General features: G+C 40.5%; 1 protein-coding gene and 1 non-coding gene across 4 annotated transcripts; both read left to right on the top strand.

Moving 5' to 3' along the window:
- Window positions 1–18783: 18783 nt before the first annotated feature.
- Window positions 18784–51099, top strand: Tfrc (transferrin receptor). Of its 3 annotated transcripts, none has more exons than XM_090344519.1 (19): window positions 18784–18857; window positions 25797–25861; window positions 27064–27265; window positions 27766–27979; window positions 29589–29738; window positions 29953–30061; window positions 32641–32754; window positions 33842–33940; window positions 34310–34449; window positions 37180–37337; window positions 37779–37898; window positions 40030–40115; window positions 40303–40366; window positions 40744–40811; window positions 42796–42854; window positions 43660–43741; window positions 45070–45291; window positions 47576–47716; window positions 48094–51099. In XM_090344519.1, exons 2-19 carry the CDS (start codon window positions 25826–25828, stop codon window positions 48334–48336), a joined length of 2307 nt encoding a protein of 768 aa, XP_090200645.1. In that variant the 5' UTR covers window positions 18784–18857; window positions 25797–25825; the 3' UTR covers window positions 48337–51099. The 3 variants fall into 3 exon arrangements, with proteins under 3 accessions (XP_090200645.1, XP_090200665.1, XP_090200655.1); XM_090344539.1 differs by having other exon boundaries at window positions 29956–30061; XM_090344529.1 differs by having other exon boundaries at window positions 18785–18857; window positions 25803–25861.
- LOC150069196 (small nucleolar RNA SNORA29) lies at window positions 28295–28434 on the top strand. The gene has a single exon (XR_016538582.1). It is a non-coding gene; the product is annotated as a small nucleolar RNA SNORA29 (small nucleolar RNA).
- Window positions 51100–51584: the final 485 nt, after the last annotated feature.

Raw genomic sequence — 51584 nt, forward strand, 5'->3', positions numbered from 1 at the left:
CCAATGCTTGCTGGGACCTGCCCCCTACCAAAGAATGTGATTTTGTGCTCGGGGTCTCTGGTCTGCACTCGACTATCAGTGCGTAGAGACCCGAGCTCGAGTTCGTCAATAAACAACTCATTGCAATTTGCATTGATCTTCGGTCTGGGGGGGGGGGGGGGGCTTCAAGTTTCTGGGCATTACAGAAGCAGTAAGTTCACTGGAGCCCAGTAGTGTGAAGCCCGTCTGGGAGGGACACAGGAGAGTAGGAACAGGAGGAGAGAAGACAGACATCTATGGATTATTTCCTACATGTTTCTCAGTAGATTCTTAAGATTAAATTGGGGATTGATTCCCAAGAGGCCTTGCCAGCGGGAGGGAGAAGAGCAGGAGAAAACTCTAGAGCTATGTGGAAGGCAGACTGGTGGTGAAGACAAACTCCATCCCTCAATACCCACCCGCCTTTACCCTTCAGGGTCAGGGCCCTTTGCCTAAGCCAAGTGATCCCAGCAGTCTTGCTTGAGGTCACAGAGGATCTGAGCAGCTGAGTTGGATTCTTATCTAGCCCTGACACTTGTTTATTTATAGCCCTAACCATGAACCATTTGTTCAGCCCTGGCCAGGTGCCGTGATGGATCATGCGTGCTGTACACATACCAGCACTTCAGTTCAGCAAGGCTTATGAGGACACAAACTATTATTTGCATGTGTAACCTGACAAAAGTTAGGAGAGATTCATTTACAGTCCCAGAGCTAGGTTCAAGCTAACGCCAATCCACATTTGGTCTTCTCTATTTTTCTTTTTATGCTGGTACTGGGGCCTAAACTCAAGGCCTGGGCCCTGTTCCTTAGGTTTTTTCATTTAAGGCTGATACTCTACCAACTTAAGCCATAGCTCTACTTCAGGCCTTTTGCTAGTTAATTGGAAATAAAGAGTCTTATAGACTTTCTTGTCTGGGCTGGCTTTGATCCTCAGATGTAGCCTCTTGAGTAGCTAGGATTATAGGCATGAACTACCAGTGCCAGGGCTCTTTTTTTTCCTTACTAGTAAATATATTTTCAGAAATAGTATATAAAGAATATAAAAATTTCTTGCCAGGGGCCAGTGGCTCACACCTTTAACCCTAGCTACTCAGGAGGCTCATGGTTCAAAGCCAGCCCTGGCAAAAAAGTCCAGGGAACTCCTATCTCCAAATAATGACCAGAAAACTAGAAGTGGCACTGTGGCTCAAGTGATAGAGTTCTAGCCTTGAGTTGAAGAGCTCAAGGGCAGTGCTCAGGCCCAGAGTTCAAGCTCCAGAACCAACCAAAAAAAGAATATAAAAATTTCTTAGAGAACTATGAGCTGGGAGTTTGGCCTAGTGGTAGAGTGCTTGCTTAGCATGCACAAAGGCCTGGGTTCGATTCCTTGGTACCACATACATAGAAAAAAGCTGGAAGTGGTGCTGTGGCTCAAGTCCAAGGACAGTGTTTAGGCCCTGAGTTCAGGCCCCACAACTGGCAAAAAAAAAAAAAAAGAAATATAATGTATTTTATGTAGAAATAGTATCTTTTTTTTTTCTGGTCCTGGATCTTAAACTCAGGGCCTATGCACTGTCCTTGAGATTTCTCAAGGTTAGTGCTCTACCACTTGAGCCACAGGCTATAGTAGCACTTCCAGCTTTTCCTATGTATGTGGTACCGAGGAATAGAATCCTTGGCTTCATCATGCATGCTAGATAAGCTATTACTAGGCCATCCTCCCAGCCTCCCAAATAGTTATTTTGGCTATAAATGTTAGAAATGTATTTACATGGGGCCAGGAGAGTGGCTTAGTGATAGAGTGCCTGCCTAGCATTCACGAAGCTCTGGTTTGATTCCTCAGTACAACATGCACAGAAGTGGTGCTGTGGCTCAAGTGATAGAGCTCTAGCCTTAAGAAAGCCCAAGGTCACTCCCCAGGCCCTGAGTTCAAGCCCCAGGACTGGCAAAATAAATAAATAAATATAAAAGCAATATATTTTTTTAAAAATCAGTAGAGGTATGGTAAAGCACCAGCCTTGAGCAGAAAAATGCAAGCAGGAACTCAAGGCCTTGAATCCAACACCCTGTCCCAGCACAAAATAAATAAATAAATAAATAATAATTCAGTGACCTAAAAGTTACTCAGCAGAGTTGTCCTTGTTCAGCAGTATTTTTCATTTTACATTACAAGCTACAATTTGCTACTTCGGTGTACGTTGTGTTTTTGCTCAAATTCCTGAAGGTAGCAATCCATTAAGAAACTCATAATTGCTCAAATTTAGAATCTTGATGAGCCTGAGTTTTTTGAGGCTTATTTTAAACAGTAGCTTTTTTCCCTTGAGTTTAAATTGAGACTTCAAGGGAGAAAACAAAACACAAAAATCAACTCAGTTTTGTATTAAAGATCCATTAGTGTGGAGCAACTTCAATGTCAAGTTCTTCTAAGAAGCACAAATTGGTTTGTTCCTCTTTTGCAGTTTATGGAAATGTTTTTTTAACCATTGAAATAATAGAATAAGAAGTATAGCTTGGAATTATAGAAAAGATTAGTCTTGCTTTTTTTTCTTGCTTTTTCTCTCCTTCCTTTTTCTCTCATCCTCTGTCTCTCTCTCTGTCTCTGTCTCTCTGTCTCTCTGTCTCCCTCTCTCCCTCTCTCTCTCTGTTTCTGTCTCTTTCTTTCTTTCATTTTTTCTTTCTTTTTGTGCCAGTATTAGGGTTTAAACTCAGGGTATGGGCTTAGCTTATTTTCTGGTCAAGACTGACACTCTACGTACCGCTTGAGCTACTGCCATTTCCAGCTTTTTGGTGATTAATTGGAGGTAAGAGTCCATGAACTTTTCTGCCTGGGCTAGCTTCAAACAGCAGTCCATATTGCAGCCTCCTGAGTAGATAGGATTACAGGCATGAGCTACCAGAACCCAGCTAAAGACAATGTCTTATAGGATAGCCTTGTTTAAACCTGTGAAGTGACCATTCTATTTCCTTTTCACAGATTAGAGGTGATGGAGCCTTTGTTTAAGATGTGTACATACAGATCGGACTCCCCAAGGCACTTGAAGAACTTAAGCTTCCAAGCAAGCTCTTTGGTTTCCAAATCTGCCATCTTTGGGTCAGTGAGCTGTTTTGAACCATGATTCAATGGAACCCAGACCCAGTGGCAGGGAGTCCAAGTCTTCTCAGCCTGCCCTGATTTCACTTTCAGGACCTCTCCGATCTCCTTTCCTCCAGTGAGACTTACTGATCTCTTCAACCTGTTACATACTTTCCCTCAGGCAAGGCATGGCATTTATTTGACTTCTAGCAAAGTTGTATGAAAAATCTTGCAAAAGGTAATGATGGAAGGACTGGGAGCTTGGCCTAGTGGTAGATGCTTGCCTAGCATGCAGAAAGCACTAGACTTTACTGCCTGGGCTTGTTTTGAACTATGATCCTCAGATCTCATCCTCTCGAGCAGCTAGGACTATACAGCTATGAACCACTGGTTCCCAGCTTCAAGCTGACTTTTCATTTCTTCTGGGCCTGTCCTAATGCATGAACTCAGGGCCTGAGCACTATCCCTGACCTTTTTTACTCAAGGCTAGTGCTCTACCACTTGAACCACACTCTACTTCCAGCTTTTTTGGGTAAGTAACTGAAGATAAAAGTCTCACAGGGGCCAGGAGTTTAACCTAGTGGTAAGAGTGCTTACCTAGCATGCATGAAGACCCAGGTTTGAATCCTTGGTACTACATACACAGGAAAAGTCAAAAGCAGTGTTGTGGCGCAAGTGGTAAGTGGTAGAGTTCTAGCCTTAAGAAAGCTCAAGGACAGTGCTCAGGCCCTGAATTCAAGCCTCAGGACTGGCAAAAAAAAAAGTTCCACAAACTTTCTTACCCCAGCTGGCTTTGAACTGTGATCCTCAGATCCTCAGATCTCAGTTGTTTTTTTTTTAATTGGTCATGGGGCTTGAACTCTGGGCCTGGGTGTGGTCCCTGAGCTCTTCAACTCAAGGCTATCACTATACCCTTGAGCCGCAGCACCACTTCCAGTTTTCTAGTGGTTAATTGGAGGTAAGAGTCTAACAGACTTTAGTGTGCAGGCTAGCTTTGAACCACAATCCTCAGATCTCAGCCTTTTGAGTAGCTAGGATTACAGGTGTGAGCTCTTGGTGCCAGGCTGAAGCTGACTTTTAATCCGACTCCAAATCTAGGGTCCCAAGTGTAAACGGGGTGTCTATTTGCTTCTACCACTTCACAGCAGCCATCAAAACCACAGGTTCTCAAGATCTGTGTATGAAAAGTATTTCTCACAATGGAGTAGAGTCTGTGGGGACCTTCCCTAAGGGAAGTTCATACACAGCAACTCTAGGTTATTTCTCTGGCTCATACTTTGAAACATTCAGTTTTCCCAGTTCACCCAAGATCACTACCCAAAGCTACCGAACAATAATTCATAAGGCCACCTTATTAGTTTATACTGACCAAAAGAGCCACTGTGATATGTAGGCTAATTCTTTAAACTGTGGTCTACTATGCTCTCAGGAGCAAAAATACCCTCAAGAATAAAAGTGAAGCCAAGTGACAGTGGCCAGTAGCTCATACCTGTAATCCTAGCTACTCAGGAGGCTGAGGTCTGAGGATCACGGTTCAAAGCCAGCACAGGCAGCAAAGTCTGTGAGATTCTCATCTCCCATAAACTACCAAAAACCTACAAGTGGAGCTGTAAATCAAGTAGTAGAGTGCATATCCTTGAGCAAAAATCAAAAACAAACAAACAAACAAAAACACTTCAAAGACAAGTGCCCTGGCCCTGAGCTTAAGCCCTAAGACCAAGACACACACACACACACACACACACACACACACACACACACAATGATGAATGAATTATTTGGCAATTGTGGAGTCCCAGCAAAGATGCTGAATTGTTTTGGGTTTTGTTTGTGGTTTTATGTGTTTAGTTTTAGCCATACTGGGGGACTGAACTCAGGGATTCGTGCTTGCTAGGCAGGTACCACTTCACTCAAGTCTCTAGCTCTACTTCACTGTGGAGTTTGTTTGTTTGTTGTACCATTGCTGGTGCTTGAACTCAGAGCCTCTTTCTGTTGTTTGGCTTTTTTGTAATCATGGCTGGCACTCTACCAGTTAAGTCACACATTCACTTCTGGCTTTTGCCTAGTTAATTAGAGAGGAGTCTCTTGAAATGTTTGCTGGAGCTGGCTTCCAGCTGAGATCTTCAGATCTCAGCCTCTTGAGTAGTTGGCACTACAAGTATGAACCATTAACGCCCAGTGGTGATGATGATAAAGAAAGAAGAGAAAGGAAGAAGAAAAAGAAGGATGAGGAGGAGAAGGAAGGAAAGAAGGAAGGAAGGAAGCAAGCAAGGAAGGAAGGAAAAGGAGGAGGAGAAAGAGAATTGACTTAACTGATGAGACAGGCTCTTGCTTTCTGCCCAGGCCAGCTGGGCTGTAATCCTGTTTGTGCTTTCCAGTGTCTATGTAGATGGATGCCTGCTCCACTGAACCAGCCATGGTGTTTCCTTGGTAACTGGGATGACAAGTGTGCACCACTGTGCCCAGTCATTGGCTGAGATGGAGTCTCAAGGACTGTTATGCCCAGAATGGCCTCACACAGTATTTCTCCCAACTCCTCTATACAAGTAGTTAGGATTAAAGGCTTGAGCCAGCCTGCCTAGGCCTGGATGCTTTTCATGGCTGTTTTATTTCAGCTCTGACAGCCTCAGGAATTGCTTCTGTTCACTAGAAATCTTTTTTTTTTCTTTTTCTTTTTTTTTTTGTGCAAGTCCTGGGCTTGAGTTCAGGGCCCGAGCCCTGTCCTTGGACTTTCTCAAGGCTAGAGCTCTACCACTTGAGCCTCAGCACCACTTCCAGCTTTTTACTATGTATGTGGTACCGAGGAATTGAACCCAGGTCTTCGTGCATGCTACGCAAGCACTCTATCACTAGGCTAAATTCACGGCCCTCACTGGAAATCTTTGTAGAGTAATAAATAGGCTAAATTCACGGCCCTCACTGGAAATCTTTGTAGAGTAATAAATCACCACAGCAACATAAAAACAGCTACCAAATGAAGCCACTTTCAAGCCAGCTGGTGGCACAGTCCTTGCCTTGTGCATGGAGAGAACTGGAAACAGCTATAAGACCTCTCCCTCTTCTGCTGTCTACTTGTATGCGTGGAGCTTGGAGCTTGTTATATATGCAAGGTCTGCCCCTCACCTTCTCATTCAGAGTCTGCTTTTTAACAAGGTCAGCAGCATTCAAGTTTAAGAAGCACAGGCTAGAGACCTTTTGGGGATCTCAAAGCCAGTTCCAGCTAGACTTAACATCTGCAGAGTTCCTACTGTCCTTTAATGAAGTTAAGCTAGCAATGGCTCTGTGTGTGTGTGTGTGTGTGTGTGTGTGTGTGTGTGTGTGTGTGGTGTGTGTGTGTGTTAGTTAATATTGGGGCTGAAACTCTAGGCTTCTAGCCCAGCTCTCACTCAGCTTTTTCTCTCATAGCACTCCTCCACTTCTGGCTTTCTTTTTTACTTAATTGGAGATAAATGTCTCTGGGATTTGTCTGCCAGGCTGGCTTCCAGCCATAATTCTCACATGGCAACCTCCTGAGTAGCTAGGATTACAGACATGAGCAGCTAGCAGCCAGCTCTGCATTTTGGGATTCTTTTTTTTTTTTGCATTTTTTTTATTGTAATTAGTAAAAGGGTTACATGATATTTGCCAGATAGAAGGTGCATTAATTCACGTACATTGATACCCTTTCACATGTCTTGGTACCCATTTCCCTCCCCCCCCCACACACCCCATTTTGGGATTCTTGAACTTCTTTTTTGTTTTTCTTTCAGGAAGATGTTCATTTCTCTTGTCTGCCTTTGCTGTGTCTTCAGATTATCTGTTCTCTTCAGTAGGCAGTCATCCATCTTTTTGAGCACTTCTTAGAAAACTCTAAGTTGACCAGAGCATCCAGATGCTTCCTGGCAAGTCTACAGAAGAATGCATATAAGCAATCACCTTAAGTAAGCTTGGAGCTATTTAATCAAATGTACCTTCTTTTTTTTTTTCAAACGTATGTTTACCTCATTAGTTAAGTCAATTCTCTTCCTCCTCCTCCTGTCCTTCCTTCCTTCTCTTCCTCCTTCTTTTTCTTCCTTTCTTTTCTTTCTTTATCATCATCATCATCATCATCATCATCACCATCTTTCCTTCTCTCCCCTCAGTTGAACAGGTTACTTCTAAGCATTCTTAAAGTTACTCCAGATACCCTCTATCTTGTGACCTTGTCATTTTATGTTGGGGTCTTTTACTTTGTACTCCAGGCATCAAATTCAACTATCAATTAGACTCAAAGCTTCCTAAAATAGGTATGGCTATCAGCTGTAGGTAAGAAGGAGCCTGCAGTAAGTTGCTCTACCCTAGGAACAGATCTTCAGTTCCCTATCTTCTAGACCAGTACCTGAGATGTAAAAAATTGTTTTGGCCAGGAGCTTGGCCTAGTGGTAGGGTGCTTGCCTAGAATACACAAAGACCCAGGTTCAATTCCTTGGTATCACATACCTAGAAAAAAATCATTTTAAAAACATGATCACAAAGACCTGAAGTCAGACTCTACTCAATAAAAGCTCTGTCATTTCTGGCCAATGATCTTGTATATGTGGCATATCCACTTCATGTAGACAATTAGTAAGAGCCAGGCACCAGTGGCTCATACCTGTAATCCAGGCTATTTCGGAGGCTGATATCTGAAGATTAGCGTTCAAAACCAACCCAGGCAGACAAATCCAAGAGGTACTTCTTCTTTTTTTTTTTTTTTTTTGGCCACTCCTGGGCTTGAGCTCAGGGCCTGAGCACTGAGCACTGTCCCTGGACTTTCTCAGGGCTAGAGCTCTACCACTTGAGCCTCAGCACCACTTCCGGCTTTTTTCTACGTATGTGGTACTGAGGAATTGACTCCAGCTCTTCATGCATGCTAGGCAAGCACTCTACCACTAGGCCAAACTCCAAGCCCACTTTTTTTGTTGGGTGGGTAGGGGGTCGGTTGTGGGACTTGAAATCTGGGCCTGAGTGTTGTCCCTGAGCTCTTCATCTCAAGGCTACCACCCTACCCCTTGAGCCACAGGGCCACTTTCTGGTGGTTATTGGAGGTAAGAGTCACTGGTTTTAGTGCTGGGGCTGGCTTTGAACCGGGATCCTCAGATCTCAGTCTCCTGAGTAGCTAGGATTACAAGTTGAGCTACCACCCCTGTGCCACTGGGCTTCCAAGAGATAATCTTATCTAAAAAAGAAGGAGGAGGAGAAGGAGGAGGAGGAGGAAGAGGAAGAGGAGGAGGTGGTTGGAGGAGGAGGAGGAGGAGGAAAAGCAAAATATAGAGAGAAAGAAAGAAAGAAAGGAGGGAGGGAGGAAAAGAGGAAGGAGGAAAATGGTTAGATAGCTATTTTGCTGAGTAGTAAAGTCCCAAATAAGATGGGACAGGGTAAGCACCCTCCCCAGTACCTACACAGTGTAAAGGCTCAAGATAGCGTTAGAGGGTTGAGGCCTGGGAAGACCACCGCTGGGCTGGAGCTCTTCCCAGAAGAGCTCTTAGAAGCCTGTGTGATGCTCTAGGGGAGGCCAAGCTGTTCTCACAGATGTAAGCACCCAAAGTTGCTCCCTTGACCACATTTCCATCATTCCCATGTCTGAGAATGGAAAGCTCTGGCAGGATCAATTTCCAAAGTGGGGAAAAAGTTGTTCACAGTGCTTAGTAAGCCAAAGAAACCAAAAGGCTTCTGACAATTTGTTGTTGTTTTTCTTTTCCCCTGCATACTGGATTTACTGATTTAGGATTTATGTTGAATCATCTTTTTGCAAGTGTTTTCTTCACACATTTGTTCATTTTCCACATTTGCATCAATAGTCACGTTGTTCTTTATAAAGGCTTCTTTTTCATGGACTTTTCTTTTGTAGCTCTTCAACTTTGGGAGCGTTTGGCCATGTAGCCACAGTTTCTTAAAATGTCAGATTTCAACCATAGAGGAAGGGAAACTCAAAAATAAGCAACAGTCCCAGATGTTAAAAGAAGGAAGATGAAAATAAGAAAAGCCAAACTAATTGAGTGGCGTTTTGGAGACAAGGTAATTTTTTTGAAAACATAACTTTTAAAATTTAATTAATTAATATATTTTTGTGCCAGTAAATGGGGATTGAATTCAAGGCCTCTCACTCTAGCTTGTCTTTTTCACCCAAGGCTAGTGTTTGAACACTTGAGCCATATCTCTAATTCAGCCCTTTTGTGGATTAATTGGAAATGGTAGTCTTGCATACTTCTCTTTCAGGCTGGCTTTGAACTGAAATCCTTAGATCTCAGCCACCTGAGTAGCTAGAATTACAGGTATGAGCTACTGACATGCAACTTAATATTTTAAATCAATAACTCTCTTTATTAACTACAGATGGAAACCTTAAAGAACTCAGCAGGCCTGTTCACAAAATAGGAAAGCATCATAACTCTGTGGAATGTGAATTTAAGTTCCTGGAGTAACAGATATATTAGTTGGAGTTTTAGAATTATCTGGGATTTCTCTTCAACCTGAATGGAAATCCAGGTTTTGTAAGTGAAATTAAACCTAGAGTGAAAAAAAAATAATCCCCTAGATGTTACATCTTGTCAGACTGTCCTAATTGGATGGTCCTTGAACCTCTTGAATAGAGATTATGCCTTGAGAAGTCTGTGATGCCAAGAATACAATATGATCAGTGTAGGTGATGGTTGGAATTATAAGGGGCAGGATGTAGAATGAAAACTAGATGGCCTACTTTGAATTCCAGTTGTTACAAGATAGACAAATGACTTAACTCTGTGTGTGTGTGTGTGTGTGTGTGTGTGTGTGTGTGTGTGTGTGTGTTGTATGCTGAGTATATGCAAGTAAACTCAGGGCCTCTGCTCTTGTTTAGCTTTTTCTGCTCAAGTCAGGCACTCTGCTATCTGAGACAAATCTCTACTCCTAACTTTCTGCTGATTAACTGGAGATAAAAAGTCTTATGGATCTGTTTGACTCTGTTGGGTTCAACCATGATCTTCATATCTAAGCTTCCTGAGTATCAAGGATTATAGACATGAGCAGTGCCTAGCTAATGAGTTATCATACTGGTTACCATACCTAGAAAGTAGGGCTAATATTAATTTTTTTTGCCAGTCTTGGGCTTGAGCTCAGGGCCTGAGCACTGTCCTTGAACTTTCTCAAGGCCAGAGCTCTACCACTTGAGCCTCAGCACCACTTCCAGCTTTTTTTCTATGTATGTGGTACCGAGGAATCAAACCCGGGTCTTCATGCATGCTAGGCAAGCACTTTAACCACTAGGCCAAACTCCCAGTCCCTTTAATTTTTATTTTTAAGAATGGTTGGGAGGAGGGCCAGGAGTTTGGCCTAGTGGTGAAAGTGCTTGCCTAGCATGCATGAAGACCCAGGTTCGATTCCTCGGTACCACATACATAGAAAAAAGCCGGAAGTGGTGCTGAGGCTCAAGTGGTAGAGCTCTAGCCTTGAGAAAGTCCAAGGACAGTGCTCAGGCCCTGAGCTCAAGCCCAGGACTGGCAAAAAAAAAAAAAAAAAAGAATGGTTGGGAGGAATACATGAATGAGTAGATTTAAAGGCATTAGAATTATGCCAGCATATCATATATACTCAGTAAGTCTTAGATATTATTTCCAAATAGATGATTTCTTCCTCTTCCTCTTCCTCTTCCTCTTCTTCTTCTTCTTCTCCTTCTCCTCCTCCTTCTTCTCCTCCTCCTCCTCTTTCTCCTCCTCCGCCTCCTCCTCTTCCTCCTCCTCCTTTTTCTTCTTCTTCTTCTTCTTCTTCTTCTTCTTCTTCTTCTTCTTCTTCTTCTTCTTCTTCTTCTTCTTCTTCTTCTTCGTAGAGGGAGCATTACTGGGGCATTATTCCTGCTTTCTCAACTTACACTCTACTACTTTAGCAATGCCTCCAGTCAAGCTTTTTTTTTGCCAGTTCTGGGGCTTGAACTCAGGGCCTAAGCAGTATCCTTGGACTTTCTCAAGGCTAGAACTCTACCACTTGAGCCACAGCACCGTTTCCAGCTTTTTCTATGTAAGTGGTTCCAAGGAATCGAACCTGGGTCTTCATGCATGTTAGGCAAACACTCTACCACTAGGCCAAACTCCTGGCCCCAGCCCAGCTTTTTGCTAGTTAATTAGAGATGAAGTCTTATAGACTTTCCTGCCCAGGCTGGCTTCAAATTACAATTCCCCTGGATCTTGGGTTCCTGAGTAGCTACGAGTACAGTCATGAACTACCCTAGTCAACTTAGCTAAGCTTCTTTTCTATGTTTGCCTAAACTGCACTGGTGATAAACCAGGGCAAATACTCTACATTCATTAGTATGTATATTAAACTGCCACATTGTATAACCATCATATCCACAGAAAAGAAAAAAACTGTAAAGCACCAATACAGTTAATGAGCACATGGCAAACTTTAGATTTTTAATCTAGGTTTCAATCTGTGGTAACTTTGCTCTGTTGTTTCTGGATCCATGGTGAGATGTTCCATGGTAGAAAGGGCTTGCTGGAAGAAAGCTGGCGCATGAAGCAGACAGATATATAGATGGTATATAGATAGATAGATACTGACATATGTAAAGATTAGATAGAAAGATAAAAGACAGGGCCAGGAGTTTGGCCTAGTGGTTAAAGTGCTTGCCTAGCATGCATGAAGACCCGGGTTCGATTCCTTGGTACCACATATAGAAAAAAAGCTGGAAGTGGTGCCGAGGCTCAAATGGTAGAGCTCTATCTTACTCCAACTGGGCCCCTTTGCTAATAGTCAATTCAGCTACTAACTCATCTGGATTAATCCACTGATGAGGTTACTGCCCTTATGAGCTAGTCACTTCTCAATAACACCATTAGCTAGTGACCCAGTTGTCAATAAATGAATCTTTGAAAGGGCATTTCATACCCCAACTGTCTAAGGCTCTCTGCTTTGGGAAATTATAGACACTATCATTGGAAAGGTAAGGAGAAATTAACCTGGGCACTGGTGGCTCATACTTATAATCCTAACTACTAAAGAAGCGGGGCAGAAAAGTCCAGGAGACTCTTATCTACAATGAACTTGCAAAAGCTGGATGTAGAGGTGTAGCTCAAGTGAAAGAACACCAGCTTTGGATGAAAAAGCCAACCAAGAGCATAAGGTTCTGAATTCAAGCCCCAGGATTGGCATATACCCCCCACCCCGCCCCGCCATACACACATATACATGCGTAGACAAAAGGAGAAACTAAACAATCACCTGACGGTGTTAAATAGAGGTAGGTGTGTGTGTGTGCTTGTGTCTCTCTGTGTGTGTCTGTGTGTCATGGGGCTTGAACTCGGGGGCCTGAGCACTGTCCTTGAGCTTTTCTCAAGACTACTGCTCTACCATTTGAGCCATAGCACCCCTTCTGGCTTTTTCTGTGTAGGTGGTCCCGAGGAATCAAACCTAGGGCTTCATGCATGCTAGGCAAGCTCTCTACCACTAGGCCTTGCTCCCGGCCCTGAAATAGAGGTATTTTGATAATCTACCATACACTTACTGAGCAAATAAGTCAGGGGCAGTACATGAGTTAAAGTTCTTCCTAAACCTGGAATTCCTTGACAAAGCCAATTCTATTTTAACTAAAGGGGACTAAATAGAATCCTACATCCTATATCCTGACATGGCTATACTAGTTGGCATAAATATCCTCGTAACTAATTAAAAATTAATTATTCTCCTTGCCCTAAGTAACTTTTGTTATTGCTATCAAATGAGGTCAGACTCCTCTGTGTTAACCTGGATATTGCTCTGTTCATATTCTTCTTCTGTGTGCTTTCTTTTAGTACTGGGGAAACATGAAAATAATGTAGTCAGCATATAAGGACAGGAAGCTGAAGGTTTCTAAGTCGATATTTTAAATGGAAGAAAAGTGAAATGGAAAATAGTACAAACCTCAAGTCTGGGAGGTGATGGTCTACCAGCCATTCTGCGGTATGCATCCTGTTCCCATGGAACAGAGTTGCACATTTTAGTTTTATGATTCTGGATCTAAGATATTGCTCTAAGGTTAGGATCCCAAGGAAAACAAAGTAGATATGCCATGTTGCAGGATCTGTGGTCAGAGCTGAATGTACACTAGAGTGCTTTCAGTAATTTTCAATAAAGACTTACTGACAATCCTAAGTCATATTATGAGCTACTGTGAAAACCTGTGAAAAGATTTCATTTATCTTTGTTTTCTTACTCAGCCTCCCAACACATAAAACTTCAATCAACATTTGCTAAGTGTAGGATGGTAGAAAGGTGAAACAGTGGGCCAAAAGCCCAGGGAGAAACCTTGAGGGTTGAAGTTTAACTTTGAGCAAGACATTAATCCTGTTCACTAAAATTGTGCCCTTAGAAAGGAGATGAACTAGGACAATCTCCTGTAGTTTTCACATACAGGTCACTTAGTCCACTGGAAAAATCAAATCATCAGTCTTTTTCTTTTTGGGGGGTCACTGGGGTTTGAACTCTGGGCCTCACACTTGCCAGACAGGCACTCTGCCATTTGAGCTACACTGTCAGTCTTTTCTTGTGTTGGTCATATTTGAGACAGGGCCTTGTATAATGCCCAGGCAGTCCTGGACTACAATTATCTGATTTGAGTGGCCTTGGGTAACTGGGAGGATGTACTACTGCCCAGAGTTTGTGCTTTCAGCTAGATGGAAAAGCATGCACCTCTGTACCACAAGAACTGCTTTTTGTTTGTTTTTGACCCAAGCTGGCCTCCCACCTTGATACCCCAATCTCTACCTCCCAAATAACTAGAATTATATGCTTTCATTATTTTTTAATAATAAAATAGGGCCTCAAGGTAGATGTTAGTGGCTCATGCCTGTAATCCTAGCTATGCAGGAGGCTGAGATCTGAGGATCAAGGTTCAAAGCAAGTCCAGGCAGGAAACTCCATGAGACTTTTACCTTCAATAAGCTTCTCAAAAAACTGGAAGTGGCACTTAGGTCAAGTGGTAGAATGCTAACTTTGAGCAAAGAAGCTCAGAGACAATGCCCAGGCCCAGAAAAAAATAAGTAAATAAAATTTAAAAGAGAGGGCCTCATCTTTATGCCTGGGCCAGCTTAGACTGTTATGATCCTATTCACAATTCCTGGAATCACTTGTACACACCATCATGCCTAGACATTTTTTTCATTTTCCCCTCACACTGGCCTGCCAACCTCCCAGTCCTCTCACTATCTTCCTCCTGAGTAGGTAGGATTACCATAGTGAGACACCATAGCTGGCTGAAACTTTTATTTCAGTTTCATTTGAATACCTACATGGAATATACTGAGTTAGTGAATTAAGATGGACATTTTTCATGAAGTATGGTCAAAAATGTTTGAGAGACCTGTCTATCACTTAAGTCACAGGTAACATGGCTTTAGATCATCTGCCACTAAATTAAGAGCTTGATGGTATTTTTAAATATGATTTTTTAAAAAATGTATGTAGATAAATGTATCTAGGAGACAAAATACTAAATTTTCTTCCCTTCTATTTATTATAATCTTGCAGGCTTGGTTTTTCAATGCTTTCTCTATACAAAGCTTTCCTTCTGTTTTGTTCTTTATTTTTTTTCATATATTTTTTATTGTAATTGATAGAAGGGTTACATGATATTTGCCAGATAGATGGTGCATTAATTCCCATACATTGATACCCTTTCACACGTTTTGGTCCCCATTTCCCTCCCCCCTACCCCCACTCTTCATTTTGTTTTCCCTGCTCCCTATCCAATTTCAGATAACCAAATTCAAATATATCCCATATATCAGGTAACAAAGTGAGATAGTGTAACAATATGAGATAACCAAGGGACAGCAAAAGTGATGAGAGATAACTAGTACTTTAAGAACAACAATCATTCATTATATGGCTTATGTTTACATCATATTTTAAATGACAAGTTTAACAAACAATTGTTCAAGGGGGGAATCTCTAATTACAATCTCTGGGACTTAGTATTTAGAACTTAATCAAAATTAGGCTAAGGGTTTGTATGTCATAGAAACATATCAATTTATGAAATAAAACATTATGTCTATAGAGTCATAGGTTTTTATGTCTATATAGTTATGTTTGTATTTCCATTACCATGTCCATAGCTTTGGGTATGCAGTTATTGAGTCCTCGCTCTTGTACTCTTTGGATTTAATAGCCGCATATTAAGGATACCATGTGCCTTTTGTTCCTTAGGTCTTGACTTGTCTCACTCAACATGATTTGCTCTAGATTCATCCACTTCCCTGCGAATGTCATTATTTTATCTTGTCTGTTGGCTATGTAGAATTCCATTGTGTATATATACCACATTTTCTGTATCCATTCATCTGCAGTAGGGCATCTGGATTGTTTCCATCGCCTGGCTATTGTGAATAGTGCAGAGATGAACATAGCTGAGCAGGTGTCTTTATAATATCCTGGGTCATGCTGTTCAGGATAGATGCCCAGAAGTGGTATGGCGGGATCATAGGGAAGGTCTATTTTCAGTTCTTTAAGGAACCTCCACACTGCTTTCCAGAGTGGCTGAACTAGTCTACATTCCCACCAGCAGTGTAGTAGGGTTCCTTTTTCTCCACAACCCCGCCAGCAACTGTCATTGTCTGAGTTCAAAATCTTGGCCATTCTTGTTGGGGTAAGGTGGTATCTTAGGGTTGTTTTTATTTGCATTTCCTTTATGACCATAGATGATGAACATTTTCTCATATGTTTTTCTGCCATTTTAATCTCTTCTTCTGATAGGTCTCTCTTTAGTTCCCTTGTTCTTTATTTTTTTATATTGGCTATGTGTGTGTGTGTGTGTGTGTGTGTGTGTGTTTAATATTAGCACTGGGGTTTAAACTGGAAGCCTCATGTGCTCACATTCAGCTTTTTTTCTCAAGGTTGGCACTCTACCACTTGAGCCATGGCTCTACTTTTGACTTTTTGGTGGTTCATTGGAGATAAGAGTCTCATGGACTTGGGTTGGCTTTGAATAAGATTCTCAGATCTCAGATTCCTGAGTAGATAGGATCATAAGTGAGAGCTACCAGCAACTAGACAGTCTTTTTATTTTTTTGCCAGTCCTGGAGCTTGAACTCAGGGCTTGGGCACTGTCCTTGGACAGTTTTTGCTCAAGGTTAGCGCTCTGCCATTTGAGCCATAACACCACTTCCAGCTTTTTTCTGTATATGTGGTACCAAGGAATCGAACCCAGGACTTTGTGCATGCTTGAACTCTGGGCCTAGGTGCTATCCTTGAGCCTCTTTGTGTTCAAGGCTAGCACTCACCACTTGAGCTACAACACTACTCTTTTTTTATTGGGCATAAGAGTCTCTTGAACTTTTCTGCCTAGGCTGGGTTCGAATTGTGATCCTCAGATTTCAACCTCCTGAATAGCTATGATTTTTTTTTTCTATGTGTGCGTTATTGAGGAATCAAACCTGGGTCTTCATGCATATTAGGCAAGCACTCTACCATTAGGCCAAACTCCCAGCCTTCCACCCCCCCTTCTTAAAACATATTTCATTGTTCTATTTTTATACATGCAAATACTCTGCCATTTTCACTCTCATTCACCCCACCCTGTTATTAAGCTCTTCCACCCTCCTCCTCAACAAAGCCTGTTATGGTTCCTTTTTTTTAGTGTGTATTAATTGCACCAAGGGATTTTACCAAGGGATCTCAGACATGCACATACTGTATTGACTTAGAATAACCCTTGTTGTTTCTTTCTTTTCCTCTATCCATAAGAAAAGTAAGTGTATTTGAATTTACTTAAAATTGCAGAGGTTGGGCTGGGAGCATGTCCTAGTGGTAGAGTGCTCGCCTAGCATGCACGAAGCCCTGGGTTCAATTCTTTGGTACCACATACACAGAAAAAGCTAGAGGTGATGCTGTGGCTCAAGTAGTAGAGTGCCAGCCTTGAGAAAAACTCAAGGACAGTGTCCAGGCCCCGAGTTCAAGCCCTAGGACTGGCCAAAAAAAAAAATGCAGAGGCAGAGTTTGCAAAGCTTCTAGAGAGAAAGGGTTTTAGCAAAGGGACTTTTAATGTACACTAATAAACAATGAAAATAAAAAAATAATTAACATCTTCTTTAATATGACCTACCTTCTTTCCTTCCTTTCGTCCTTCCTTCCTTCCTTCCTTCCTTCCTTCCTTCCTTCCTTCCTTCCTTCCTTCCTTCCTGTCTTTCTTCCTTTCTTTCCTTTTTTTGCCAGTCCTAGGGACTGAACTCAGGGTCTGAGTACTGTCCTTGGGCTTTCCTCAAGCTAGTGCTCTACCACTTGAGCCACAGGACCACTTCTGGCTCTTCTATATATGTGATACCAAGGAATTGAACCTCTGTCTTCGTTCATGCTAGGCAAGCAGTCTACCAGTAGGCCAAACTCCCAGCCCCTAGTGTAATCTTTCTTGTTTCATTTTTGTGAATATAAAATTTTATGTGAAATGTAATGAATATTACGGGGTTATATCCTAAGCCCATTTTTCTCCATAACGATGTAAGATATTCACCTGGAAATACTTGCATTGTTTTGTTTGTTTATTGTTTTGGGGGGTTTTATTGTTTTGTTTTGTTTTTTGCTAGACCTGGGGCTTGAACTCAAGGCCTGAGCACTGTCCTTGGGTTTTCTCAAGGCTAGAGCACTGCCACTTGAGCCACAGCACCACTTCTGACTTTTTCAATGTATGTGGTACCGAGTAATCGAACCCGGGTCTTCGTGCATGCACGAAGGCATGCACTCTGCTACTAGGCCAAACTCCCGGCCCCAATTCTGTATTTTTGACATAAGGTCTCACTAAATATCTCTGGCTATCTTTGGAACTGAAATTCTCTGTCCTCAGTCTCCAACCTCTGGGACCACACACACACACCACGATATATATTGTTGAGGGGAGATCTTGATAAAATCTTGGACCAATGGAACAAGGAGTGGGGTGTAAAGATATTGGAGTTGCACAAATCTCTAGTACTTACGGGAAAGGGAAAAGCTGGAGACTCAGAGATTTGCATTTTAAAGGGCTCTGCCTGGAAACCGTTTTTCTGCAATCCTTTTAAAGGGATTTCTCAATTTACCTCTCTCAGTGTTCTGTGAAGGAGATGATATGTTTGCAGAATCCTAAATGTCAAATTTTACTTATGTGCTGTGCATTGTCACCATAATCCTAGCAACAATGCAAACCAACAGGAAAGTAAGTCTGCAGTTCTGTCACCCTAACCGATCTCTAGTTTCTACAATCCCTTCCATCTTCTCTTGCAGCACACTAGCCAGTCGCTAGTGCCCCAGCTGCACTGTATACAATTTGCATTTTGCTTTGCATTCCTTTTCTTCCTACATTATCACCTGGCTTTAGCGGCGGAAATACACTTCCAGGAACTACTTTCCATGGGAGCGTGCGTTATCGAGTCCTCAAGCAGCTGTGGTCGGTCGAGCACCTCAGAGCCCGGAGGTCGGTCAAGGTTAGGCGGAGAGCTCCGGGCGAGTGCCGCAGAGCTGGCAGCGGGACGGAGCACGCGGAGGAGGAGGGACGCTACCGCCAGCGAGCCAATCGCGAGGCTCCTCGGAGCACCTGCCGTCTTGGCGCCTTTTCCCCAACCTCGCCCCGCCTAGCGCACCCCCAACGAAGGGCTCTAACGGGCTGCGCGCGCAGCTCACCCGGGGCGGTCTCTAATATTAGAGTACCTCGTTAGGTGTACGTGCTGCCGGAAGTGACGCACACCCAGGGGGTCGGAAGGGGGGGCGGGGCCGGGCTATAAGTCGCCGGTTGGGGGCGCGCGGCCCTTCAGAGGGCGTTCGGATAGCGGGCGGCATCCGGGCGGTGGCGTGCAGAGGAGGCGCCTGGGTGAGTGACGCGTCCGCCGGTGCCTTCTGGTGACCCTCGTGTTCTCTTAGTCGGCAGGGCTGGTGGCGCGCTGCCCAGGCCGGGCCGTCGCAGGGCTGCCCCGCCGCCGGTGCTAGCCGCCGGGGCAGGCGGGCGTGACGGTGCCTGAGGGCCGGGCAGGGACTGCCGGAGGGGGGGCGGGCGGTTTGCAGGTGCGGCGCGTTGCGTCCGCGGCCTTTCCCTCCTCGGAGCAGCGGATGGCTTTCCTGAGGGGACTGAGGTGGGGTGGCAGGGTCCCCATTGACCCCTCCTGGTCCCGTCTGCTCTGACCCGGACTCTTGAGACCCCGCCGCCGCTGCTTCTGAGGACTTGGCCTTCAGCCGCGCTCCAGGCCGCGGGTTTGGGGCGCCGGCCTTCGCGGGGAGCACGTGGCGGCGGCCCTCGGAAGTCACACCAGGGAATGGCTGGCGGGCGGGGCTCGCGAGTGACCTTGCTCCCGGAGCCTCCCCAGACCCCCGCAGCCTCTGGTCTTCATGGCGAGAGGGTCCAACATGGCATGTAGGCGAGTTTCTGGGAACTGTACACTTGAGTTCTTTCTGGAAGCGCCTGGTCTTGGGTGTGGATCCCGACTGAATACTGTAGATGTTCACACTAAGGAAATTGCCCGCAATTCTCCCCACAAGAGGGGAGGCAAGACGGGGAATTAGCATTAGAGTGTATGATGGAAGGCTGTAGAAAGCGTTCACTGTATGTGTGTTGGACAGCTCTATGAATATTTGGTGACAATTCTCATCTCTCTTGGCTCACATAATGGCCTTGCTACATGGCTTTTCTTTGGATCTGTGAGGCTGGATTGCTGTTTCTAGTCTCCCACCTACCTATTTTGTAAGAACATTGAAGGAGGCTTCATGCATACTATAGACAAGCAACTCTACCACTAAACCACATTCGCAGTCTAGCAAATGCTTTTTCTAAAGGGTTATACATAGCACAGCACGCACACCTTTTTTTTTTTTCTTTTTCTTTGAGGGATATTTTTGTCACATAATGGTGGCTGTGAACCCAGGCTGTATTTGATCTCTGGGTATATTGGTTTGTCAAACTCCACCCTAAGGCTAGGCAGTTATTTGCCTCTGATAATGTGCTTATCTATAGTGGAGCAAAGTTCCCTTCTAAACTTGAATCCAGCAATATATAAAGTTGGTAAGAAGTGACTCTCCGTGGCCTTATGGATATATATGTATATGTATGTGTGTATGCATATGTATACACACACACACACACACACATATATGGTTCCTACTTTCTGATCACTTACATGAGGGTCAGGCAGTGACTTCAAGTGGTGCTGACCTTCAGCTTGGTTAATCTTTTTCTAAAAGCTATATAGAAATGAAGATTCACCCTGTTTTTTCTTTCTTTCACTACTGTATTATTTCAGGATCATAAAATAGACTAAAAAACTAAGAAAGACCTCAGCAATATCTTTTCAAGGCATTTTAGTTTGTAATAAAGTTCTGAGAACCTTGCAAAAATTTTGTTAGTTCATGTTCATTTTAACCTGGATAATGGATTTGTCTAGGGAAGTAGTTTGCATAATAGCCATTTGCATGAGATTTTAGAGCCCTACAAGTAAAGTTTTAAAGGTAAAGCTTAAATCGGGTGTGGTGGCTCACATTTGTAATCCTAGCTACTCAGGAGGCTGAGATCTGAGGATCACAGTTCAGATCTAGCCTGTGAGACTTTTTTTTTTTTTTTGCCAGTCCTAGGCTTGAGCTCAGGGCTTGAGTACTATCCTTGGACTTTCTCAAGGCTAGCCCTCTACCACTTGAGCTTCAGCACCACTTCTGGCTTTTTGCTATGTATGTGGTACCTCTGAGGAATCGAACCCAGGTCTTCGTGCATGCTAGGCAAGCACTCTACCACTAGGCCAAACTCCCGGCCCTCTCATTATATTTTTGTAGCAGTTGGAACTCATGCATCGAGCATGCCCTAGTACTATTAAATAAAATATTTTTGCATTCTCTTAATTACCACATAATTCAATATCAAGGTACAGGAAAACTCAAAACCCCTCTGATAGGGCCTTTGGGCTGAGTCTGGAAGAAATGAGTGTAACTTCAAGGAACAGGAAGAATGTTAGTGGCTTCAGTCTTTAGATTCTCATTGTGAAGAAAATAGAAGTCATAATTTTCTTATGTCACATTTTTTTCCCTCTGACTCTTGCTATTTTAATTTAATGTCCTTGGGTTGAAATAGAAATAACATCTATTTCTCGGGAAAACAAAACAAAAAACCTACTAGGCAATAAAGATCTGGAGCAGAGCCTTAAGTAAGTAGAGCAACTTCCTTCTATGTCACCTCTGAGGTCTTGAAATAGTAACCTGTTTTCCACATTGAATTGGGCTTGTCAGTAGTACCATGGGTCATTTTTATTGCATGGAATAGTGAGTAATAGCAGCTTTGGGTATGACATACTTAAGTGAAAAAGCTGTTTTGGTGTTAACCTACCTTTTTCTATTGTTTACTGACCTCTGGGTCAGTAAATCCCACATCACTTGAGACTTCAAAATAATTACTGTACTAAAACAATTACTGTGTTTAAACATTAAGTAGAATATACTGCTTTATTTAAAGAAAGTAGGAATAAGATGGTTAAGTTTGGTTGTATATTGTGTAGTATCAGGGCCAAGAGTTTGCTAGGCAAATACTCTATCACGAAGATTGAATTTGAAATGAGTTTGGGATTGGTCTAGCTAGATTCATTGTCTTTCGATCCTCTTACCTTTTCATGGTTCAAGACCTATATGGCTGTGCTTGAATAATCTTTGTTTTGCTTTTATTTATTTCAAAGTTTCAGCAACTTTACCTGTTTGCTTTTAGATGTGGCCATTTGTAGACAGGATTATTTTAAGAGTCACTCAAATTTGTTAAATATAAAACTTTCAGAGGCTGAGCTTGGTGGCTAACGCCTGTAATCCTAGCTACTCAGGAGGCTGAGATCTGAGGATCAAGGTTCAAAGCCAACTCCAGGCACAAGAGAACCAGAGACTCTTATCTCCAATTAACCTCTAGAAAAATGGGAAGTGGGGCTTGGCTCAAGGGTAGTGCGGTAGCCTTGAGCTGAAGAGCTCAGGGATAGTGCCCAGATGGAGTTCAAGCCCCATGACCCACCAAAACCAAAACAAAAAACACTTTTCAGGGTACTTTAGTGACATCTTAAATAATGGGAAATGGGATATCAGAACTGTTTCTCTAACTTCTGTTGTATCTGTTGCTTAGGTTCTTGTTACCAAACCTGTCCCTCATCCCCCAGAAAATACTGCGACATGTGATGCATAAAATGTTCAAATGAGTTCATCCTTATGCCAGTATTTGTTTTCAAATAGCTACTATGGGAAGTTAAAATAACAAGATTAGAAATAAAATCATTAAAAGATAAAAACAAGCAGAGGGGATGAAGAAATGGAGGGAGAGTAAACAAATGCAGCCATGGTATTCAATACACACTGTGGAAAACAAATTATACAACTTGTGGGCATGGACAGGAGGAGGAAACTCAGAGAAAATGAAAGAAGGGGTGCCATCCAAGAAGAGTTATATCATTGATTATCTGACTTTTGAAATGAAAACTTCTCTGTACAATTCTTTTTCAATAATAATAATAAATTTTAAAGAGAAAAACCCTCAGGAGTAACTTTTTGGGTTTCATTTAACTTGATTTCTTAATTTTTATGTTTGGGTTGAGTTAGAAATAATTTTTGTTGGGGGGATTTAGGAATGTGGCTTAGTGGTAGAGGCTCTGGGTTTGATTCTTTGGTACCACATACACAGAAAAGGACCAAAGTGGTGCTGTGACTCAAATGGTAGTGCTCTAACCCTAGGACTGGCAAAACAAAAACTAGACAGTTTGAGAGATGGCTGGTTCAGAAGAAGGCTAGATTTATAAGCATTTTTTTTCCCTAGAAAAAGATGATTAAAATTGGCTGAGGGTGGAGCCCTCTAGTTCTGGTTCTTAGTGATTGGGTCTGTGCAGTTCTAGTGCAGTGGTAGTGATAAACTTTGTACCAGAAGGGGCAAAAGATTGCACTTCTGACAAAACCTTCTGTTGCTTGGGATTGAAAAATAATATTGTTTGGTTCATAGGTTTTAGAAAGGAGACTTTTTGTAAAACTAATTTATAATGTGCTTTTCTTTTTATAACCTTTAACTTCAGTTTGTTTTATGATGCTATAGTTATGTAGAAAAAGTTTTAAAGTATGCAAAAATTGGCCATTTTATAAATCTGAGTATAATTTCAATTTCAGTCACCTAGGTGCATCCAAGTCAAGTTAACTAAAAATTTTTAGACTTTTCTGCTGGCTTTCTTTGAACATAATTGAAATTAAATTTTAAATTCTGGAACGAATTTTAGATGACCAGTTTTCAGCCTTGACCAAACTGATTAGCCTCTCAACTAATTGACTTTAGTTATCTATAAAAGTGCATAACCTACATTTTTGTTTTTTCCTTTATATCAGAGATCTCAGTTATTCATTAAATCAGAATTTGGATTCTTTGGGGCTGGAAGAGTTTGAGACATAGGTTTCAAATATGTTTGGTATCATCGAACTAGTTTAACTTCAGCATGCAGGGATTACAGGCCTATGTTATTAGACCTGGAGGCACCTCCCTCTCTTTTTCCCCTCCTCCTTAGCTCTTACCCTCGAGGCTGGCTCTATATCACTTTAGGCACAGCTCCACTTCTGACTTTTTTCTGGTTGATTGGAAATTTAAAAAAAAAATCCATCTTGGAACTGGCACTGTGACTAAAGTGGTAGAGCACTAGACTTGAGCTGAAAGTCTCAAAGACAGCGCCCAGGCACTGAGTTCAAGCCCCACAACTGACCAAAAAAAAAAAAAATGCGGACTTTCCTGCTCTTTCCTACTTGGACCATGATCTTCAGATGTAGCCTCCTGAGTAGCTAGGATTACAAATGTAAGCCAGCAGTCTCTGGCTGAGTTTTGACTTTTGCATTTGTGGATTTTTTTTAAGATGATAATCTAGTGGTACCTTTTCTTTGGCTATAGATTTGATTACTTAAATCTACTTAGCATGGATGACATTTTAACCTGTTTTCTTTACATTTTAATGTTCAAAGTTTCAAACCTTAAGGAAAATGGAACAGTTATGCTACTCATGTACCTTTTAACTAGATTCAACAACTGTTTACTTTAAAAAATACTTTAAGGGCCAGGAGTTTGGCCTAGTGGTTAAAGTGCTTGCCTAGCATGCATGAAGACCCGGGTTCGATTCCTCGGTACCACATACATAGAAAAAAGCCGGAAGTGGTGCTGAGGCTCAAGTGGTAGAGCTCTGGCCTTGAGAAAGTCCAAGGACAGTGCTCAGGCCCTGAGCTCAAGCCCAGGACTGGCAAAAAAAAAAAAAAAAAATACTTTAAAAACTGAACTATGGGGCTGGGAGTTTGGCCTAGTGATAGAGTGCTTGCCTAGCATGCACAAAGACCTGAGTTCGATTCCTCAGTACCACAAACATAGAAAAAGCAGACCTTGTGATGTGGCTCAAGTGGTAGTGCTCTAGCCTTGAGAGCCCAAGGACAGTGCTCAGGATCTGATTTCAAGCCCCAGGACTGTCCCCCCCTCCCCCCCAAAAAAAAAAAAAATGAGTTCCTAGTCAGGCTCCACACCTGCAATCCTAGCTACTCGGGAGACTTGAGATCCGGGTATTACAGTTAAAAGACAGCCTGGGCAGGAAAGTCTGTGAAACTTAATCTTCAGTTAACCACCAGAAAACTAGAAGTGTTACTGTGGCCCAAAGTGGTAGAGTGCTAGCCTTGAGCAAAAAAAAGCTTAGGGACAGCTCCCAGACCCTGAATTCAAGCCCCAGGACCAAAACAAAAGAAAAATTGAACTATTTAATAGTTATGGTACTTGATCCTTAAGTTCTTCATCATTAATCTTAAGAACAAAAACCATCTGATATTTATATAACAATATCTTGTATATAGTCCCTTTTGAGAATTTTTATGTTTCTTGCTGCTGCCCCATTACTGTCTCACTGCAGTTCAGGATCCAGTAATTATCATGGGGGAAAAAAAGTATTGTTAAAGTATAGTTGCCCATACTTGTAATTCCAGCACTCAGGAATTCAGAGTCTAGGGCCAGCCTGATGCCACATAGTGAATTCAAAGACAGCCTATATTGTGAGATCTAGTCTTAAGATACAAATAGCTGGGCACCAGAAACTCATACCTGTTATCGTAGCTAGTGATGAGGCTGAGATCTGGAGGATTGCAGGTCCAAGCCAGGCCAGATAAAAAGTTTGAGATACCCAGAAAGTGGGCGATGATGGTACATGCCTTTCAGCTCAGCTATAGGAATTTTACAAAGGAAGCCTAAAATGGGCAAATGAATTAGCTCAGCAGTTGAGTGTCTAGCAAGCATGAAGCCCTAAGTTTAAGTTGAAACCCTAGTGCCACCACGAAAGGGGAAAAAACCTGAATGTTTTTTAGAGTGATAATATATTTAACAGTAAATCTGATATATAATAATGTAGCCATGTCATTAAAAGCTCATGTAATTACCTACTACGATGTCATTTATTTCATTACTTTTTTTTTGCCAGTCCTGTGGATGGACACAGGGCCTGAGCCCTGTCCTTGGGCTTTCTCAAGGCTAGAGCTCTTCCACTTGAGCCACAGCACCATTTCTGGCTTTTTCTATGTATGTGGTATCGAGGAATCAAATCCAGGTCTTAGTGCATGCTAGGCAAGAGGCAAGCACTATACCACTAGGCTCCTGGCTCCTTTTTTTTTTTTTTCTCATTTTTTTATATATTTAGTTTAGTCGTGGGACTTGAACTCTGGGCCTGGGCGCTGTCCTTGAGCTCTTCAGCTCAAGGCTAGTGCTTTTACCACTGTGAGCACAACATCACTTCCAAGCTTATTATTCTTTTTCTAGTTTTAGGTTCTTCCTAATTGCAACTCAGAATGATGGATCAAGCCAGATCAGCATTTTCTAATTTGGTAAGATATTTTCAGTAATATTTCATATATACATGACTTTTACTGAGTAAGCATGAAATAATACCCCAGACTATCAACAGGCATTCTTTACATTTGAACTGGTATCATTGAGTAATAGATCCCATAAAGAAAAGTATAGTCACTGTTCAAAAAGAAATGTACTCATTACCTGACTTAGATAAATGTAACCCCTCTGTACATCACCTTTAAAATAAAAAATTTTTTTAAGTTAAAAAAAGAAGAGTATAGTCATGGTCTTTATTTTTATGTCTTGCTATGTATCCCTGTCTGGCCCTTGAATTCCCAGCCTCCAGTGTGCTAAATTTGTGGATACATGCCTCCATGCTTGGCTCATGGCTAAAACCATTTTATGTGGGTGTTCTTGTACTGGGACTTGAACTCAGGGGTTCCTTGGTAGGCAGGCACTGTACTGCATAGCCATACCTTCAGACTCTAGCCTGAAGGTCTCTTTAAATAAAAAGTTGAAAACTAGAAAATATATAGTAGGAGACATACAAAACAGAAATAATGGATAATAAAGCTGAATGAGCTGAGGTTTGAGCCATTGGTTCATGTCTACTACAACTACTAAAGAGACTGTGACCTAGACAAGCTCGGTTTAAAGCCAGCCCAGACTGACTCTCTCCAAAAATAACCAAAGGCCTGGCCTGAAATCATGGCTTAAGAGCACTAGGTGTGAGAAAGAACACCAAACAAGGGGATGAGGTGGAGTTCAAGTCCTTATACCTACATAAAAGCAGAAAAAAAAGAAAAAGAAAAAAGAGCCAGGCAACAGTGGCTCATGACCATTTCTAGCTACTTGGAAAGCTGAGTTCTGAAGCCAGCCAGAAGGAAAGCCCATGAGATTATCTCCTTTACCAGAAAAACTGGGAAGTTCGGCTGTAGCTCATATTGTAGAGCATTCGCTTTAAGCATAAATGCTCAGGACAGTGCCCAAGCCCTAAGTTCAAGCCCCAGGACTATCACCGAAAAGAAAAGAAAGTGCTAAAAAAACTAGTATGCTCATTAAAGCCCTCAACTGCCATTTTCAGAGCTGGAAACAGGGAAGAATGTTAATTTGAAAGGGTAACTAGTTTTACCTTAAATGTGTATCAAGTCATACTGGTGGTCCAATAATAAGTACAGTCCATAACCAAACCTCTTGTAAATGTCTGTAACTCCCTTTTGTGTCTTAATCTCAGTTTGGTGGAGAGCCGATGTCATATACTCGGTTTAGCCTGGCTCGGCAGGTAGATGGAGATAATAGTCATGTGGAGATGAAACTCGCTGTAGATGAAGAAGAAAGTGCTGACAATAACATGAGAACCAGTGTCACAAAACCTAAAAGGTTTAATGGAAGAATCTTCTGTGGGGCATTTGCTGTGATCATCTTTTTCTTGATTGGTAAGAATCATTTAAAAACTTAAAGATAAGTATTGGGAATCTGTTATGTCAGTTTAGGACATGTTTATTTTGTGCCTTTTTAGATATCACTGTGATAGGGATTAGGAATACAGTGATGATTTAAGATCCTATACCTTGGAAGTGGTGCTGTGGCTCAAGAGGTAGGGTGGTAGCCTTGAGCTGAAGAGCTCAGGGACAACGCCCAGGCCCAGAACCGGCAAAAAAAAAAAATTCTATACCCGCCATTTGTATATATAATACACTGAAAATTTTGAGAAATTCAGCCTGAGGTTTTTGGTAAAGACTTCTGATAAATAACTATTTTGAACAGGTAACCATGTAATTTATTGGACTAAAATCTATAAAAACAATAATTTGCAGTTTTACTTTCAAACTACTTAGAATTTAATTAAACCTATTTTTAGGCTTAACTGACAATAGTTCCTAGGGATAAATTAATTATTAATGAATTCTTAAGGCTCTAAACTTTTTATCCTTAGGATTCATGATTGGCTACCTTGGCTACTGTAAGCGTGTAGAACCAAAAGTTAATTGTGATACAATGGCAGAAGCAGCAGCAGATAATGGAGAAAAGGCATACCCTGAACAAGAGGCAGATGATACAATTCCTGAGCCACCTCGTTTGTATTGGGAAGACCTCAGAAACATGTTGTCAGGGAAACTGAGTACCATAGACTTCCTCAACACCATCAAGTAAGCTTAGACTCCTTCCCAAGTTTATCTTTTTAGCAGTGCTCAAAACTCTGTGACTCTAATGGATTACTCTTTCAAATTAATATTCTTCCCTGTTCCCAGCTCTGAAAATGGCAGCTTAGGACTTTAATGAGCTCACTAGTCTTTTCAGCACTTTCTTTTCTTTGGGGGCTTGAACTCAGGGCTTGGGCACTGTCCAAATTTCTGTTGTTTTGGATGAACTAAAACAAAGGTAATATAGTCTTGAAGATAGGATTTTCTGAGTGGCAGAGTCTTGAGTTTAACTGGAGAGGTGAACAATAAAGAATTGAAGTATTTCCCATTTGACTGCTATATTTCCTTCTAGAAATAGATTTCAGTAGTTACACTTAAGGGATAGATTTAAGTGGTGATGATCTGAAGGGGGAGGGTTTTAAAGTCCCCTCCTTCTATATAAAATGGCTGAATAGAAGAAAAGAAAAAAAGAATTGAAGTGATGCTGTTAGGGTTAAAAGTTAGAATTTTTCTGGAAATTCTTATTTTTTCATAAGTAGTTGACTGGTTCTTATTTCTTTTCTGTCAGAGTTTTGCTACTGTTCTTAAGGGTATCTAAGATGACTTATTTGACTAGATATTGCTAGTTTATGTGCAGTCTGTCAAGAAGTCTCCTTTGAATTTCTGCCTTTTTTTTTTTTTGCTGGTTCTGAGTGCTATTCCTGAGGTGTTCTTTTTCAAGGCTAGTGCTCTACCACTTGAGCCACAGTGCCATTTGCAGGGTTTGTTTTTTTTTGTTGTTTTTTTTTTAATTTGTTTTGTTTTGTTTCTTCTGAGTGGTTTATGGTTTATTGGCAATAAAAGAATCTCCTGGGGGTGGGGGTGGGAAGAGTCTCATAGACTTTTCCTGCCCAGGCTGGCTTTAAACAGCTGCCACCAACACCCACTTGTCCTGTTTGTGCTATTTCCTTAGACTCATCTATTCAAAGAGCTAGCGTTCTACAGTTTCAATAGTATTATAATTCTTTCAGGGTTTGGTTTTGTTTTTGTTTTGCTGGTCCTGACTGAGTCTTAGACTTAGGCCTGGACCCTATCCCTGAGCTTCTTTTTGCTCAAGGTAAGTGCTCTATCATTTGAGCCACAGTGCCACTTCTGGCTTTTTTGAGTAGTTTATTGGAGATAAGAGTCTCTCAAGAGTTTCTTGCCTGGTTTGGCTTCAAACCATGATTCTCAGATCTCTGCCTCTTGAGTAGCTAGGATTACAGGTGTGAGCCACTGGTGCCCCATGTCTTTGAGTTTTGAGTTTAGACATTTTGTTATTTTAACTTACTGAATACTTTTGTTATATATTCAGGAAACTATGGATAACTATGGATAAACTATGGCCATAGAAAGAACTAATATACTTGAGTATTTTAGAAAGAGCCATGGGGGTTAATAACTGAGTTTATGATTTTGAAACAAGTTACTTAATTCTTGGGTTAAATGTTTATCTGTGGTACTAGGAATTGAACTCAGGGTATTGAGCATGCTAAGAAAGCTTTACTTCTTGAGCCACACTCCTGAGTCCTAAAGGTTTATTTTAATAAATGTTATTTTATGTTAATAAACACTTTAACAATTTTTTTTCCTCCAGGCAGTTGAATCAAGATATATATGTGCCTCGTGAGGCTGGATCTCCTAAAGATGAAAGTCTTGGCTATTTTATTGAAAATAAATTCAGTGAATTTAAACTCAACAAAGTTTGGCGCGATGAACATTATATTAAGATTCAGGTCAAAGGCAGGTATGTTGAAAGATGATAAACTTTGCTATTTTTTTCAGTACTACTTTGGTGTATCAAATAGCAACAGACTGATAGCAAAGATTTTCAGAATAAAAAAAGGTTAAGATGTAAAGCTACATTTCAAGCCAAATAATGAAAATGCTAAGTATACTAAAGCTATATAATTTTTATTGTCCAGGGTGGCCTTAGTTTAATTTTAATTTAATCTTTTTAGCAGTGCTCAAAACTCTGTGACTCTAATGAGTGGTCCAGATGGTAAGATGGCATACCTGGTGGAGAATCCTGAGGGTTACGTGGCATATAGTAAGGCTACAACAGTTACTGTAAGTAAGACAAACAGTACATGAGACATCCCTGAAGTTGAACTCATTGTGTTTGCTGTTTTTAGGATTGTAGATACACAAGAATATTAACTTTTTGAGCTGGATGTCCATGATTCACACCTGGAATCCTATCTATTTGGAGACTAAGATTATAGTTCAGAGCTATTCCAGGCAGGAAAGTCTGCAAGACTCTTATCTCCAGTTCACTAGCAAAAAGCCAGAAGTGGAAGTGTGGCTTAAGTGGTAGAATGCCAACTCTGAACAAAAGAGCCAAAACAGTAGCACTGGGACCTAAATTCAATTCCGTTACTGGCACCAAAATAAATTTATAAAATAAGATAATTAATTTTTTTCCCCCAGCCCTGGACTTGAACTCAGGGCCTAGTGGGCACTATCCTTGGGCTTTCTCAAAGCGAACACTCTACCACTTAAGTCACATCTCCACTTCTGGCTTTTTCTATGTATGTGGTACTGAGGAATTGAACCCAGGGCTTTGTGTATGCCAGGCAAGCTACCACAAGGCCATGCTCCTGGCCCAAAATAATTAACTTTTTTTTTGTCCTTGTCGGTCGTCACCTCTCGTTTTCTGGTGGTTAATTGCAGATAAAAGTTTCACAGACTTTAGTGCCCAGGCTGGGTTTGAACTAGGATTCTCAGATCTCAGCCTCCTGAGTTGCTAAGATCACAGGCATGAGCCGTCATGCTCAATTAACTTAAAATTTAGATTATTCAGTATTATTCTCAACCTGCTAGTGCCTTAGTCAAAATAAGTTACAAGGTCCTAATGTTAGTCTACAAAGCCTTATTCTTACTGTTGTCCTCTAAATTCGTTTCGAATATTCAGACCACCATGGTGAAGCTCAAGCATGCCCTACCACTTTATAGAACTTGCCTTTCTAGTCTTTCTAAATTGTTTTCTTGATAAAATTGAGGTTTGTAAAAGTCTGTTCTCTAACATCTCATTGTTAAAGACTCTTTTTTTCTTTTTAAAAAGTAGCTTCCCTCTTATCCTTTACCCTATCCTGCTTTTTTTTCTTTTTTTGCCAGTCTTCTGGCTTGAACTCAGGGCCTGGGCACTGTCCCTGAGCTTTCTCCAGGCTGGCATTCTACCACTTGAGCCACAGCACCACTTCTGGCTTTTTTCCCCATGTATGTAGTACCAAGGAATTGAACCCAGGGCTTTGTGCATGCTAGGCAAGCACCACTCTACCACTAGGCCACAGTCCTGGCCTTTTTTCTTTTTTTCATAGTGCTTTTTGCACCAGATGCTGATTCATTTGTTTCCATCAGAATATAAGCTACGTGAAAGGTTGAGTTTATTGCATATTCAAACATGTCTCAGCGCCTTGGAGAGTACCTGACACATAGAGTTTGTTACGTGAAATATGTATGTATAGTTCCTCTTTACCTGGGACCATTCTTGAGCTGGAGGTGTAGCTCAGAAATAAAGTTCAAATAATAAATTTGATCTTGGCTGAGTAAGCAACTAGTCTCAACTTCATTCTTTTTTTTTTTGTTGGTTATGCACTTGTACTCAAGGCCTGGATGCTGCCCCTGAGCTCTTTTTAGCATAAGACTTGTCTGTTTCACTTTGAGCCACAGCACCACTTCTGATTTTCTGGTAGTTAATTGGAGATAAGAGTCTCATGGACTTTATTGCCTAGGCTGGATTTGAACTGCAATCCTTAGATCTCAGTCTCCTGAGTAGCTAGGATTACAGACATGAGCTACCTCCTGGCCTTTTGATTACTTACACCTCCCCCTCCTCCCAGATCTTGGGGCTTGAAATTGGCCAGGTACTTTCCCTGAGCTTCAAATCTAGCTCTCTACCTATTGAGAATCTCTTTAAATATAGACAAAATAATGCAGAAGTAGAAATAGCTAGATAGAATGAATTACTTTCAGGGTAAAAAGTATTTTATGGTGCCTCCCTCCTAGGAAAGCACCCACACTCTTGACTGTGTCACTGCCTTTTTATGTCTATTTGCCTGCTTACTAACTCAATAAAGCTCTGCAAAGTTTCCTTACCGCCCCTCCCCCCAAAAAAAGATATGTTTGTTCCAATGTCAGTGGCTCATGCCTGGAAACCTAGCTACTCAGGAGGCTGAGACTAAGGATTGCAGTTTGAAGCCAGCTGGGGCAGAAAAGTCTATGAAACAAACTATTCAGTGGTAGAGAACCATCCTTGAGCACAGACAGGCTCAGGGTCCTCTCCCAGGCCCTGAGTTCAGATACCAGGACTGGCAAAAATAAGGTTTTGTGAGGTATATTGTGTCTTACCCCTTAGCTTAGCTTAGGTCCTAAAGAGAGAAATATGGGTAGATTGGATTATTACAAAATAGTTTCTGAATTGCAGGTATTGATCTTTGGCTTATTCATTCATTATCTTTTCTCTTCCTTCTAAAACAATGTAAAATACCCTTTAGAGGCAGCATAGGATAAGAAATGTATTACAGGGGACCATTCCTGATGATTGTGATCAGTTATGGTGCTTCTTATTTATTTTTGAAAATTTCTGTATAAGATTCTATAGCTGCTTCTATACCGTAACTCTCATTAAGCCTGTGTCTTTCTCCCAGGGCAAACTTATACATGCTAATTTTGGCACTAAAAAAGACTTTGAGGATTTAAAATCCCCTGTGAATGGATCGTTAGTGATTGTTAGAGCAGGGAAGATCACCTTTGCAGAAAAAGTAAGTATACCTAATTAAATATATTGTTATCTCATTCTTTAGTTAAATATTTTTTGTTAATTTTCTTATATTTTGAAGAACCAGAAGAGTTAAATTCTCATACTGATAGTGTACTTTATTGAAATGTTCAGTAAAAATCAAAGAAATCCCAATTACAGGTTATAAGGATATGTAAAATCCTGGTTGTTGTCGTCACAGATTTCTAAAGAAGATCTTGAATCCCAGGCCATTCTGGGCTGAATAGTGAGCCCCTAACTTAAAAAATAAAATAAAAAAAAAAACAAGAAAGGAGCTACCTGGGTGTGGTTGGCTCTTTGCTGTAATCCCAGATATTTAAGAGGATGAAGAAGAGGATCTCAGATCTATAGAACTTAATCCATGCTGGTCCTGGTATAAACCATGAAGCCTCCTTTGAGAAGTAACTCAAGAAAAATGGGCTGGGGCATGGATCAGGTGATAGAGAACCTGCCTGTCAAAGAAAAAACTTAGTACAACTAAAAAAAGAGAGAAAGAAAATATAGTAATTTTTTTTTTGGGGGGGGGGGGATTGGCCAGTCCTAGGGCTTGAACTCAGGCCCTGTGCGCTGTCCTTGGGCTTTCTCAAGGCTAGAGCTCTACCACTTGACCCACAGCACCACTTCTGGCTTTTTCTATGTATATGTTACCGAGGAATCAAACCCTGGTCTTCCTGCATGCTTGGCAAGGGCTCTACCACTAAGCCAAACTCCTGGCCCCTAGTAATTTATTCATATATATATATTCATATCTATATATATATATGAATATATATTTATTCATGTATATGTGATGCTGTAGCTTAAGTGGCAGAGCTCTACCTTGAGCAAAAAGTGTCTAAGGACAGTGCCCAGGCCCTGCTTTGTCATAAATAAATTGAATGAGTTTGTTTGAAGATAAGGGATTTTTTTTTGTTTTCTTAGATGGATAAGCTGTTCGAAGTGTTTGGGAGTATTGGTCTAGTCCTTTGTTAACAAATTTTGCCCTTGAGCATGAAGTCCAGTATGTTTTCATTTTTCATGATCAGATTTTTCACTTCTAAGTTTCTGTGTTATTGTTGTTATTTTTTTAGGTTGCAAATGCTGAAAGTTTAAATGCAATTGGTGTCTTGATATACATGGACAAGACTAAGTATCCCATAGTTAAAGCAGATGTTCCATTCTTTGGACATGTGAGTTCTTATTTCTTTAGTCAATAAGTTTTAAATTCTCTAAATCATGTTTCCATCTTTATTTGAAGTAGAACTCAAGTCTTACTCTGTTGAAAGAATTATAGCAGGTGAAGGTGAATTTTTTTGATTTTTGAAACCTTATCACAAAAAATACCTTATCAGTAGTGCCTTAAATTGAGAATTGCTAACAATACTTGCTAAGTACTTCTCAGTACCTTAAATTGAGAATTTTATAAGACAGTATTTTAAAAGTCATGTATTAGTACCATTTAGAATTTGAGGCTTTGTGATGCTAAATAAAGTTTGAATAGGAATCTTCTGAGGACCTTCTTGGTGCTGGATAGAACTAATAATTATTTTGTTTACTAGGCTCATCTGGGAACAGGTGACCCTTATACACCTGGATTCCCTTCTTTCAATCATACTCAATTTCCACCATCTCAATCATCAGGATTGCCGAATATACCTGTCCAAACCATTTCCAGACAGGGTGCAGAAATGCTGTTTGGGTGAGTTCTTATTTAGGGGAAGAGCAAATACAATAAAATGCTTAAACTAATAAACTCTTACAGGCTGGGCATCAGTGGGTCATGCCTGTAATCCTGGCTGCTCAGGAGGCTGAGATCTGAGGATCAAAGTTCAAAGCGAGCTTGAGCAGGAAGTTTGTGAGACTCTTACCTCCAGTTAACAACCAGAAAACCAGAAGGAAAGTGGCTCTGTGGCTCAAAGTGGTAAAGCACTAGCGTTGAGCAAAAAATGCTCAGGGACAGCATCCAGACCCTGAGTTCAAGCCTCATCACTAACCCAAAATAAAAACAATTGACTATAATTTTCTACATATTTAACTATTACCTCAGTATAGATGAGTGAAATTGTTCTTCTGTACAGATCTTGATAATAGATATTTATTTATAAACACAAGAATTCTTGCCCAATTTCCTCAAGTGAATTCCTTATGTAGTATCTTGGTATAGCTCCTACTTCAGTATCTCTTTTCTTATAAAAGCACTGTTTTGCTTGCAACAATCCATTTAATTACTGGATTTATATTGATATAAAATTCTGGATTACTTTAGTTTTAGCAGCACAGAATGATATGTTTCCTTTGTGTATAGCTGAGTATGTTTAGTTCCTTATGGCAATTACCAGATATTTTATCATAATTCTTTGGTTTCCCCTCTTTAGTAGCAATTAGAGGCTTATATTTGTAATATTAACCACTCACAAGGCTGAGATCTGAGTATCTTGGTTTGAAGCTAGCCAGGGCAGACAAATCTTTGAGATTAACTAGCAAGTGATGCAGCCATGGACCCTGAGTTTACTTCAGTGCTATCATTTAAAAGAAAAGAAAGAAGTAGCTAATTTACCACCCAGCACAGAATACACAACCTGAAGTCCTACTTGTAACTGGGGAGTCTGAAGTAGAAGGATCACTAAGCCCATGGGTAACAGTGATGCCTGTGTTTTTTGTTTTTTTGTTGTTTTGGTTTTTTTCTTGCCAGAACTGGGGCTTGGACTCAGGGGACTGGACACTGTCCTTGGACTTTCTTAAGGCTAGTGCTCTACTATGTGAGCCATTTCTGGCTTTTTCTGTGTATGTGGTACCAAGGAATCAAACCCAGATGCATGTTAGGCAAGCACTCTACCACTAAGCCAACTCTCTGCCCTTAATGCTTGGAGGTGTGTGTGTGTGTGTTCTGACGTCTGTTTGTGTTTTGTTTTTCCATTCACTCACAGTAAGCACTGTATCTACTTGGGTTTTTGTTTTGTTTTGTTTTGTTCTTTTGCTGGTTAATTGGAGATGAAAGAATTTGTTTTCCCAGGCTAGCTTTACCCCTTAATTCTCAGGCTCAGTCCCCTGAGTACCTAGGATTATAGACATAAGCCATGGGAACCCTGTAGCCTCACCTTTAAAAGAAAGAAAAAGAAAACCAATCTGATTATAATACCTATCATTAATGTTTATCTTGATATTTTATACTTGGTATTATTATAAGATGAATAAGGCTTTATTCAAGGATTTGTTTACTTCGTAATATAGAACAAGTCATTTTAACCCCTCTGAACCTTCTTCAATTTAATTAGGTAGCTATAATAAATTTTGTTTAATATCCTGGTTCATCAATGAATAAATTTATAGAGTAGTGTGACAATTAATGATTCTTCTTAAGAGGCATTTGTTAGGTGATTCTTACTAACTCAATCCACCCATCATGGTTGGAATAAGTCTTTCCAAATCAGTCTCTTTTTAAGTTAGTCCCATATTATGAAATAAGAATGTTTTCAGGCTGGGAGTTTGGCCTAGTGGTAGAGTGCTTGCCTAGCATGCAGGAAGACCCGGGTTCAATTCCTCGGTGCCACATACATAGAAAAAAGCCAGAAGTGGTGCTGAGGCTCAAGTGGTAGAGCTCTAGCCTGAGAAAGTCCAAGGACAGTGCTCAGGCCCTGAGCTCAAGTCCAGGACTGGCCAAAAAAAAAAAAAAAAAAAAAAAAACAATAATGTTTTCAGTTATTTTCTGGATAATATATGGGAATTAGTAATTTTTTTTACAATAGATAAGATTGTGCATTACCCTTATTAGCAGAGAAGGTTGGGAAACCCAAAATATATTAATAGACTTTTACATGAGAACATTCGAAGTTCATCCTGGCATGTATCTCAAATGTCAGCTATAGTTTTGTCTCTGGCAGAAAGAAATCACATGAGTTTTTTTTGTTTTTTTGTGTTTTTGGAAGGGACTGGGTAGTATCCCTGAGCTTTTTCTCAATGCTAGTTATGGTTCTCATTTGAGCCACAGCTCCACTTCCAGCTTCTTCTGGTGGTTAATTGGACTTGCAAAGCTAGCCTGGTGTGAACCATTGGTACCTGGCACTATTTTTTTTTTTTTTTTTGCCAGTCCTGGGGCTTGAACTCAGGACCTGTGCACTGCCCTTGAGCACTTTTTGCTCAAGGCTAGCACTCTTGTCACTTGAGCCACAGCGCCACTTCCTGCTTTTTCTGTGTATGTGGTTCCTAGGGATCAAACCCAGGGCTTCATGCATTCTAGGTAACACGCTACCACTAGGCCATGCTCCTGGCCCAAGATATTTTTTTTAGTGTTAAACTAGGAAGTAACTCATGGTTACAGCCTAAACATTAGAGTGAAACAAAAATGATTGGCAATTTCTGTCCTCTCTGGTTTTGATCTTATAAACCTGAGGAAAGTAACAACTAACTAAATACTGTTTTCTGCTTCTAGAAATATGGTAGGTGAATGCCCTGTTAGCTGGAGAACAGACTCTTCATGTAGAATGCAGTCTGCAGAAAATCACTATGTGATGCTCACTGTGAACAACATGCTAAAAGAGATCAAAATTCGTAACATTTTTGGTGTTATTAAAGGCTTTGAAGAACCAGGTAAGGAATTTTGATATGTGTCATTCTTCATTCCTTTTCTTTTCTAATTCTGTTTTCTTAAAGGTATTGTCAGAGATGCCAAGAATGAGTTGGTTTTCTGAAGTGCTTGTCTTGTGTTCCTAAACCAAACTGTTGGTTAGGTATACCAGCTTTATTGAGAGAAAAGCTGTCCTTGGGAAATTAACATGTTAAAACTGATGATTATAACAAGAAAAATCTTTTATTATTGACTAAACCATAGGTGGTGAGCATAGGAGACAGAAAACATTTTTACTTGTTGCAACTGTTTGATCTCAAGGAGTCATGGTTATTCTAATCTCTAGTATCATAAAGCAGATCTCTTCATACTCTCCTACTTATGTTGTTTATTCTAGAGTTCAATATTGGATACTAAGGTTTTAAAGGTTGTATACATTATCGTTTTCCTTTTTTCCTTCAAAGATCGCTACGTTGTGGTAGGAGCCCAGAGGGATGCCTGGGGTCCTGGAGTTGCAAAGTCTAGTGTGGGAACAGCTCTGTTGTTGGAATTGGCCAGAACATTCTCAGATATGGTCTTAAATGGTGAGTATAAATTTAAGGCCTTTGAAAATCTCCATGCTACATTTAATTGTATTTCTTTGCTTACTTTTATACTAAGTCACCAAATCTAAATGGTCCTTAAGTAATCTTGCTGAAAGTATTGGCATATTTCTTCCTGTGTATACATATGTTTTTTGGTTTTTGTTTTTTGCCTGCCCTGGGGTTTGAACTCAGAGCCTAAGTACTGGCCTTGAGCTTCTTTTGTTCAAGGCTAGCATTCTACCACTGGAGCCACAGTGTCACTTCTGGCTTTTTTGTTTATGTGGTACTGAGGAATTGAACACAGTGCTTCATGCATGCTAGGTAAGCACTCTACCACAAAGCCACATTCCAGCCTAAGTATTGGCATATTTCTACAGTAATGTGATAAAGCCAAAGGCCGACAACTATTTTAATTTTGTTCTTCCTATTTTCAAGAAGTCTTTCTCTCTACTAGTTATTGCTCCTAACAACCTCTCCCCATATTTTTAAAGTGCATTTTTTTTTTAACCAGTCCTGGGGCAGGAACTCAGGGTCTGAGCACTGTCTTTGGGCTTTTGATTCGCAGAACCACTTCTAGCTTTTCCTGTGTATGTGGTACCGAGGAATTGAACCTTTGTATTCTTTTTTTTTTTTTTTTTTTTGCCATTCCTGGGCCATGAACTCAGGGCCTGAGCACGGTCCTTGGACTTTCTCAAGGCTAGAGCTCTACCACTTGAGCCTCAGCACCACTTCTGGCTTTTTTCTGTGTATGTGATACCAAGGAATTGAGTGCTAGGCAAGCACTCTACCACTAGGCTAAACTCCAGGCCCTGAACCCTTGTATTCTTGCATATTAGGCAAGCACTCTTACCATTAGGCTATAACCTCCAGGCACCATAGTGCTATTCTTTTGTGGTACAAATTTTAGTGCTGAAGTTTTATAGAAAGTACAGGAGTACAGAAAAATCAACATGTAGGGGAATTGGGTGGAGGACAGCTGCATAGGTAGCCTCAAATGTAGTGGTTAGTGGGCCGGGAGTTTGGCCTAGTGGTAGAATGCTTGCCTAATGTGCACAAAGACCCAGGTTCAATTCCTTGGTACCACATAAATAGAAAAAAAGCCAGAAGTGGTGCTGTGGCTCAAGTGCTAGCCTACCAAGGACAGTGCTCAGGCCCTGAGCCCACCCCAAGACTGGAAAAAAAAAAAAAGTAGTGGTTAGAGCTGGTGAGTCATACCTGTGATCCTAGCTACCAGCAGAGGGCAGAGATTGGAGGATTATGGAAGAAAAGAAGATTAAGAGAAGACTGTAAGACTCCAGTTCCAATTAACCAAGTTTAAATAGACCCAAGCAAGCTGAATGAGAGTAAAGGACTAGAAATGCCATGGCCACAGATTTAATTTCCCTGAAAACCCACCAATTTTTAAGGCCAGTCTAAGCAATATATCAAGAACTTATATGGAGCCGGGGGTTTGGCTTGTGGTGGTAGAGTGCTTGCCTAGCATGCATGAAGACCCAGATTCAATTCCTCGTATCACATACATAGAAAAAGCTGAAAGTGGTGCTGTGGCTCACGTGGTAGAGCACTAACCTTGAGGAAAGCCCCAGGACTGGAAAAATAAAATAAAATAAAAAGCTGGATGCCAGTGGCTCACACCTGTAATGCTAGCTACACAGGAGGCTGAGACCTGACGACCATGGTTCAAAGCCAGCCCAGGCATGAAAGTCTGTGAGACTCTTATCTCCAATTAATCACTCAAAATCTAGCAGTTGCACTGTGGCCCAAACTCACCTTGAGTTGAATTGCTCAGAAACCGCAGCCAGACTCTGAGTTCAAGCCCCACGACCGACCGGAAAAAAAAGGGGGTACAGTGCCCAGGTCTAGAGTTCAAGTCCCATGACCAACCAAAAAAATTATGGCCAGGTGTGTGGCCTAGTGGTAGAGTGCTTGCCTAGCATGCACAAAGCCCTGGGTTTGATTCCTCAGTACCACATACACAGAAAAGGCTGGAAGTGATGCTGGATCTCAAGTGGCAGCGTGCTAGCCTTGAGCAAAAAGTGCTCAAGGCCAATGCCCAGGACCTGAGTTCAAGCCCCACAACTGGCAAAACAAAACAATTAACTATAAAGTTAATTTTTTTGTTCTCTTTCAGGTGGCTTTAAACCTATTAGAAGCATTATTTTTGCCAGCTGGAGTGCTGGTGACTTTGGAGCTGTTGGTGCCACTGAATGGCTAGAGGTATTTGTATATCCTTCCTGTCCACATGAGTTTCTGAACTACTGGCTCTTTAAATTTCATTCAACCATTTCTGTCTTTGTATAGTAAATATCAGTAGACTCCGGATTTCAAAACTAGTAGAGTAGCTACTAGTATCAGTGCTTATTAGATGATGAATACCTGTTCATATTAGTATTTTCTCTTCTAGGGATATCTTGCCTCCCTGCATTTAAAGGCTTTCACTTACATCAATCTGGATAAAGCTGTTATAGGTAAGAACCCTTTTCACTATTTATCAATTCAAGTAAACTACTTGTGAAATAGAGGTACTAAGCCTTGAACTTGACCTCCCAACATCTCATTGAGCTATATAATGAGACTATGTCTCAAAGAAGTAAGTGGGGGCGGGGAGCATGGCCTAGTGATAGAGTGCTTGCCTGGCATGCAGGAAGCCCTGGGTTCGATTTCTCCGTACCACATACATAGAAAAAGCTGGAAGTGGTGCCGTGGCTCAAGTAGTAGAGCACTAGCCTTGAGAAAGCACACAGTACCCAGGCCCTGAGCTCAAGCTGTAGGACTGCCCCCCCCCCCAAAAAAAAAAACAATAACTGCTTTATTACAAAGAAGGTAATGTTAAAATTTTTTGCAGGTACAAACAACTTCAAGGTTTCTGCTAGCCCACTGTTATATAAACTTATTGAGAAGACAATGCAAAATGTGAGTTGAGTGCATACCTAATTACAAATTGTCAAGTTACATAAGATGGAAGTTTTGTGGAAACCATTTATCAGTTAGCAATAACAGATGTAGGGTAATTTTAAAACAGTACTGAGTAGTACTCTGCTTACTGCTCTGTAGTCAGTGGAATCATGTAAGGTGAAAGTATTGGGTATTTAAAGGGCTCCAATCTCAGAATGTATTTATATTTTTAGGGATATATAAAAACGCATAAGGCCACAAGGAATTGTCTAAATCAATAAGGTTGGTAAGTTTATAGTTATTTAAAAAATACATGTGAATGACCATAGTTTGAAAGAGGGAGAAGTACATGAAAGAATATTTTCATCATGAGGTTAGAGGCATATTAATACAGAGATTAAAGTTGGAACAAAACAAAAGCACTATATGTTGTATTTTGTCCCATAGGATAAAGGGCTTGCTACTTAGTCTGACAGTATAAGGTAGGCTACAAGGAAAGGAACAGAAACAAGATAATTTGGCTCATGTAGACTGTAGAAGCTTTTTAAAATGTTAGGTTAACCTTAGTGTTAGAGTGCTTGCCTAGTATATACGAAGCTCTGGATTCGATTTCTTAATACCACACACAGAGAAAAGCCAGAAGTGGCTGTGGTTCAAGTGGCAAAGTGCTACCTTTGAGAAAGTTCAAGGACAGTGCCCAGGCCCTGAGTTCAAACCCCATGACTCAAAAAAAAAAAATGTTAGGCCTGGGCCAGGAATTTGGCCTAGTGGTAAGAATGCTTGCCTAGCATGCATGAAGACCTGGGTTCGATTCCTCAGTACCACATACATGGGGGGAACAAAAGAAAGCAAGCTAGAAGTGGTGCTGTGATTGAAGTAATAGAGTTCTAGCCTTGAGAAAGCCCAAGGACAGTGCTCAGATCCTGAGTTCAATCCCCACGACTGGCCAAAAAAAAAAAAAAAAAAAAAAGTTAGATCTACCTGAAGATATTAATTAAAATGGGTACCAGTAGCTCACGCATTTGATGCTAGCTACTCAGGATGCTGAGATCTGAGGATTGAGATTTGAAGCCAGCCAGGCAGAAAGTCCCTATTGGACTTTTATTTCCAATTAACCACTCAAAAGTTAGCAATGGAGCTGTGGCTCCAAGTGGTAGAACACCAGCATTGAGGAAAAGAGCTCAGGGTCAGTGCCCAGGCCCTGAGTTCAAGCCCCATGACTCACAAAAAAAAAAAAAAAAAAAGGAATGTAGGGGCCGGGAGTTTGGCCTATTTGTAGAGTGCTTGCCTACCATGCAGAAAGACCCGGGTTCAATTCCTTGGTACCACACACATAGAAAAAGCCAGAAGTGGTGCTGTGGCTCAAGTGGCAGAGTGCTAGCTGATTTGAGAATCACAGTTTAAAGCCAGTCCAGGCAGGAAAGTCTGTGAGACTCTTAATCTCCAGTCAGCTGGCAAAAAGCCAGGAGTAAAGTGTGACTCAAGTGGTAGAGCATCAGCCTTGGGCAAAAAATTACGCGAAAGCATGCACGTGTGTGTGTGTGTGTATGCGCGCGCACACACACACACACACACACACAAAGACATAACTCAGAAACTAACATCATCCTAGTATTAATGATTTAAAAAAATTTGAAGTTGTAGGCTAGCTAGGAATATAGCATAGGAAAAATCCAACAGTAGGATGGAATACCTTTGTAAATATCTTATACAGAAAAGCAATGACCAGCCTGAATGACTAATACAGAAAAAAAAAAAAATGTTTTAGGGCCAGGAGTTTGGCCTAGTGGTAGAGTGCTTGCCTAGCATGCGTGAAGACCAGGTTTGATTCCTTAGTACCACATACATAGAAAAAAGCCAGAAGTGATGCTAAGTCTTAAGTGGAAGAGTTCTGGTCTTGAGAAAGTCCAAGGACAGTGTTCAGGCCCTGAACTCAAGCCCAGGACTGGCAAAAAAAAAAAAAAATGTTTTTAATGATAAATAACTTTTTTTTATTTTCCAGGTGAGACATCCAGTAAATTTGAAGTTTCTGTATCAGGACAGCAATTGGGTCAGCAAAGTGTAAGTTGAGAAAAGCAAATGACCAAGCTTGATAGAAAAGCAGAATTATCCAGTAGCATCTATTGCATTAGATAACCTAACTTTGCAATGAGCTATAGACTCTTTTAAAATTTAGTAGGAGGAAAGGAGAAGAATTACATAGTAATATCTGGCTTTTTAAAAAGCAAAACAAAACAAAAAAAACAATGTACATATGGTCATACAGGATGAGACTAAACAAAATGAAATCTGTTATGGAAACAAAATATTTATCTTTGTGATTGTTGTTCTTTTTTTTTTTTTGCCAGTCCTGGGCTTAAGCTCAGGGCCTGAGCACTGTCCTTGGACTTTGGACTTTCTCAAGGCTAGAGCTCTACCACTTGAGCCTCAGCACCACTTCTGGCTTTTTTCTATGTATGTGGTACCGAAGAATCGAACCCGGGTCTTCATGCATGCTAGGCAAGCACTTTAACCACTAGGCCAAACTCCCGGCCCCGTGATTGTTGTTCTTAATGTACTATGCGAAGTTATTTCTTTTATCTTTTTTTCCAATTATGGTTAATCTGGTGGTTTTATATCTAACTTTGTTACCAGGTACACAGTATACTTGTATATTTGAAATAGGGAAGGGAAGGGGGAAACAAGATGATTGGGAGGGGATGGGGGAAGGGAAAAGGGAACAAAAACATGAAAAAGGGGTATCAAGGTCCAAGAAGTAATATACCCATTACCGGACAAATGTAATCCTTCTATACATTATTCTCACAATAAAATATAGTAATAATAATTTAAAACTTCTAAGGATACATGTTCCCTTTCCTTGCAGGGAGAAATTTTCTTTTGATAATGCTGCTTTCCCATTCCTTGCATATTCTGGAATTCCAGCAGTTTCTTTTTGTTTTTGTGAGGTAAGTCTGAAGACAGAAACTAACATTCAAATTTTTTGTTTTTGTTTTTGCCAGTCCTGGGCCTTGAACTCAAAGCCTGAACACTGTCCTTGGTCTTTCTCAAGGTCAGAGCTCTACCACTTGAGCCACAGCACCATTTTCAGCCTTTTCTATGTATGTGGTACCAAGGGATTGGACCCAGGTTTTCGTGCATGCTAGTCCATACTCCCGGCCCATAACATTCAAATTTATTTATAAAACTTGGTGGATTTTAATAAGAAAAAAATTACTTAAAAGTATTATAGCCTGGAGCTGGCAGTTTGGCCTATCTCAAGTCCCACGACTGGCCAAAAAAAAATTATAGCCTGGCAAGGAAGTCTGTGATACTTATCTCCAATTAAACACACACACTCATGCACAAACAAAAACTGGAAGCAGAGCTGTGTGACTCAAGTGGTAGAGTACTAGCCACCATCACTGGATGTTTTGGCTAAGAGAAGTGGGAAAAATATAAAGGGATGAAAGGTCTGGATTTGGAGAAATTACCTTGGCATTCTACTAGAAGCAGTATAAAGAATATTCAAGTAGACATAACATGTTTAATACATTAGGAGAAGCTAAATATCAGGTCCTACAATTGATGATTGCTGTGATCTTCATAAATCATGTGTTTTTTCAAAACATTTAAATGTTGTTTGAGATGTCAGAAATCTAGTAATGCTGGTTAAGAGTTGCAATCAGAAGTTGCAATGTTAAATGAGATTTTCAAAAGGATAATAGTAGAGTAGAGTTATTGAGTAAAAAGCAGTTACTAAAGTTGCCTCAGTGTAGGAGCCAGGAGTTTGGCCTAGTGGTAGAGTGTTTGCCTACATGCACAAAGACCCGAGTTTGGTTCCTCAATACGTGCACAGACATGCACAGAAAAAGCCAGATGTGCTGTGGCTCAAGTGGTAGAGTGCTCAGGCCCTGAGTTCGTGCCCCAGACTCGCAAAAAATAAACAAATAAATAAATGTAAAATAACATCAGTGTATTGAAAGTAACATGGATGGATGGCCCATGTGTTTCATCATTATTAAGATTATATTGGATACATTCTCTACTCTTTCCTCATTAAAATGAGCCAGATTTCCCGGAGAAAAGAGCAAGCTTCAAAGTATTTGGCTAGAAATCTTTTGAGGATATAGAAATAGATTGGAGCACGAATGGCATCTTAGACAAGCACGTAAGAAGTAAAAGGATAAAATCTTACTAGAAATAAGGGAGGAATGCAGTATCTTACCCTAATTAAGCCAGAATGGGGTTCCTGCTCTGCCAACCATGAGTATAGTAGCATCACTTTGTTTTCCAGGACAATGATTACCCGTATTTGAATACTAACATGGATACTTTAGAGATGTTGACTCAGAGTGTTCCTCAGCTGAATGCCTTAATGCGTGTTGCAGCAGAAGTGGCTGGTCAGTTCATGATTAAACTCACCTATGATATAGAATTGGACCTGGATTATGAAATGTATAACAACAAGCTGCTCTCATACATGAGGGATCTGAACCAATTTCGAGCAGACATAAAGGTGAGTACTAAATGGATTCTTTTTGTTTCTTAAGTTAAGCTATTTTGAATTTGGGGCCAGGAGTGTGCCCTGGTGGTACAGTACTTCCTTAGTATACATGAAGCCCTGGTTTCAATTCCTCATTACCCCATACACAGAAAAAGCCAGGAGTGGTGCTGTGGCTCAAGTGGTAGAGTGCTAGTTTTGAGAAAGCCCAAGGACAGTGCCCTAGGACTGGCCAAAAAAACAAAACAAAAAACTTTAAGTTGATTTTTTTTTTAAATGACACATATTAAAACTACATTATTATCATTTGCTTGTAACATTTATAGTGAAAGTATAGAATTCCTTTGTGCTAACTTTAAAAAATGCATACATTGTTGTTACCTTGAGTCACTTCATTCTGCTGTAGTAGGTCAGGCTCTCTTTATCTTTTCTAAAACTGTTTAGTACCCAGTGACATTCTCCCATTTTCCCCTCCTTTTTCTTAGTCTTTCTAGCTGTATGTAACTATCTCCATTCTACTACTGGGAAAACCAGCTTTTTCGTTTGTTTCTCGGGAGCGTAAATTCATCTTTTTACCATTTACCACGCCTAAGATGATAGATAAGCTAAGGTGATAGGCATGTACCACCATGCCCCACTAGGTCATGTATATTGCACATAGAAGTGATCACTGAACTCTGGGCCTGGGCGTTGTCCCTGAGCTCTTCAGCTCAAGACTACCGCCTTTCCCCTTGAGCCACAGCCTTGCTTCTGGTTTTCTAGTGGTTAATTGGAGATAAGAGTCTCCAATTAATGTGTGCCCGGCCAACATATCTTTATACATTTGTCAGTTCTTTCCATGTTGAGCAGTGTTGTAAGAAACATGGAAGTACAGATACCTTTTTGACCCAGGAATGGGATTATTGTGGTTTTGGCATTTGTTTTTGTTCTAACTTACTGGGATTGGACTGTGATGTGCCCAAAATAAATTTCAAAGTTAACTGACATATTGCTTTGCTTAGATCCATAACTTTTTTTTTTTTTTTTTTTTTGTCAGTCTTGGGCTTGGGCTCAGGGCCTGAGCACTGTCCTTGGACTTTCTCAAGGCTAGAGCTCTACCACTTGAGCCTCAGCACCACTTCCGGCTTTTTTTTTTTTTTTCTATGTGTGTGGTACCGAGGAATCGAACCCGGGTATTCGTGCATGGTAGGCAAGCACTCTACCACTAGGCCAAACTCCTGGCCCCAGATCCATAACATTTTAAAAATTGCTATTATAAAGGTAACATACCGAGTGGTTTCAGTTACATAAGGTTAAAATCCATAACATTTGAAAAAGAGATTGGGAGGCTGTGGGTTATAGATTGAAGAGACCATAGCAGGTACATAGGAGGGATTTCATTGTTACACTTCTACACATGTCCACTGTATTCCAGTCTCACCCCTTCTATTACTCTCCTTGCTTTCTCCCCTCAAAAAATACCCCCAACAGGGGCAGGGAGCATGACCTAGTGGTAGAGTGCTTGCCTAGCATGCACAAAGACCGGATTCAATGCAGGTAGGTACAAGATATTTTATATTCACAGAAGGATGACAGAATACTGTCCTGCGTCTATAATACTGGAGGATGCAATTAAAACGGCATTATTGAGACTTCTTTTTCAGCAGAGGGCCCAAAATATGGTGTGACACAGCTCTGTAAAGAAATGCATGTTCTTAGAATTTTCTTCTGTCAGTGGTACAGTTGTAAGTACTCACTACAAACCATTTGAAAATGGAATATCCAGCATTTTCTGTGATTATTTGGAGATAATAAGTCTCACAGACTTTCCTGCCCTGACTGATTCCAAACCGAGACCCTCCAATCTCAGTTTCCTGAATTGGTAGGATTACAAGTGTGAGGCACTGGTGCCCAGCTTCAGTTACTTTTAAGTCTTAAAATTGCCATTGATTTTATAATATCAATAATAGTTCTCTTAATAGAAGTAAGTCACTGATAATCAATTCTTGAAAATAAGTTTAGAAATGGGACTTACCAGATAGAATTAACTGGATTTTGAAGCCCATATTTTAAATTTTCCCCCATAGGAAAACTGAATGGGAAACAATATATAGTGTACAGGATAATATACTTTGCCTAAATATTTGGAGTTTCTTCATGAGAATTGTTTTGGCCTCTAGTATAGGGTGTTCAGGCCTAACTTTCTGAACCTTGAGTTTACATGTGGGTTTCTTAGTATTCTCAGTTGTCACGTCTACATTAGAATGGTATATAGAAGAGTGTCCTTCTAATAGTGAATTTTAATGTCTTTCTGTATCAGGAGATGGGCCTAAGTCTACAGTGGCTATATTCAGCTCGAGGTGACTTTTTCCGTGCTACTTCCAAACTAACAGCAGATTTCCATAATGCTGAGAAAACAAACCGATTTATCATGAGGGAGATCAATAATCGTATCATGAAAGTAAGTAAACTCTTAGAAAAGGAGGAACTGCTGAGCATCAGTAGCTGTAACCCTAGCTACCACTGGTTTCTGTTCCCTAAGGTCTTTACTTCTCCTGATTTGCTTTGAGAAACAAAAGATATGTTAAACCTTTTCATATTTGCTCCAACCAAAAAATGTTAATTAAAACTATTTAAAATTCACATTAACAAAGGAACTGATGGTATGCTTTAGAGTTTTTAACTTAGAAGATTAGTAGCTTGGTTCTTGCTGTTCTCAGTTTTGGGGGAGGGGGGTAATAACATGAAGTGAGACAGTGACACCTGTCTTAGTGTGTTGGGCCCTTCCCCAGGCCACCGCACAGCACACCATAAGCCATCTGATCTGTGTCTTCACAGGTGGAGTACCATTTCCTGTCACCCTATGTATCTCCAAAAGATTCTCCCTTCCGGCACATCTTCTGGGGTTCTGGCTCTCACACTCTCTCAGCTTTACTGGAGCACTTGAAGTTGCGTCAGAAAAATAACGGTGCTTTTAATGATACACTGTTCAGAAACCAGTTGGCTCTAGCAACATGGACTATTCAAGGAGCTGCAAATGCCCTCGCTGGTGACATTTGGGATATTGACAATGCATTTTAAAGGTGATCCCAATAGCTTATATATTAATAGAATAGTCTATTTCTAGACTTGTTTTGGTTGTGTTAAATTTTCTGTAGAGCTATAAAACCTGTTGAAATTCTACCCAATCATCTTGAATACTACTAGATGTCTTTAAGCAGCAGCTTTTAACACAGGGTAGATAGTGAATAACCACTATGTTCATGACAGAATGTCTTCTCAATTATCTATAGAATCTTAAGTGCTTTGCAATTCTATCTGCCTCTTCGTGTCATACTTATAAAAACGTTAGAACCAGTTACATGTACTGTTGCTCTAAATTCTAAGGACATGAACTGGTATCTTTTTAGGTGGGAGGAAGTATATAGTGTCTGCTGAACATTCAAAGTGGTATATTGGTGTGGTCCTCCTTCAATTGATGCTAAATAGGAGATGTCAGGTTGTAAAACCTTACTCTCCAAATGAATTATATGCTCTTCCATAAGTATTTAGCTGGTTTCCACATCCTTAAATGAAACAGTTAACCTTCCAGGAGAGAGAGGCCTTACTTTCTTGCCAGTGAAGTCCTTTCCACTGGTTATGATGAGGTTCCACTTGCAGGAACAAGGCCTGAATGTTCTAACCTCCATGTTATTTATGAAAAAAGAAGACCAGAAGCCAAAGACATACTATATTTTCTTTTCCAGTGACCTCTGCACCATAGCTTTTCTTTATTTAGTTCTTTTGTTTTTTTCCCAAATATTCTGAAAGAACCAGCTATAGGCATTTAATTTCAGATTCAGTTTGTCAGATTTTAAAGGACACACTGCCAAATTTTGGCCAAAGTGTTAATCTTCTGGAAAAGCTTTCTATCATTTTGGCACTGAGATATTTATTGTTTATTTATCAGTGACAGAGTTCACTATAAATGGTGTTTTTTTTTTATAGAAGATAATTATCGGAAGCAGTGCCTTCCATAATTATGACAGTTATACTGTCGTTTTTTTTTAATAAAAGCAGCATCTGCTAATAAAAACCTAACAGATACTGGAAGTTTTGTACTTATGGTAAATACTTGAGAGTTCTAGAAAACAGCCACAAGCCATATAAAATGATAAGCAAAAGAATTAAATTATCTAAATTGGAAAATAATATATTTAAGGATTGCCCATGAAGTGAGATTTCTGTTTAGCTTGTCAGATAAAGTAATAATTCTAAATGCAATGAATTGTGACTGAGTTATAAATAAAAGGCTGTGGTAGAACTTGTGACACGAATTTTATATCTCAATTTATTCAAGGTGTAACTTAAATTTTAATTTTGCAAAATTTCCAGTACCTTTGTCACAAACCTAACTCACATTATCGGGAGCAGTGTCTTCCATAATGTATAAAAAAACAAGGTAGTTTTTGCCTACCACAGTGTCTATATCGGAGACAGTGATCTCCATATGTTACACTAAGGGTGTACGTAATTATCGGGGACAGTGTTTCCCATAATTTTCTTCATGCAATGACATCTTCAAAGCTTGAAGATCGTTAGTATCTAACATGTATTCCCAACTTCCTAGAACTCTTTAGTTTTAGTTGCAGAAACATTGTGGTCATTAAGCATTTGGTGGGTAAAGTTAACTGCTGTAAAGTAGAATTATTACTTCCTTTGAGATCCTTTTTTATTTTTTAATTTAATAAGGGTGTTTTGTTATCTTTGTAGTTTCTCCAGGTCTTCTGTTTAGTGGGATAGCAGCATACGTTTATAATGTTTGCTACTGATAAATGAATTTAGCACTATCCCGTTGTTTGCATGTTCTGTAAACTTAGTTCAGGCAAGTTTGATTCAGAATTGACCTTTTATCTTAAAGCAGGAGAAGGTGTGTAGGTTTTGAGGTAGCAGGAGAAGAGGGTATGGGAAAGTAAACCTTGGAAAAGGATCTTGCCCATTAGTGTGGGGTATAAATTATGAAGATACAAACAAGTAAGTTGGAAGTTACATCAGTTTTGTTTTTTGTTTTTTTTCTCATCAGCCATCCTTATAAACCTGCTAATGAGCATTTGTCATGAGATAGTTCAAAATTGCCAGTGAAAGGTCATTTGAGCCTCTAAAGTTCCTAAGGCCACCTCCAGAACCTTAGATTATTCTACAACCTCGTTGCATTGTGCTTCTCAGTGTCTTTAAGCTTCCTAATGTTTTACCTTATCCCCATACTAGTATACCCAAGTGGAAATGTCAAGCAGCCAGGATTCCTGGTTAAGTATCGTGCACACATACTATTCTGATTGAGTATCATGCACATATAGTTTAATGAGAGCCCAGTGACTTTGGTGTAATAAAAACACCCATTACCAGATAACCCTAACTCATGCTGGTGATGTAGGTCAAGTGCTGGAGCACTTGCCTGGCAAATGCTGAGCTCAAATCTAATACCACCCAAAATATCTAACTCTTTATTGGGTTATTTCCAATGAAACAAAACCGTAAGTAATGAGAGGCTTAATATTCCTGAATAAAACATGTATCTGACCCGTAACAATCTGTCATCTTCAGATTTTTCTTGTGTTAAAGACATTGTTTTTAAAGGTAAAAGATAAATTGAGCTGTGTTATTCATTGTTTCATTCATTGATTCATTGTTTTATTGTTCTGGAACTTGCATGACCTCCAACTGTGTTAAGTTCTAGATTCATCAACTTTACTGTTTAACTGTGTCTTTGTAAACAGGTGACATGCCTTTATAATTGTATACAAGCCTGTATGTGCAACAATGTGGAGATTCCTTACCTGATTTAATAAAATGCTTCAACACTGAGTTGTCATTTTAAGTTCCTACTAGATAAACTACCAATACTTCAATCCTTCAGTATAGTGAATACCAGTGATTCACACTGTAATTTTAGCTGTTGCCACAGAGTGAAGATCAAGTTGTGGTTCAAAGTCAGCCTTGCCAAACAAGCTGAACAAAAGTAAGAGGCAGTGAGTTCAAGCCTTACTTGTGGGGTTTGAAAACAAGCACAAACTAAAAAAGATCCAACCATTTATTACCTGTAAGAAACACATCTTGCCAGGCACAGTGGCTCGGGCCTGTAATCTTAGCTACTCAGGAGGCTGAGATCTGAGGATTATAGGAGCTGGGCACATAAACTCAAAAAGGTACCATTTATTACCTATAAGAAATACATCTTGGCTGGGAATTTGGCCTAGTGGTAGAGTGCTTGCATAGCATGCGCGAAGACCCGGGTTCAATTCCTTGGTACCACATACTTAGAAAAAAGCCAGAAGTGGTGCTGAGGCTCA

Source organism: Megascapheus bottae, chromosome 1 (genome assembly GCF_031878675.1).
Source record: "Megascapheus bottae isolate mThoBot1 chromosome 1, mThoBot2.hap1, whole genome shotgun sequence".
NCBI lineage: Eukaryota > Metazoa > Chordata > Mammalia > Rodentia > Geomyidae > Megascapheus > Megascapheus bottae.

Excerpts from the sequence above, each read along its gene's own strand:
- Tfrc (XM_090344519.1), top strand. The coding sequence starts at position 25,826 with ATGATGGATCAAGCCAGATCAGCATTTTCTAATTTG. Across the intron at positions 42,855-43,659 it reads AGCAATTGGGTCAGCAAAGT|GGAGAAATTTTCTTTTGATA; the intron begins GTAAGTTGAGAA and ends CTTTCCTTGCAG. Across the intron at positions 43,742-45,069 it reads TTTCTTTTTGTTTTTGTGAG|GACAATGATTACCCGTATTT; the intron begins GTAAGTCTGAAG and ends TTTGTTTTCCAG.